General features: G+C 36.8%; 1 protein-coding gene across 1 annotated transcript; it reads right to left on the reverse strand.

Annotated features, from left to right (window-relative positions):
- Positions 1-31,381: 31,381 nt before the first annotated feature.
- Positions 31,382-33,112, reverse strand: LOC149140955 (uncharacterized). The gene has a single exon (XM_089449309.1). The coding sequence runs from the start codon at positions 33,002-33,004 to the stop codon at positions 32,573-32,575; it is 432 nt and encodes a 143-aa protein (XP_089305435.1). The 5' UTR covers positions 33,005-33,112; the 3' UTR covers positions 31,382-32,572.
- Between the last annotated feature and the right edge of the window lie 38,977 nt (positions 33,113-72,089).

The following is a 72,089-nucleotide window of genomic DNA, read 5'->3' on the forward strand; positions in this document are numbered from 1 at the left end:
AAAATTGTGAATCAACTCTCCTATTTCTTGGATTAGTCTGGCAGTTCTCCAACTGTGGTTGAGCTTATCCCATTTGGTACCATGGTTCAATTTTGTCATCGTGTTAATGACCAGGCTGGAATCACCCTCCACCATGATATTTCTATATCCCATTCGAATAGCTATTTGTAGGCCTTGTTTGACAACAACAAATTCAGCTTCATTATTACTGGCATACCCACAATAGTCAGCATAAATTAGTCAGGTGTTGTTCTGGGGATCCCTGAAGAGACCACCCAGTCTAGCCAACCCTAGGTTTCCCTTTGAGGCACCAACGAAACTAAAATTTATGAACCCCTCCACTGGAGTTGTGAAGTGGTCAAGTGATGTCATTCCCAACCTGATTTTCTTCCAAGATGAGGGGGCTATCATGTTGGTGATAGATTCAACCTCTGCAAGATTTGTGCTTCCTAGGGGGGTACCTGCCAGTCCTTTTGATGCAATTGTTTCACTAGGATTGTTTCCCAGATGTTTTGGAGGACTCCTTCCCAAAATTTCTCTTGGGGCAGAGGTTGGTTCTTAAAGATTCGACGATTCCGCTCCTTCCATATGGCCCATAGAGTTAGTCCCAAAGCCAACCCCCATGCTCTATTTACCATAGGGCTGGAGAATATGTTGGATCTAAAGAGGAGTATTGTTTCACAAAGGTTGTGGTTATCCCGGTCCATTCTTCCAAATAATTCTTGCAGATGTCGCCATTTTTGTTATGCAAATTGACAGTTGTTGAGCATGTGTTCAAGGTCTTTGTTGTGTTGTTTGCACAACAAGCAGAACGAAGGACCATGGAACCCCCTTCTTTGGAGCTGGTCCCATGTTAAAATGCGACCTCTACTTACCAGCCATAAGAAGTGTGTCACCTTCGGCCACCACCCTCCCTTCCATATCTTTTTCCAGATCAAGTTTTTCCCTTCCAGATCACTCCCCATCCGTAAATCATATGCCTCTTTTATAGTAAAGGTGCCTTTAGTGGTATATCCCCATCTAAGAATATCTGGGCCATTGAGGGTGGTTAACTTTCTGGATTCAAGTTCTTTGTCCAGCCGGTTCCATTGTTTTGATGTGGGTTCATGTGGCCAGTCTGATTGCCTCTTCCATCTCCTCCAACCTTCCTCTGCCCATCCTTCTTTCCAGAATTGATCAGACGTATGGAGGTTCCCGCCACTGGTGTATATAAATATGTCCCTCAAGTCTTTCCTTCCAAGCAATCGCTCTCTTTGTTTCCAAGAGTCTTGCCATAACAATTTCGTTTTTCCATTACATATTTCCTAGAAAGCATGCTGCTGAATGAGGTACCTATTTTGGGCTGCCAAGTTCCAAATTGCCGATCCTTTGGAGGGGTCCCGATATCTGAGAATATATTTTGTTATCACTGACATGTTATATTTTCGTGTCCATATTTGTTTCCAGAGGTCCATCCCTCCTCCTATCCACCTCCACCATAATTTCGCTCCCATTACTTGGTTTAGAGTAAAGGGGTCCTTGAGACCTAGGCCCCCTTCCATATTTTTTTTTATGATATTAGGCCATGACACCAGAGCCCACTTCTTTACTTACTGTGTACCTCCCCATAGAATTTTTTTAAAGATGTCCACCATTTTGGAGCAGGTCATTTTTGGGGCTTCCATTCTTGAAAGTTGATAAATCGGAATGGATTGAAGTACTGCTTTGAGGAGGACTGTCCTGCCCGCTAGGTTGAGGAATCTAAAGGACCAACTGCTGAGTTTTCCACTGAGTTTTTGGAGCATGGATTGCCAACAAGAAGTCTTCAAGGAATTCACTGACAAGGGCATTCCCAGATATTTAGAAGGAAGGGATCCAATACCAAACCCCAGGATCCGGGCAAGGTAGGACTGAACATTACCCAGGGTGTTAAAGAAGAAGATGCAAGATTTTTCATTGTTGATCATTGTCCCAGATGCCTCCATGAAGGTGTGCAAGACTTCTTTTACTTGATGAGATTCTCTCAATAAAACATGGCAAAATAACATGATATCATCAACGAATTGTTGGTGGGTGATGGGCAGATCATTTCCACAAGACTAAAGAGAAAAGGGGAGATAGGGTCCCCCTGTCGAAGACCATAGGAGGAGTTGAAGGTAGGAGAAGGGGAGCCATTGAGCAGAATGTAAAACACAGGGGAGGATACCATAGCATAGATCTAGTTTATCCAGTGTTGGTCAAACCCAAAGGCCTTAAGAATGTTATTTAGGTATGCCCAGCTTAAACGGACATAAGATTTAGAGAGGTCCAACTTAATCATCATGCCCAGAAGTTTTCTCGTCTTTAGCGAGTGCACTATTTCCTGTGAAGTTACAAATCCATCTAGGATCTGTCTTCCTTCCACAAATCTAGTTTTCTCAGGTGATATGAGGTTGGGTAGCAGGGGTTTGAGACACTTTACAATCACAGTGGCTATGATTTTATATATTACATTGCATAAGGCAATGGGTCAGAACCCTTGTGGATCTTCAGACTTCGAGGTTTTTGGAATAAAAGCAATGAAAGTGGCGTTTAGGCTAGGGCATACCTTCTGATTTCAGCGTGACTCTTCCACCACCTCCAATATGTCCTATCCCATGAAGCTCCAAGCTGCATGGAATAATTCCGCTGTGAAACCATTTGGGCCAGGGGCCTTATTTTTCTGCATTCCTTTTACTACCTCTTCGACCTCCTCCAGCGTGACTGCTCGCATCAGGGCTAAATTCTGATCTCTTGATATGAGTTGAGGAATATTTCTTGTAATCCTTTGTATAGCTTCTGAGCAGTCCTTAGGTGGTTCAGTGAGGAGATCTTTGAAATGATCCACCAACAGCTTCTCCATATCCTCGTGTTGTACCATTCGATTCCCCCCAACATCTTTTAAGGAGTAGATTCGATTATGTTGCCTATGTTGAATCATGGATTTGTGGAAGAAAGATGTATTTCGTTCTCCTTCCCGTAGCCAGTTAACCCTTGATTTCTTCTTCCATAATATCTCCTCCTGCTTTCTTCTTTCCTCCAACTGGTTAATTAGTTGGCCTTCTTCTTTCACTAGGTTATCTATTCTTCCTTCCTGGATGATATGTTGTTGCAACTCCTTGATTTTATTAGTCAGTTGGTTTTGGTATTTCATAATATGCCCGAACTCTTCCTTATTCCATTTCCTTATCTTATGTTTAAGTTCCTTCAGCTTTAGTTGAAAGGTGTGCATGCAATTCCTCCCTTTCTCTTCATTGTTCCTCCACTAGTCTTCAATTTTTTTTTAGCAATTTTGGATCCCTTAACCAAAAGGCCTCAAATCAGAATGGGTGGTTCTTGGGCCCTAGCTTCAAGTCTACCTCCAGTCTTATCGGCCAGTGGTCAGAGCCCATGCAAGGGAGGATCGAGGCCTCCATGAATATATCCCTGCTTATGGTTTTCTCTGAGATCAGATATCTGTCTAGGCGTGAGGCGATCTGGTGGCTTCCTCCCCATCTATTGTTCCAAGTATAAACTCCATTAATTGTCTGCAGGTCCACTAGGTGCAGCTCCACTATAAGGTCCCTAAAAGCTTCCATATCTGCTTCTGTTCGCCTTATCCCCCCCTTCTTTTCCACTAGAGAGGTTATCATGTTGAAGTCCCCTCCTACTACCCATAGATCGTCTGGGTACAAATTCCTCAGCTTTGTCAAATTCTGGAGAAATACCCCCTTTTCCCCTGGAATGTGAGGCCCATAAACCCCTCTTAGGAGAACCCACTCTCTAGATCTGATATGTCGAAATTTTCCAGAAAGTATTCTCGGTAAACTAATCCATTCTTCAAAAATTATCTCTCTAGGATTCCAAAGGATAACAAGACCTCCCGCACTTCCATTGACATCCTGAGTGATTACTTCATACTGTGGTTTGAAATTTTTGAGGATCTCCTTCAATTTGCTTTCATTGATATTTGTTTCTTGTATTATCATAATACTTGGCTTGTCTCTTTTTAATATATCCTTAAGATACCTTTGTTTGCCTCTACTATTGAGGCCCTGTACATTCTAGGATGTAATGATCATTTCAACGGTTGTTGAGTTGGTGGAATACCTCTGACAGCGGCACCACCCTTCCAGAGTTTACCAACAACTCTCCTACCATCCGAATGGACTCGTTCAAAATTCTTCTTCCTCGCTTCTTTCCTCCTTTCCCTTAGGGTCCAGGATCTTGGGCTTGGCTATCTTGTGAGCCCAAATGATCTAGTTGATCTATGATGGTTGTACCCTACTTGGCTTTATAGTATTGAAAAGTTTCTTTGTACAATTGATTTTTGTCGTCTGGGATGAATCGTTCATCTAGGTGCCTCCATTCCTACAATAGACGTTTCATCACTTGTTCTTCAACACTGAGATCTTCCTTCTGACTATCAATCTCCATATGGACTTGTTCTGCCACTTGCATGGGGGTTTATTTCCCCTGATGTTCCGTTTCCACCTTTCGCTTGTGCTTGTTCCCCTCCGAGGGATACTTTTGGGCATTTTCTAATTCCATTGTATTATTTGGGATTACCTCTCCCTCCTCCTCCCACAGGATTTCATAGCGGTTGTGGTTGCGTTTCCCTTTTCCACTCTGTACTAGGCTATGGTTCCCCAGATTCCTCTGATTTCTCTTTCTTCTCTGAACTTCTTGGAAACCCTTTCCATCTTCTTTTTCCTTCATTTCCCCATCTACTTTAGATGCTTCATGTGCTTCATTCTGGTTTAGTGGACAAGCTCGGAACAAGTGCCCATATTCATGGAAACGCTGACATTTGAAAGGTATATGCTCGTAATCCAGGGGTTGTTGCCATACCTCGTCATGGTATTCCATCTCTATGAAATCAGTAGTGGCTCTGTGATATTCATGTAGATGCAGATCCTGGCATAGGAAGTATACCTTCCTTGTCTCGTGGAGTCTGCAACCTTGACAAAGGTTCCAATAGATTTTCCAATCCCCTCCAAGATTTATAAGTCCCAAAAATCCACTGGTAAGGAAAATAACTGAACCCACGTTGGGGCAACAAGGATTTTTTCCTGGTCTGGGTCGTAACATTCCTCCCAGTGTCTCATAAAAAGTCCTGCATTTTTGAAAAAATATGGCCCATCCTCAAAAACTCTTTCCTTGTCCTCCAGGTTGGAGAATATCACTGTAAAGAAGCCTTTTTCTCCCAGTTTGAGGTTGATATGGCCCTTCGGCTGCCATCTGAGTTGGATCCATTTGATTAGGTCCTTCTCTGTCGGCTAGACTCCAATAAATTTGCAGATGAGGGCCTGACCCTTCATGTACTTCATGTATTCCTCCAACTTGTTATTGGAGATGACGAATCTTGGTTTCTTAGCAGCTCATGGTAGGCACTATCCTCTCAAACCCGCCTGCCACTGAGCTCCCAGCACCGAGGGTCCTTTACCATGACCGCTGTGGTTACCTGTTGTTGTTCCATGCAAACTCGTTGCCCCTGCCGCTACATTTCAGCATGAGGGGATCTCTCCCCCCTGTTAGATGACTCATGATTCCAATTAAAAGGTGTGATCAGTGTGATGTGATTGCAGTGATTTCCTCCGTCGAGGGTTTCTGCATAGATGTTAGGGTTTTGCAGTTTGGAACCATAGCCGCACTTCGTCTTAAAAAAAAATCTTATATATTAAGCCCTAAGGTTTGTGGATAAAACCTTACATTTGGACCTATATTGATGATTATTTTGTATGAATAAAACCTATCAAAGAAAGGAAAGAAAAAAAGTATTTTGATGATAAATTTTTTTACAGATGGATGATTTCTACAAGATGGCAATGATCAAATATCGGAGCTGGAAAATTGCCCTCAATCCTCCAAAGGTAAGTAACTTATATCTCTCTTGATTATTATTGTTGTTATTGTTTTACCATGTGTTAGCCTCCTATCTTTGTATCTTTTTCTTGGTTATAATACATTATTTCATGGCCTCCTAGTGAGGATTGCAGGTACATGGTAAAGGATGCCAAGAATTTGGCAGCATATGGAAGTAGCGGAAGAATGAAACAAATCTTATGACAATATGACTCTTCTAGAATCAATCATTTATGTTGAGAGATATTTTACTAGATGAGATTCGAGCTCGGAGGGAGCAGGCAGATCAACAAGTTTGAATTATACCTTGATTGTACGAAGAAGTTGGTGGTGACTTCCAAATAGATATACAAGATCTTGCATACAACAAATGGCAACATAGAGTAAGATTTGAGACAAGAGAGTTCTCCCAAGAAAGAGGGAGAGGATCATAAAATGGTAGCTGCTCTAGTTGACATAAGCAGAAGGACTCAAGTGACAGAGAGAGTAGTCAAGCGTTGTTTTGGCTTATGAGGAATTTGACCTCTGAGTTCGAGTTGAAGGACCTAGATTTTATGGATTACCAAAAGAAGCATACTATTGATATCCCTTAGAGGTTTTTGGGATGATGAAATATCTTTGAGATTATCTAGCTAGATAACCAATATGTTATATTAACTAGAAAGTTGTAGTAGCAGAGGGAGCAACCAGGATTGCCACAACAAGATATGTTTCAGAAACAACACCCAGTTCAAGTAACCAAAAAGTAGTCGATCAACTTATGGTCGAGCCAAGACATGTGGCTCAACATATGTTGAAGTACCAACATGGTATAGTTGGTTATGGCACAATCAATTATGGTTTGATATATGTCTCAAATAGTGAAGTACAACTGCAAGGATACACAAATTTAGATTGGATAGAGAATGAAGAAGACATAAAGAGTTCATCAAGATATTGTTTCAGTTTGGGCTCTGCTATGACTTCTTGGATGAGCAGGAAGCAAATACCTGTGGCACTTAGTATTGCAGAGGAAGAGTATATTGCAATTTGGTTGGCGAGTTAAGAAGTAGTATGGCTTCAAAAACTAATTACAAGAGTATTTGATTAAGTGGAAGTGACGACTATGATGATATGTCAAAGAATAGTGAGATCTAATATCTAGACATGATACAAAAGGAAGCAATATGGATCAAGTACTTTTCCATAATCAATTAGATTGCTGGAAAAGCCTCTGTCCCAGGATGAAGTATGTAAAATTTGAGGACAAGATTGGAGTGATTGAGTGTGTATTTCTCAACAAGAGGGAGTCATGAAATTGTAGCATTAAGGGCAGTCATTCTCCCTAGGTCAGATTGACTAGGATTAAGGAGAATGGTCCACAATGTTGATGTGATAGCATCAGAGACAAACATTCTCTGTAGGTCAAGTATGTTGACCATGATTAGGGAGAATGATCCGGCAAAGTACAATCATTCTTCGTGTGTCAATTATATTGACAAGAATTAGGAAGGCTGGTCCTAGAGGCCCATAATCACTCAGTTGAGTGGGTTCCTTTAAACATCAGGTTCAAGTTTACTCTCCAAATAGGTTGAGTGAGCCCATTTAACATCATGACCTAGAGTGAGGCCTTCAGATTTAGGACCAGAGTTCTTAAATGGATTGAGCTTGTCCCTAGGGTTTCACCATGAGTCAAAGAGATTAAAGAGGATGATTGTGAACCAAGACTAGTCATTATACCATGGATTAGAGATGCTGACTAAAATCATGGTGACTAGTTGATGTTAATGATGTACCATGCATCAAAAGTACTGACCAAGATTATGGTGCACCATAGGTCAAAGGTACCGACCAGAATTATCGTAACTAGTTGATGCTATTGATTTACCATGAGTCAGAGTTGCTAACCAGGTAATCAAATGCGGTTGATGTTGATGATGAATTGTTATATCTTTTCTTAGATAATTTTTTCAACAAGAGAATATCTAGATAGTCATTATGAATACCTCCCCAGCTAAGGGGGAGTGTCCAATTTTGTAGCTATTTTTAGTCTTCATAATTAAATGTTTTAGCTCTTCAAATAAGACATGTTCTTCATGTTGGCTTCAAACGAAAGGGAATTCTAAATTTATAAATTTTAATTTTTGGCTCCAAAAATATCATGTCGACCCTCCTAAAGATCAAGTCAGCCTGCCCCTATAGACACACCTATTTGGGTTCATCCAATCACTATATATATACATTAGACCTCATCACTTGAAAGGCAATTCATATCGCTTATGTTCAAGCAAAGGAGAAGAGAGATGAGGGAAGACCAAAGTAAAAGAGCAAGTCAAGTTTCTATGCAGAACAAATCTGGGTAGACCATCTCTAAGTAGACTGAAATTCCCTGTGGCAGCAACACACCAATTTTTGAGGTAGGAGGCAAAAATTTTAGGAGGCTAAATTTGTCTCTAGCTGACCACGTTTGAATTGGGTGTATTTGTGGTCAGTTTGACTTTGATTTTGACAAAAGTTCAGATTGTATCTCTTGTTGAATTGAACGATTTATCTAAGAAAAAGGTTGTTGGGTATTTTCTCCCATGTGGTTTTTCTGAGGGTGGATATTTGTGTTTCTTGTTTGGATGTATATTTATGATCCTATTGTCCTAAATGTTTGTATTGTTTATGTCTTCTATATAATTGATTAATGATGAATAATAATATGAAAATAATTAAATCATTAGAAGTAATTATCAATTTAGGTGACTTTGAAAAATCAACAAATACAAGTGTAATCAACATTTCAAAAAACATTTTTATGCACTCAAAGACAAAACATATTCCTATCAAGTACGACTTGCTAAGAGAATAGACAATTAAACAAAGTGTCAAGATGGAATACATTACCATGAACAAGGAATAGGTTGCAGATATTTCTACCAAACCTCTTCCCAGAGAAACATTTGAATATCTCATACATAACCTGGGAGTAATATCCCTCTCATATCATTAGTAAATAGAAGAAAAATCTTAAGGCGAGTATCCTTTTTCCATTCATGTCAAAGGGGGAGAAGTTATAGACAGAGGAAGAATTGCAGACACAAAGAGATTTGAAGACAGAGGGAGTATTACAATATTCTACATAATTTCTTAAGGGTTGCCATCAATGAAAAAGGATATTGTCAGAAATATCTTTGTTATTAATGTGAAATATAGGGGATATGACATACATCAAAGATAAATATTGTAAGACAAAGCTTGTTGGACATATTGTTTTTGGGATTTTGATGCCCAATTTGGATACCCTATCATTGAAGACCTTTTTAATCTAAATTCTTAGGTCAAATGGGAGCATAAGATACATGGTTGAATGGCATATTCTGAGACCTTTCCAAAAATATATGGCACTCCCTCTAACTCCAAAGGAATGAGGAGATATGAAATATTTTGTCAGGGCGACTTAGCTAGAAAGTATAGGTTGGCCCAACTAGTTTTACAAGTTGACCACATAAGTGAACATAGAAAAACTATAAATAAAGGATAGATGAGTGAATTTGAAGATCATCCAAGCAAGAGGAGATCCGAGTTTTGCAAAAGAGGCTGGGGAATACTCTTGGGATTTTAAATGTGGAGAAAAAATGTGCTTTGTGGAGTGAGTGATTAATATTGGCAATTTCTCTATAACTTTTCTTCTCGGATGTTTTAGACCATGAAAATTTGAGGAGGTAGAGGCAAGATCTTTGTGTACAAGTGACCATGAAATTTTGAGGAGATAGAGGAAATGTCTTTGTGTACATGTGGCTATGAAAATTTGAGGAGATAAAGGTGAGATCTTTGTGTACATGTGGTAAAAAATCCAGGCATTGGTTTAAAATTGTTTCAGTGATATGCTCTAAGGAAGTTAGGGTTCATGAATGCTCCTGAAATATAATTCAAAAAATACCTATGGATACATATAGAAATACCTCAATCTGTGCAATTTTCTGAGATCCAAGGAGACATATAGAAGTTCCTTAGGTAAAAACTTCAGAATTAGATTTGTAAAATTAGATACATGACATGTTGTATAAGTTCATTCTTGGGAAGAGGCCAAAAACAACAAGTTTCGAGAGAAGCAGACCCGGTGAAGGACAAAGAAATAATTAGACCCGGTGAAGGAAGAAGTATTTAGGAAACTTGGTGATGGCATAAGTAGCAAGCAAACTCAATGAAGTAGGTTGGTGCCTACGAATATTTATAGTAGTGGGGATTGGTGTCTCTAGTAGGTTGGTGCCTACAAATTCTTGACAATGAGGGGATTTATAGCAATAGTTTGGTACCTACAAAGAATTATTATAAATATTTTTTCACTTGTATATCGTGTTCCATCTTTTGCATATGAAATTGTTAGCTTATGACCCATGAATGTTTAAATAAGTAAAAAATTGTCTTATACTCACTCATCCCTCCTCTCAATACAAGCATGAATTCAACATATAAAATATAAAGGTTCCTTTAAAAATGATTTACTAATATCATTATATCCCTGATCCCATGTGTTTGTAAATAGATTTCCACTATAGAACAAAACATTTCTAATGTAATATTATTTTTTATTAACATTTCCTTTGTTACAATCTTAACAGTTGAATGAAACCCATGCAGATATATTTAATTGATTTTTTTTTTTGATATGTTTAGATCTGCATTGGTATACTATCACAAAATGGTTCCCTATTGAGTTTAAACTTTGACTCCTCTTGCTACTTGTATACTTGCTTTTAAAACTTGGTTGGTGAACATATATCTATCTCCAAGCTATTTGTCATTTTTTCCAAGTCATGGTTCCTCCTCTAAATACTTGCAACTATAAAAAATAATGAGCCTACCACATATTTTGCTACAGATATAGTCATAGTAGAATATAAGATTCCTATAGTGCCTTATTAGAAAATGATTTATAATACAAGTTACCTATTAAAATATGGAAAATGCATAAAATAAATACTTTACCTTGAAAATTGTTCCTTGATATATTGTGCTATAAATGGTAGGCTTTTATGGCATAATAGAATGGAGATGAAGTAAAATACATTGTCAATTGTGCATTTTAGAAGGAAAAACATGGTAAAAAGAGTGACAACATTGTTGAAGCAATAACCCAACATCTCCCCCATATGGAAGGTGTTGTATGTCCTCATGCAACAAAATTCCTCTTACTACACGCAAAATATTGTCTTCTTCCTCTGCAAAATTTCAAAATTGTTGTGCAACAGACTTTCAATATGTATTGAAGCATCAAGTAAGATGTCCAAGCAAGAGGTCTTAGCCTTATTATTTTGTTTCTATATGTTTAGCTTAATTTTAAGCCTCATATTTCTCATTTTTGTTTCTTGGATTTTTTGTACCACTGTTTGGCTTGCTTGACTAATAATTTCCTTTCTACTTTCAATTGTTCTCTTTCCTTTAGCAATTTTTCAACACTGGTCTTGAGTTATTTTTGTTTTCATTCTTGATGTACTCATTTACCAACTCGAGCTTTTGGATCTCTAATTTATTCATTAATCAATTTTACTCACTTGATGTATATTTGATGTACTTGGTGCATGATATGTTTCCTTAAAAAATATTCTTTAGTTGGTGAATCTGTAATAGGATCCCCAATTGTAAAATTTTCTTCCATGTCCATAAATATAAAGGCTTTAAGTTTTGTTGTTATCACTGTATTAGGATATGGTAAAGTCTTCGAGGTGGACTTCATTTTGAACTTTCTTACCAAAAATTTCAAGAAATCATCCTATACACTCAATTCCTCAAAGGAATCTTCAATTTAAATCACTTACTTTCCACACACATATTCATCAGTTTTATGGTTTTCTTTGCTCCTTATCATACTTCATGTGGCTCTCCTCTCTAGAGGAGGGATCACATCGAAGGGATATTTATCTTCCTCGTTTTAGCTACCTTGTTCTTTGTAGCCTTTGTAACCCGTGATTTCACATGTTTCTTTCCCTCTTCCGTGGGTGAATTGACAACTTTATCTTGTGAATTTTTAGTTCTTGGGGCTTTTGGAATGCTTTTCTCCTTTATAGGGTTTAAAATTCATTTTAAACTTCAGGTTCAACTTCTGTACTTTTCCTCTTTCAACCCCTTGTTATTTTCTTCTTTGAATTCAAACCCTTGATTCTATCAAAGCTAGGGTTCTTAATTCGTTCCTCTGTTTCCACTAGGGTTTTTGGGAAATTGTTTCTAACTAAAAATTCATGATGCATATTGTTCTTCTTTTGCAATTCATCTTCCACTAGAATTTTGACTAAACCAAAATGATGCATAATTTTTTTTTCGAATTTTGAGGGTTTCTTTATATATCCTTTTCCATTTTCTTTAATGCACTAAGTAAATAAAAAGGCAAATTTGTATTTTTATCAACTTAAAAATACATGAGTAGCCTCATATTATAGAAAAAGGCAAGACCATGTCTTCTCTCCCAGGTAATATATTTTTGAATTATAAACAAAATGTCAAGATGTTAAAAATAGTAACAAGAAATTCCAATTTAATTTGTTCTTGAATTAAATTGTGAATTAAATCGAAATTCTATTCTCATAGCAACTTGTAATAGTTAATTAAGTTAAATTGACTTAGGAAATTCAAGTTGGAAGTCTATCTAGAGTCATGTATAGTGATCCCTAAATTTTAGGGACCTAGGTTGAGTTCTTTTGAGTTGTAATTAATTAACTCAATCTAATTGAGTGATAAACAGTTAAACTAGTTCTAACTGTTGGAGGGACTAGTAGGAGGTCTAGTAGTGGGGACGGGCACCAGTGCATCCTCAGTACCACACCAGTTAACTGAAGATTCACTCAAATAACTCATGCATGTCAGTTCAGAGGAAGACCCATTTTACGTTAGAGTTCAGGGACAATGTACTATCAGTTGTATAATTTTCTGAGTTGTACAAATGGTGCATGCAATCAATTCAGGGCCTATGGATGGATTGCACAATTATGGAGAGTGGATTTCCAAATTAAATACGAGCTAATTCTCTCAGTAATTGTGCAAGGAAGTAGGGGCTTGGCAGGAAGCAGAATTGGCTAAGTGTTGGCTTGACTGGTTTGTGAATCAGAGAGATAGATTGTACTAGTGCAGGAATTGTCCAGGTTGAATAAGCATTGTATTTTCTTCTCAGATCTTCTGGTAAATGCAATATAGATAGTCGGGGTTTTTAGCAGTTGCTTTCCGCATAGAAATATTGTGTTATGTGAGATTGATATTCTTTCTTTTCTGCTTATTGTTTTCATCGATCAATTTTGGTTTCCACTATTGAGTAGAGTAGATTCTTGTCTTATGTTTTAGAATATCACATAAGTTGTTAAATCTGCAAGTAAAAATCTACACCGGCCATTTCTTTTTTAACATCTTCCTTGGAATCCCTTTCATGAATTTTACAACTTGCTCTAATTTCTTTAACAATTGTTTCCAATTGTCATCCTTTAATTTTTAATTCTTGAACCATCTTTCACCTATTAATGACAATTTGGTAGCTTGAGATATGGAGCCTTTTGATACTTTCAACCTTAAATTGCGGACATGTGCCTTAACAACATTGATGGTTTTAACAAATTCCTCATTCCCACCTGTGAATTTTTGGAAAAAGGATAACTATCCATCCTTCTAAAATATTCACTCACATTTTGGATTAGTCCACAATCAAAGCCATATGGTTCATACCTTACTATTAGACCCATCACAACCTAAAATGTGAAAAGAAATGTTTGATTTCATACTTTTCCTATTTGTCATAACTTATCACAATGATTCACAGGGTTTTTGAAATAGGAAGGAGCTAAGATGATGGAAGTTCTACTAGGTTTGTAGACTTCATAATAGAATGGTTAGCTCCACTTTAGGTAGAATTAAACATTGTGATAACATGATATCTTAATTTGAAATGATTTCAACTTACTGAAACCATTACATATCAGTTACAACGATATGTAGTAAACTCATATTATGTGTAATCAAATAAGGTAATAATGATAGTGTAATGCCTTAAATGCAAAGGATTAGATGATATGGAGAAAGGATGTTGTATGAATAATATGATGCGAAGGATAAAATATATCATTTATGAAAGAATCCTTTTAAGTTTGTTATTTTTCATACATAACTCAATTCTTTAAAATATCAATTTGATTAAAATCATTTACCTCAAATTTTGCCATTCTACCATGCGTTCATGTAGTCTTTTAAGCTATTGAATCCTTGGATAAAAGTTGATATTGACGTTATCTTTGGAAAAATCTTTTGTTGTTGTTGATGACTAACTTGAAGCTTGTTTTTATTGATGAAGAATTTCATGGCAGAAAGTATGATTTTTTATTTTTTTTAATGCAAATTTTGGTAGCTACAGAAACTATGTTGATATGAAAATTGTAAATCTAGAATCATTCATTAAAATATTGAATATGCATCTTGGAACTAGTAAATTAAAATTGATTTTAAATACTATGATATGTGTTATGAAACCAGCTCACAAAAAGATAGAAAAGAGAGATCCACGCCTTAGAATTCAGCCTCTTCGAGGGGGCAACCTCCTTTACATTACATAAATGAACAATTCTTGGATGATACAAATGAAAATACCTCCTTTCTATATATAGGAGTCTAAGGGGTTATAACATAATCAGAGCCGACATAACAATAATAATGTAAGGGCATAATAATAACAATAGTGGGCTTCTATGGGGCACAATAGTAACAATATGGGCACTACATGGGTACATCAATATAATAAGTGGGTTATACTAATAACAATAAGGGGTTACACTAGTAGTATAGGGGCCTAACATGCCCCTCTCCTTCAAAAAGCGTTGTCCTCAACGCTTGAGTAGTTCTTGATGCTTCTATATAAAATTCTTGTCCTCCCATGTGGAATATTCAGCGGGTAAGTTCTTCCACTTGATGAGATACTCTGAAATTGATCGATTTCGTAGCTGTCGGGTTCTTGTTTCTGTGACTGCTCCAGGTTCCAATATGATTTTTCCTTCCTCTTCAATTTCTAGCCATATTGCTTGAATTGGGATCTTTTGCAACTTTTGAATAAGTGGCCATACTTCTTCGTTCTTCTTCCATTCATCCGTTGCTTCGTTTATCCAATTTGGTTGGATAATATAAATAGCACAAAAAAATGCTTCCACATCCTCATCCTTGAAGCGTCTTCCCATTCGGTAAGGTCGCCATTTTTTAAGTGCATGTAGTATTGCCAACATTTCCTTCTCATAAATAGCTTGCTTGAGATGTAGCAGTAAAAATACCCAATCACTTACATCAAAACATTTTTCACTACGATGTTGATCTACCTGTTGTTTCATTTGATTTTGCACCGAAGTGGCGTTATCCTTTAAAAGTTGGAGAACTTGATGTTGATGCTCGATATGATCTTTCTCTGCTTGAACCTTTTTCTTCTTGATATGTCCTTCTATTTTTTGAGGAGTGGTAATTTCTTCGAATCCTTTACAAGATATGGTCGGATTCATTTCTTGATGCTCGATGTGATCTTTCACTTCTTGAACATTTTTCTTCTTGATGTGTCCTTCTATCTTGATAGTTTGAGGAGTGGTAATTTGATCCATTGAATTACAAGATATGGTTGGATTCATTTCTTCTTTCTCGATGTGATCTTTCTCTTCTTGCACCTTTTTCTTCTTGATATGTCCTTCTATCTTGAGAGTTTGAGGAGTGGTAATTCTTTCCAATGCTTTACAAGATATGGTCTGATTCATTTCTTCTTTCTCTGGGGTGGTGTCCTGACGTATATCCTCTTCTTTTGATGTTTCTTGATCCTTTTCTTCCTCCCCTTCATATTCTATGTAAAATAATTTCTTCTCAGCACACCTATGACCTTTAGTGCATTTGCTATCACAATTGTAACAAAGCCCTTTTTCTCTTTTTTCTTCCAATTGTTGTGGTGTAACCCTTGTAGGTTGTGGAAGGCTGGGAGAAACAACACTTCCATCTTTATAGTTGTGAGGGGTATGCTTCCTGGTTTCCATAATTTTGCTTTCCATTATGTCACAAAGCCCTTTTACTCTTTCCAATTGTTGTGGTGTTGCTCTAAAGAAGGTGTTGCTCTTTGTATCCTCATAATGTGCTATCATTTCCTCCGTGAAAATTGACCACGTAACAAGTTTTTTACGAGAACAAAGCCCTTTGTACCATAAAAATTGATCTGGTTCTAAATATGAAGATGCAATACATACCTTTTGTAACAGTTGTACACCATGTATATCAAAATATTGCTCCATCTGAAGTATCCAATTTACCGGATCCTTGCCATCAAACTTCCTCATCTTGCTTTTTCTTGATTTTAGGAGCTCTACCTTGAAACGACTGTAACTCTGTACTTTCGGATATTTAAGTTCTTAAATTGTGACCTGTAGTAGCCCTCTGTGTCCTCTTTCCAATGCCACAAGTCTGATCCAAATTGGATTCTCCAAGAAAGAGTTATGCACAATCTTCCGCAGTGACCTGATTATAGACTAGTTCAGTAGAGCGAACTTATATGAAGTTCCACGTGTCACTGTTTCAACCTTTGACTCTAAAAAATATATAAACAGAAATTACAGTCCATCCTCTTTCTGTACCTTCTTACTAAATTTCAATCCGATGCTCAGAAAGAAAGTTATGACGATTTTCCCCAGGTCATCTGTTTTGAGTGTAATTCAGGAGTCTGCAAAAAGACCAAATTCCTCAGATCATATCTTCGAAAATATCGCGTAAAAATCTCTGAAATTCGGACCCAAGGTTCAGCGTCAATTCTTCTCAAATGGGTTTTTTTTTGCGACTTCTGAAACGTCACAGAAAAATAGTTATAGCGAAAATGCCACGATGACTTGTTTGGAGCAGCGAAACCCTAGAATCTAAAGCTCTGATACCAAATGTTATGAAACCAGCTCACAAAAAGATAGAAAAGAGAGATCCACGCCTTAGAATTCAGCCTCTTCGAGGGGGCAACCTCCTTTACATTACATAAATGAACAATTCTTGGATGATACAAATGAAAATACCTCCTTTCTATATATAGGAGTCTAAGGGGTTATAACATAATCAAAGCCGACATAACAATAATAATGTAAGGGTATAATAATAACAATAGTGGGCTTCTATGGTGCACAATAGTAACAATATGGGCACTACATGGGTACATCAATATAATAAGTGGGTTATACTAATAACAATAAGGGGTTACACTAGTAGTATAGGGGCCTAACAATATGAAAATTGTAAATCTAGAATCATTCATTAAAATATTGAATATGCATCTTGGAACTAGTAAATTAAAATTGATTTTAAATACTAAGATATTACAATATATTAAGCTTATAGAATTAAGTTTATTTCTACATCAAAGATTTAGATCACTAAAATAAAATGTTAATTAATCTTCAAGACTAGAAAAATTTTATAGCTATTTTAAGCTTTGCTCGCAAAAATCTAGTTTTCAAGTAGAGTTCGTGTTCAGTTATGTCAGAGAACTTGTTTTCACAATGGAACATTATTATTATCATTATTTTATTTTTATTTCTTTATTTTTATTTTTTAAATGGATAAATAATTCACTTTGAAACAAGAGTAGGAAGAAAATTCCTCTTATTAACTGTTTCCAACTCAGATTGTTGTAGTAGAATGTTAACAAATTCCTCATTGGTAAAAGACTTTTAATTAAATTGTAGCCTATTACCATATACCATAAAAGTGACTCCTTCATCAATGGTTTTAATCTTCATTGACCCATTATCAAAAACTTCTACAGTTTCATAAGGTCTCAACCAATTGTAGTGAACTTTCCTTTAACAGTCTTGAATTTTGAATCAAAGAGAAGATCTTGGTCACCTGCTTAAAAATTCTTTTTCTTTATAAATTTATCATGCCATTTCAGTCTTTGCTATTGGATGCGTATTATGTTGAATAACCTCTTGTTGTATCTCATCCAACTCATTGATTCGTGTTATTCTTTGTTGTTGTGTTGCTAAATGACTTAAGCCTAGTTTTGCTATTATTCTATGTCTTTACTTGGAACATAATAGGAAGAAAAACTTGCTTGCCATATATCAATTCATATGGTGAAAATAAAGTTGTATTTCACCAGGTGATTTTGTATCTCCAGAATGCTTCTAGAAGTCGATCTGCCCAATCTTTGTGATGAAGTTGAATAGTTTTAGTAAGGACGGCTTCTAAAACTTTCTTGGTTGACTCCACTTGTCAATTGGATTGTGGATTATATGGGGAAGGGTTTTGATGTATGATATGAAACTATTGCATAGTATTATGAATGCACTTTGATGTAAATTGAGCACCTTAATCTATTACAATTTTCCCAGGTACACCAAAATGAGTAAATATTTCTTCAAATGAAAAGTATATAACTAATTGTTTAGTAGTTCAAAGAACAGGTTTAGTTTCTACCCACTTAGTAATGTAATTTGTACATACCAAAATATACCTATTCTTTCTCGAAGTTGGAGTGACATGTCCCACAAAGTCCAAATCCCAATTTTCAAAAGGCTCTATAGGTACTTCAGGTAATAGGGGCATTTCATCAGCTTGTACGGTTGACCAGTGTGATGAAAATTGTCTCAACTCTTGACATATTTCTCAACATCCTTAAAGAGAGAAGACTAATAAGACCCTAGGTGCAAGACTTTATAGGATATTCTTTTATCAACAAAATGTCCTTTCTCATCTTCTTGCACAAAAGATCAAATAATCAAATCAGGCCTTGTAAGAGAGAGGCCTCCTCTAATGTAATATTCCTAATTAGCCATGGCTAATTGGAATATTCGATTTTGCTCAATTTTGCCTTCTATAGTTATTTATAAATAAAAAGGTGAGGAAAAGGGGGACATAACTCACCTTTAGAATAAAGTCACTTCCTAGTAGCACAACGTTTTGAATTAAAGGGGAGCCAAGGGGGCCAAAGGACCACGCAGATATGGGGCCCACGTAGACACTTGGAGGGATTGCATAGATGGAAAGTAACACGTGGCAAGAAAGGGACTGCGTTGGAGAAGGTGGGCCTTGGGATTGAGAGAGGCCAACGCTATAAAGGAGAGGGGAACCTCCTCATTTTGTCATTCGATTATGTGCATTTGAGCTAGTCACTTCGACTTAGAGCACGCTGGCTGTTTAGATGGTCTGCAGCGCTGTTTAGTGCATCGAGTGTCTCCGTTCAGAGATCTCACCCTTAGCCCCGGGGGACTTCAAGTGCCTGCTCGAGCAAGGTATTTTTCAGCAGTATTTTGCAGGAGGATTGATCTTTGGTGGGAGGAGGAACTGAACATTTTGGATAACTGCGCAGTCTTGAGAGAGGGACGCAATTCTTTTGGTGGGAGTTCCGGATTGAGGGTTTTGCAGAGGATTTGAGCTGGGAGATTGAGCAGGGGATCAACCCTTGCATATTGAAGGATTTTGGTAGAGTTTCAGGTGGATTTTTGGAGGATTCTATTCAGTGGCAGCGCAGAGCCTTGAGGAACAACGTAGATCCCCAAGGAAGTGATTTTCGGGGGTCGGCTATTTTAGAAAATCTTTCTGGGTTTCTTGAGTAGAGTTTGATTCCAGAGTTTCAACATTTTCTGAGGAGGGGAACAATGCCAAATCCTCATTTGATTTCCAGTAGTGGCAGCAGCACGACAGTTCTCCAATAGCTTGGATGCAGTTCAGAGAGAGGTCATTCCTTTGCTATTCTGAGTGTATTTCTTCACTTGCCTTGTGCAAGTCGAGGTGATAATTGTCTGATCACCTCTTGTACTCTTTCCATTACTCAGTATAATAAAATGGCTTAGCATTTCTCTCTGCATTTCTTGAGTATCTGCTTATATTTCATGTTCATATTATTATATGTTGTACCACTGTTATTTTTATCACTTTGAGTTTCCCAGTCACTATATTATTTGGACGTGTTTGGTTGGAGTTTGCTTGGGTTTGAGGGATATCCTCGAAACGGGATACTACACTGGTATCAGAGCATAGATCTGGCTCAGCCTATGGAGCTAGCAAATGACACCGGGGGAGAAGCCCTACATCTATTACAGAGGTCGGAGATACAAAGACACTGGGCATAGGTTGGAAAACACCTACGGAGAGGGAGATTGTGTTCTAGTAGTGGACGCGGAACAGGAGGATCCTGTGGTGAACGCAAGACAGGAGGAGCCTGTGGTGGACGCAGAGCAAGAGGATCCGATGGCAGATGAGGACGAGAAGAGATTTGCGGACATGCTCCTCAAATCAGTGCAAGATCTATCAAGGCAGATCAAGGTGATGGGGCAGAGATTCACAGCAGTGGAGGCTAGACAGTGAGAGAGCCCACGAGTTTTCCAGGTTGGAGAGGGATTGGGTGCATCTCACCATTTTCCAGACCAGGGTGCCACTCAGCGTGATACTACTCAGCAGGTGACCTCACATGCCCTATACACTCTACCATGCCCACTTTCTTGGGAGCAGATACGGGAGCCGGAGCACAACAGGAGGCAGAGCCCGGTCATATGGGTGATTATTTTGCGGAGTACCAGGCCTATGGGTAGGAGTTCAGGGATGCTCTCTCATTCAGAGACTTTGTTCATCTCCAGCGGGATAGTAGACCCCGCGACCATCATAGAGGATACCGAAATTATCATGATGGAGACACCCACAACACAACTAGTAGATTTCACTTGCCTACGTTTGATGGCTCATCAAACAGTTCGGCAAAGTTTTGGGTGGAGAAGATGGACATCTATTTCCAGTTTAACCAGATGTCGGAGGCAAAGGCCATCAAGGTGGCGACATTACATTTGGATGGTGAGGCCCAGGACTGGTGGTTCCATGGGTTGGTTACACTCGGACACTCCACAGTGATGACATATGCCGAGTTCACCAGGAGACTGATAGAGAGGTTCGACCAGAGGGATCCGGAACAACATTTTGTTGAGCTGACAAGGCTCAAACAGACCGGAAACCCAGAGACCTACATTGCAGACTTCTTGAGGGTTTCAGTGATGGTGCCTGATCTATCCACGACACGGAGGATCTACATGTATGTTGAGGGGTTAGCAGAGCCACTTCGGGGTCTAGTCAGGTCCACTAGACCAGCCACACTCCAGGATGCTATTAGCAGGACCCGGGACTTACAGGATGCCTTACCCAAGACCCGGACACCTTACCCCCAGAGACAGGCTTTCCAGCCTAAGGGGAAGGATGTGAGGATTCCACCTCCAAAGGGGAATCCAAGACGAGCACAGATTGATGATGATGCTAGGAGGGAGTTGAAGAAGAAGCGGTTGTGCTTTACCTGTCATGAGCCATGGGCACTGGGACATAGATGTGCTGCTGGCAAGGCACATTTTATTGAGGTCTTCTCTGAGAGAAGCGGGGAAGAGGATGAGGAGGATGATGTGGAGGCAGGAGGTAGTCATGCCACGCAAGATCACTTGCCACCTCCACCACCACCAGCAGGTGGTGCAACTTTTACACCTACCGGAGGGCCCCTTGCAGCATTGCGAGGAGTCCCCAAGTATTTGATGCTGCGTGTACGGGGAACAGTACGTGGCCAGCGGGTATCAGTTTTGGTTGACAGTGGGGCAACCCATAACTTCATTGATGCACAGATGGTTGAGCGAAGAGGTATACAGATAGAGAGCTTCGATGGCTTTTCAATTTTGGTCCCAGGAGATCAGACCATGGTGTGTGCTCATTATGTTCCAGAGTTATCAGTAACGATGGGCACCTACCCACTGACTGACCACTTTTTCGTGGTCGATATTCCGAACACCAACATGATATTGGGTGTTCAGTGGCTTATCACTCTAGGGAAGGTCACGACAGATTGGAAGACCCTAGAGATGGAGTGGGATGATGAGAAGACAGGGAAGCATGAGAAGATACGGGGACAACACACATATCTGCCTCAGATTGTTTCAGCTCATCGGATGGAGGCAGTCTTCTAGAAGGGAGATGTAGAGTGGGCAATGGAGCTGCATGCATCAGAGGCAGGGACTACATGGGATGCAGTACACCTAGAGATACAGTCCATCCTTGACCGATATGCCACAGTATTTGGGGAGATTCTGCCAGGACAACCACCGGACCGGGGGTTTGAGCACACCATTGAGCTTGAGCACGGCATACAGGCAGTGATTACTACCCCCTATAGGCATCCCAAGGCCTATTGGGATGAGATTGAGCGGGCCATTCAGGATTTGCTGGCTCTTGGGCACATTCGGCCGAGCATGAGTCCTTTTGCTTCTTCCGTGGTGCTGGTGAAGAAGAAGGACAACACATTGAGGATGTGCATTGACTACAGGGCCCTGAACAAGAAGACACTGAAGAACAGGTACCCCATACCTAGGATTGATGAGTTGATGGATGAGCTTAGAGGAGCATGGTTCTTCTCAAAGATTGATTTGAGATCTGGGTACCATCAGATTCGCGTGAGGGAGCAGGACATTCCCAAGACCGCCTTCAGGTGTCACTATGGGCACTTTGAGTTTTTGGTGATGCCCTTCGGGCTAACCAATGCCCCAGCCACATTGCAGTCTTACATGAATCACATCTTTCGCAGTCACTTGAGGAAGTTTGTGTTGGTATTATTTGATGACATCTTCATTTACAGCAGGACTTGGGAGGAGCATATCCAGCACATTGAGACAGTATTGCGCATCTTGGAGGAGCAACAGTTCTATGCCAAACTCTCCAAGTGTGAGTTTGGATTGACGGAGATGTTGTACTTGGGACACATCATAGGGGTGGATGGAGTGAGAGTCCACGAGGAGAAGATTAGGGCCATCAGAGATTGGGCGGAGCTGAGGAACGTGACAGAACTTCGAGGATTCATTGGTATTTTTACTGACTACCAGAAGTTCGTCAAGAGTTTCTCACAGCTTGCTACACCCCTGACAGATTTGACGAGGAAGGGGGCATTCAGTTGGTCAGATACAGCGCAGCAAGCCTTTGACAGGCTCAAGGAGGTGATGAGCAACTGCCCAGTGCTTGTATTGCCAGATTTTTCGCAGCCATTTGTTTTGGAGTGCGATGCGTCAGGAGAGGGGATTGGTGCAGTATTGATGCAGAGAGGTCACCCTATAGCCTTTGAGAGCCGGAAGCTCCTTTCGCACGAGAGGTTGTATTCTATATACGACAAGGAGATGCTGGCCATCATGCATGCATTGGCCAAGTTCCGGCAGTATTTAGTGGGTAACAGGTTCAGGGTGAGGACTGATCACAACAGCCTCAGGTTCTTTTTGGAGCAGAAGCAGCTACAGGAGAGGCAACAAAAGTGGATCAGTAAGATCCAAGCATATGACTTTGACATTGAGTATGTCAAGGGTAAGAACAATGTGGTAGCAGATGCCCTTTCACATAGACCAGCCACGTTGTCTCTTATGAGCTTGGACACAGACTGGAGGGCTCGACTCTTAGTGGAGTACTCCAAGGACAGATTTGCATGTGAGGTTCTGGATGGGCAGGTGGCGGATGACAGGTATAGGGTGATCGATGAGATCATTTACTATAGGGACCGGATCTTCTTGACTAAGGGATCTTAGCTCAAGAAGAAGATACTCCAGGCATCACATGATTCACCTTTGGCCGGCCATCAGGGGTTTACCAAAACCTATAGGGCCATTAGAGAGAGGTTCTCATGGAAGGGCCTCAAGGAGAACATACTCCAGCATATTCGAGAGTGCGAAGTTTGCCAGAGGAACAAGGGGGAGATGAGACATCTCGCAAGATTATTGCAGCCTCTTCCCATTTTGGAGGGGAAATGAGAGAGTATTTCGATGGACTTCATCACAGGGTTGCCCATGGTATAGGGCACGGATTACATCTTTGTCGTCGTTGACCGACTGACGAAGTACTCACACTTTTTTGCCATATCCACACACTACACAGCAGCACAGGTGGTCGAGATGTTCTTCAGAGAGATCTTCAGGTTACATGGTCTTCCCAAGACCATCACCAGTGACAGGGACAGCCGTTTCATGGGCGGATTTTGGCAGGAGCTTTTCCGGTTGGTGGGGACGGAGTTGACACCGAGTACCAGTTATCACCCATAGACAGATGGGCAGACAAAAATAGTTAACAAGTGGCTGGAGGGCTACCGGCGTAACTATGTCAGTGGGTAGCAGAGAGCATGGTTGAAGTGGCTGCATCTGGGGGAGTGTTGCTACAACACTACACATCACATGTCCATAAGTATGTCACCATTCTATGCTTTGTATGGATATCATCATTTATCTTTTGTTGACGTGATGTTTGGTGCTAGCAAGGCTCCGAGAGCCAAAATTTGGATCCAAGAGAGTCAGGATATTCTCCGAGCTCTCAAGGATAATATGGCTACAACGCAGAACCAGCAAAAGCTGTATGCTGATAGGGGTCAGGTGGAGAGACAGTTTGAGGTAAGGGACTTGGTCTACCTAATATTACAACCATTCCGACATTCATCACTGAAGTAGAAGGGGGCTGAAAAGCTCAAGCCCCGCTTTTATGGGCCATACAGGGTGATACGCAAGATTGGACATGTTGCATATGAGTTGGAGCTGCCCCAAGGCAGCAAGATTCATAACGTCTTTCATGTATCATGCCTAAAGAAGGCATTGGGACAGCATGTGACAGTGACAGATGAGCTACCGCCCACGGATGATGAGGGGCATTTGGTGTTGCAGTCAGAGGCTATTATTGATACCAGGGAGAGGCAGCTACGGAACATGATGGTCTGGGAATTCTTGGTGAGGTGGAAGAATTTACCGGATGAAGATGCCACTTGGGAGAGTGAGAAAATTTTGCATCATCCATCACTTCAGTTTCATGAGGACAAGCAACATTTTGCTGGGGGAGACTGTAATATTCCTAATTAGCCATGGCTAATTGGAATATTCGATTTTGCTCAATTTTGCCTTCTATAGTTATTTATAAATAAAAAGGTGAGGAAAAGGGGGACATAACTCACCTTTAGAATAAAGTCACTTCCTAGTAGCACAATGTTGTGACTTAAAGGGGAGACAAGGGGGCCAAAGGACCATGCAGAGATGGGGCCCACGCAGACACTTGGAGGGACTATGCAGATGGAAAGGAACACGTGGCAAGAAAGGGACTGCGTTGGAGAAGGTGGGCCTTGGGATTGAGAGAGGCCAATGCTATAAAGGAGAGGGGAGCCTCCTCATTTTGTCATTCGATTATGTGCATTTGAGCTAGTCACTTCGACTTAGAGCACGTTGGCTGTTTAGCTGGTCTGTAGCATTGTTTAGTGCATCAAGTGTCTTTGTTCGGAGATCTCACCCTTAGCCCCGGGGGACTTCGAGTGCCTGCTCGGGCAAGGTAGTTTTCAGCAGTATTTTGCAGGAGGATTGATCTTTGGTGGGAGGAACTGAGCATTTTGGATAACTGCGCAATCTTGAGAGAGGGACACAATTCTTTTGGTGGGAGTTCCGGATTGAGGGTTTTGCGGAGGATTTGAGTTGGGAGATTGAGCAGGGGATCAGCCCTTGCATATTGAAGGATTTTGGCAGAGTTTCAGGTGGAGTTTTGGAGGATTCTATTCAGTGGCAGCACAAAGCCTTGAGGGACAGCGTAGATCCCCAAGGGGGTGATTTTCAGGGGTCGGCTATTTCAAAAAATCTTTCTAGGTTTTTCTGGGTTTCTTGAGTAGAGTTTGATTCCAGAGTTTCAGCGTTTTCTGAGGAGGGGAACAGCCCCAAATCCTCATTTGATTTCCAGAAGTGGTAGCAGCACGACAGTTCTCCAACAACTTGGATGCAATTCAGAGAGAGGCCATTCCTTTGCTATTCTGAGTGTATTTCTTCACTTGCCTTGTGCAAGTCGAGGTGTTACTTGTCTGATCACCTCTTGTACTCTTTCCATTACTCAGTATAATAAAATGGCTTAGCATTTCTCTTTGCATTTCTTGAGTATCTGCTTATATTTCATGTTCACATTATTATATGTTGTACCACTGTTATTTTTATCACTTTGAGTTTCCTGGTCACTATATTATTTGGACGTGTTTGGTTGGAGTTTGCTTGGGTTTGAGGGATATCCCGGAAATGGGATATTACATCTAATCTAAGAATATGTGGTACTTGTCTTGATGTTATTCTACTTTTATCTAGGTGAAAGATGTTGAGATAATTTTCATATAACTAAGTTGTTAGTAATATCTACAAACCAAGGAGATGTAATAGAAATTGCAAATAAATGTTCATTAGGAAGATTATCATCTACATGAATTGTTTCAACTTCATTGTGGACTTTAGAATGAAAATATGACTATAGTTTCCTTTCCAAGTTTATCTAAGTTGGTGATGTTGAATTCTTGTAATAAAAGAAGCCACCTAGTTATCCTACTATTTGTAATTGGCTTGTTCCTTAAATATCAAATGGAAAAATGATCAGTATGAATAAAACTCTTGTAAACAATAATGTAGTGTCTAATTTATTTATAACATGTATAATTACAAGAAATTATTTTTTGTTATAGAATAATTTAATTTAGCAGGTGTTAAATCCTTAAAAAATAAATGGCATAAGATATTCAATTTTGTTTCTTTCCTAATACTACTCATGAGGATGTATGTGAAGCATCGATGGATATATGAAAAGGAAGAGACCAATTTGGTCCTCTCAAAGCAGGTGCTTTAGAATTTTTTTCTTTAATGTGTCAAAGGAAATTTGTAAAGGATTATATATACTCACTATCTTCAACAAGAAATTTAATAATGGTGAGGCTATTTTTGTAAAAAAAAATTAATCACCTATAATAACCTGCATGACCCAAGAAACTTCTAACATCCTTTTGAGTGTTTGGTACTAGAAATTTGGAAATAACTTTTATTTTTCTGGATCAACCTTGATCCTACACATGAAATACGATGACCCAAATTCCTTCAATCAATAACATACTATATTTTTCATGACTTAATGAAATATTAGTTTTGTTGGTATCTAATAAGAATATTTTCAAGAGTTTCTAATGCTTCCTGAAAAGTATTATCATAAACTGTGAAATTTTCCATATAAACTTCCACACAATCATGAATCAAGTTAGAGAAAATACCTAAGACAACTCGTTGAAAAGTAGCAGGAGCATTACCAAGCATTGCATAACCCAAAGGGTGATACTTTGTAAGCATAGAGTCCCCATGGGCATGTAAATCTTGTTTTATCCTAATCTTCCAGTGTGATTTGGATTTGATCCCATCATTAAATCTGCCAATTTTCCAATAACTTGTACTATATGTGGATTCTTTTTCTTTCTTCCTGATTTCTTTAAACACAATTCTAATATTGTTTTTGCATAATATGGGATATCTTTAATTGCTTGTGGTAAAAGAATTCTAATATAGACTTTATTCAGCTCATCTAATAAATAATATTGAGATTGTATTATTCATTTATCTGCATTCAACCTTTAGGAATTTGAAATCAACCTTTAGGAATTTGAAATGTTGATTGTTGATCTATTTAAGGAGAAGAACATTTATTTATTTATTATTGTACTATTGTTTAATTGATTAAGAGTTTCCTCCTCAGTTTGTTCTTCAATAATAACCAGAAAATCTTTATAAATTTCTTTTCCTTATCTAAGATGAATATCATTTAAATCAAGAGGAGTAATCATATAAGTTGTAAAATTTTGCAACTCAACATTCTACGCTGGTTGAGCTCCTTTATTGTTGGGGTTGAAAATGGCATAGGCAAGTAGCTAAGTTGGTCATTGAGGAGGTTGATTTGATGACAATTATAGTAGTTTTAATTAAGGAACTAGTGGTTGTGTAGGTTGGGTAGGATAAGGTTATTGGACTTGTGGAAAATATTGCAAGAATTGTTGTTGTGCATATTGTGGATATTGTGAGTATGAGTAATTTAGCATATTTCCTAAGTAGACCTTCTCCATCCTTATTACCAAGGTTAGTTTTGGGTTTGTTGTTAAGGCCATGTTTGAAAATGCACGGGAGTATTCCAATTGTGTTTGTGAGTATTGTTGGTAAGGATTAAATTGGTGTGTGGGGTCTTGAGATATACATATTGGTCGTGGCTGCCAAAGTTTTCTTGGTGCAACATAACAAAATTGTTATGTAGCTTCATTGTCTCCTTCAAAAACTGCTTTAAGTCCTAATAGTGGTGGGAAACTTCTTGTTGCATGGTTTTCTGCACATATAGCACAAACTTCAATGTTATTCAAAGGACATTCATGCAAAAGACACTTCTGTCTACTTTTGGACAAAAAATTGACAAAGTTGCATTTTTTTCCTTTTGTTTTTAATGGATCTTAAAGTGTCTATTTGTTCACTAAGATTAAGGAGAATACGTGTTTTAATTTTTTCAAACAAATTACCAATTTCATCTCTACTTACCCCAATAGATGTCGATTTATCGACCCTAAAGATACGATGTCCAAGTCTCTTACCATATTTGGCCTTTCCTCGAGAAATGTGCTTACACAATTCATAAAATTATGGATAGCTTAATTGAGACACTTGTCCCTTTCCCATAAGATCGAGTACATCTATTAATTCATCTCTAATTCCTCTAAGTAGATTTTTTTAAGAATATCCACTTTCAAATTTGTTGTTTAGCCCTCTTAACATTATAATGGAATCTTTCTAAGTAATCTTCAAGGGCTTCATCCTCTTTTTGTGACATTTTAAATACTTCCTTTCATAATTCTCAATTACAACTGTGCCTGTCTTCTTAATTGATTCCACTTCTTATACATTTGCTAAAATGTCTTACATAAGAGCCTGCAAAAAAAAACTATATATATTTGCTACAACATAAGGCTCAATTTAGCTATAGTAGGTCAACCAAAATTTTGGGCATAGATGTGGTGGGTTGTAACTCTAACACCATATTTTTAGGTCATGTTAATTATTTTCTCCCACATGTAACTCATCTTATGATGCATGGGTGAGTGATGGCTTGCCTACAAAAGTTTTTTAACAAAACTTGCATAGTGAATTTCCCGAGGAGAATTATATGAGCACTCCAGGGACATTCATTAACTAGGACTTGGTACGACAGTTGTTGTGGGTGGTCTATTACCTAATTATGGTCCTTTAATGAGTTTATTCATTACACTATGCATACTTAAAGCAACATGAGGTTTGCATGTATGCATTATTAGTTAGGCAAAAGTGGATGAAATTAGAACTTGGAAGCGACTAGGGTGGAATACAATTGAATCACAATTGTTCTCCCTACCCTAATGGTGTTCACAACAATCTATAAGAGACTTATCCTGTTCTCCATCCTTTATTACTTGAAACAAAAACGTAAAAGCTATGTTCTTTCTTTTTGTTTAGACAGTAGCATATCTCTAGTTACGATTACTTATGCCTTGAGTTGAGGTGAGGAAACGAAGATCCCCACAATCCCCTAGTACAACAATATATAATGCAATGTAATGTCCAAGGGGTGGACATATTTTTGTCCATGTGTAAAACATATTCTCATTGTGTTGGTCAATGTAGTTAAAAGCCCATAACATTCTATTTGTGCAACATGCCCCCTTTGTACATTTTGATTATTGATCATGTTTATATATATATAATAATGATGATATCTATAGACCAAGTTTGGCTAATAAATAACTTATAATGATTTAAAAAAACTTATATTCTACAAAAAAATAAATAAATAAATATAAATTCATACTAAAGCCAATTGATTTGGTTATATATGGATGGATATCTTGAAACCCATACCCATGTTGTTCCATTATTAAATAAAATATTTACCACATTTTATGTAAAAAAATAAAATAATTTATTAAAATAAAATATAGCATCAATATTTTATGTCTTGTTAATATAATATTTATTGTAACCATAAGAAAAGTAAAAGTTGTAATTTACTTGTTATATGAAGTGTTTTTGGCATATTTTTAGATCAAAATTTCCCAAAATTTGAGAGAGTATTGTTGGAATCACAGGTTTGAATTCTAAACTCTTCACAAATTGAGTGTCAAGTAGAATCCATATATGTAATCAAAAACAGATTTTAAATAACAATATGAAAAATTGACCAAAACAATATTTTACCAAATTTTAACTAAAAAAACTCTAAATCATATAAAATATACAATAACACATAACCCTTATATGGGTTGTCTTTAGTGAGATTTTTTGGAAGCTTTTCCTCTAGGTTTTTCCGGTCTAATTTCTCTAAAATCTGGCAGGAATTTATTGAAATCATAAATTTGACAGGTAACTCCTGAACAATATAAGTATCTTAGGGGTTTTCACGGTGCTGAATCTATATATACAGTCAAAAACTCAGTTTAAATAACACAAATCAAGATTTCACCTCAAATTTTTCTTCCGAATTCCGACACCGAAAAGTCCAAAAAATCACACCAAAAACAACTCCATAATTATAATCCCAAAAGTTAGAGTAAGTGTCGAATCCTTCTCATTAAAATGCCTGGCTGATAAAAAGGCACCGAAACACAGGTTTTATATATCAATTTTTGGGAAATAAAAACAGGTTTCGTGCTTCATGTAGGTGCATTGACCGCTTTTAGGTTTGATATAAGGTTAATATCTCACATTTTGATAGGGAAGCAAAAATAAATTTGTTTTAATAAAAGACCTGCAGACTTTAATAAGTTATTTTGATTCATATACATATATAACTTTTAAAATTAAATTTATCTCCTCAGGCGGCGTACATTTAATAGTCATGGTTTAAAGAGGTTACAATTTCATTCAGAAGGTGAATTTGAAGAAATCTGACTTCAGTGTGGTAATGTTTTAATAGTTTTTGATGCTGAAAAGGGTTTCAGCTCCATCAAAAACTCTTGAACACCCAAAATTTTGAAGCTTTTGACTATTATAACCGAGATTTTGAAAAATTTCCGCTATTTTTTTTAAAATCATTCTTATTTTCTAGAGTGAAAACTAGCGCATTTAATAAGCCCACACTCATTATTTTTTGTTTTGTGTGGATTTGAGTTCTAGCATTAATGGCCTGTTTTCGAGTTTCCATTTTGTAAGCCCAGACCTTTGCAATCCATTCAAACCCAAACATATAACTCTTTAGAAGTTATTTAACTGACACAAAACATGGTTGAATAAATTATATTGTAACTAAAAAGTAGGCATCTTGTTTCAGTATATGTCATTTGCACGGAATCAAACTGAATTTAGGTGAAAAAGATAACAATTATTTCTCTCAATTATCTAATATAAATGTAATTTAGGTGATATGTCATTTGCACGGAATCAAACTGAATTTAGGTGAAAAAGATAACAATTATTTCTCTCAATTATCTAATATAAATGTAATCTAGGTGAAAAAGATAACAATTATTTCTCCCAACTACTCAATATAAATGTAATGCCCAAAATTATTATGATTTTCTAATAAATATTTATGGTTAGTTAAACTCTTTTTTATTAGTTTTTTTTTACAGGTTTATATCTCAATCAGCTTTGCCTTGGTCCCTGCTTGGTATTTCTGGAATGCAGCTTCTCAATGCCCCAATCTCGTTTTTTGACACTTCAGTAATGTGCAGGTAAGCAGTGCAACTAAGAAGGAAGTGGTCTTCTGTTTCGATTTCATAGTTCCCACATATCTTACTCAACCTCTCCTCTCATAATTCCTTGGGTTTCTTCTATTTTCCTATTTCACAAGATAGCATGCAGGAGCTAGTTCTTAGCTACCCATCATATATTTTTACACCATGATGTGTTTAGCTTCAAATGTTCTGAAATTTTAATTTCCTTTGCAAGTTAGTTTTCCATTCAGTTTTGCTAATTTAGACATTTCAATCTTCCTTCACGAACCAAATGCATTGCAAAGTTTCTACTTCATTTTGGATACCAATGTTTTTTTAACAATCTGTAAATTTTTTAAGACATTCTTAAGCTAGTGAGGATTGGAACTAAAAACAAGACTTCAGCTTGTCTTTGATGTTGGTAAAATTCATTTTCCTGACATCTTTATAACAATTTTTTCTTTTGCTTAAAAAACAATTTAAGTCTAACATGCTGAAATTAAATATAGATCTGTTTTGCAGACATTGTTAATCAATACTCATATCATATTTAACTTACTAAACCATGCTCTGATCCAATCTAATTTGAATAAGGATAAATGAACTACGTGTCCATCTAGTTCTTAATATGGTCCTGACTTTTGCTAAAAACACAATGTAGATTTTTCCGATACAATCAAAATGGGAAACTTTCCATCTAATAAATTTAACTATTTATAGAGAAAACAATAATTTTCTCCACTTCAAATTGAGACAAAATAAAAAAGTTGCTGAGATCTTGCTGAGGAGATTTACTTCCTTTTCCAAGCTGTTGCTCATGCCTAATGCTTGTCTCAATGAACAAATCCTGGACATTGCATTATATGGCTTCATTTCGGAGAAATCTAAAATCCCAAATTGAAAGTAAACTAAAATATAAATCTTGTTATGGGGAATTTACATCTATTTTCCGAGACAAACTCTCTGCTACCACTGCCCTACTGCCTACAAATCATTGAACAAGTATGTATTGCCTAAAGAATGTTGCAAAGAATTGCTACACTACTCAGATTTCAAAATGCAAGCTAAAGGTAATGAGAATCACAAGATTGAGTTTGAACTGCCATGATTAACAGCAAGACCCTGTTATGTCAGTTTAATGTACCTATAGGGCAAATTGTGCCCTTGTAATACAAATACCGGGATCATGATATAGGGCATATATTAATATTCTGAATTCTCAATGCCCAATGTATTGTCAGAACCAGTTGACCAGTTAATCAATCAATCATACTTTTCTCTCCAATTGAAGATCAAGAAAAACACCCATGAAAGGCTAAAGATGAAGTCTCCTACAGCTTGCCGAGGCCAGTCCCTGGCCAGGTCTTCCACTCTTCTCTCAAAATAAAATCTCCAAATGCCCATCAGTGCATGAATCAGAATGCAACCCTTGGAGAAAAAGATCTGAAATTCTCTGTCCTTAACAAAAGAAACCATGAACAGTATGATACTCATTGTCACCAGAAGCATGCCCACCAAGGATTCAGATGTTCTGATCAAAATATGATCATGGGGGGTGGAGCCCAAAAGCTTACTAGCAGTCTCCTTTCCATGGCAAATGTCAAAAATCTCAATCGGATAAAACATCATGAGGGATCCACACACAACATAGATGACAGAGTGCAGAAGACAGAGTAGGGAAAAACATGAAGCCATTACCAAACTATGTCACCCACAAAAATTAGCCAACACCCAATTTTCACCTCCTAACAGCTACCTCCGCTCTGAAACCTGGATCCCCTTATTGTGTACGACCGAAAGTGATCTTTTGCCTAAGAGTTAGGCGTTATGTGATCAGGTAAAGATCAGCGCGTGCATTTTCATAGCATAGGGTTTGTTTGACCTGCTTAGTCACCAAATTCAGGAAGGATTTAGCCACGTCAGACTTATACAATATACGATTTGCCAACAAAGTTTACCGGTGATAAGTCGCCACCTTTCTTAGCGGCGAATCGTAATGTAAGAGCTATTTGATCATATTCTTATAGGTTATCTTTAGATTCCTAAACGTTAAAATAATTTTCTTTTTTATTGGAACTATAGTGTTTATCCAAGATTTTAGTCTACTCCATAGAAGAGGTACTAATATAGAATATTTAATGTCATAAACGTGTTAAGGTGAAATTAGTTAACCATACCATGTTTTGTTTTGATTTTTGGGGGCATTTTTTATTATTATTATTGATTTTGTTTGAAATTTGTTAAGGATTTCTTGAATGATAAGTTTGGGCGATCAAAAATTCTATGGCCATTGCAATTTTGCCAAAAATTTTACACCAAATTTTAACTAAATTTTTTAATAATTATATTGTTGAAATTAAAATTAAAACGTAGATATGACAAGTTTATATGAATGCATTATTTTATTGAACATTTGCAAAGTAATTTTTCTTTTTATCTTATTGTCATAAATGAAAATGAAAGATGTTGGCATATTCTCGTCATCTCCTCTACATCCATAAATGAAATTTCAAATATTAACTAACTTGCATCTCTAAATCTATGTTTGCCTTTCCACATTTACCTAATTCAATTATGAATTTACCATCCAAATTATCTATTAACAAATCTCATCATGTTAGATATGAGACTTTTGTGATTCATATGTAGATAGATGTTTTTTGTGATCCATATTGTAGATAGATGTTTTTCGGATTAATCACATCATTAGGATTTGGTCGACGTTTGGAACCAACTAACCAACTAATGTGGTTCATCCTCAGGACAAGGAGAGAGAAATCATACAATCTTCATGAATAAATAGTAATGATGCATCATTGCCCAGGGTTAACAAACTAGCCCTTGACTAGTCTCCAATGGCTAGTTTTGATCAGCTAACCTTGGGAAATGATGCATCCTTACTATTTGTTCATGAAGATTATATGATTTCTCTCACCTTGTCCTGAGGATGAACCACATTAGTTGGTTAGAAACATAGACCAAATCCTAATGATGTGATTAATCCGAAAGACATCTATATAAATCGCATCATGTCAATACATGTTTACCTTTTCACATTTACCTAATACAATTATGAATTTGCATGCAAATTGTTAAACAACAAATGACATCATATGAATATGTGTTTACGTTTTCACATTTACCTAATACAATTATGAATTTACCATACAGATTATCAAACAACATATGGCATCAAGTTAATACATAAAACAACAAATGACATCATGTGAATACATGTTTACCTTTTCACTTTACCATAGTCTAATAAGGCCACAAATTCGCCTGAAACACAATGGAAATTCCAACACGGTTTTGAGAAAATTCGTGGAATTTTTTTGAAATCCTAGTTACAATTGTTTGTTTTGTTTGCCTGAGGGGTCCTTGATGGTGTTGAATCCATTTCCCCATAAAAAAAGATTCAAACAATCCCAAGATTGGATTCCTTCAAAAAATTCTCATTGTATTGTTAGGCAATGTCTTTCACATTCACATAGTCTAGCTAATAGACAAAATGTTTTTTTTAGACATTTTTATTGGTTACTTTTTCCTAAAATATTGTAGAGATTTTTAAGAATCATAAGTTTAGGTTGTTTAATTTGCAAAGTTCAAGTGTCTCAAAGGTTTTTTTTAGGGTGTTGAATTCATTTGTGCATTCAAACTTGCATTTCAAACCATAAGAAATCACAATCTTGCTCAAAATTGTCTTGTGAGATTATGGCCAAAAAAGTCATTCCCATTATTAGTTAGATTATATCTTTCACATTTACCTTTATCATGTGAATATGTGTTTACCTTTTCACATTCATGTAATCTAACTAATATATCGAATGACCTTTTTTGGGACAGTTTTTCTAGTTAATTGTGCCCAAAATATGGTAGAGATTTTTAAGAATCATAAATTTGTGTTGTTTAATTTGCAAAGTTCTAGCCTCTCACATGTTTTTTAGGATATTGAATCTATCTGTGCATTTAGAAAAAATAAAAAAATAAAATAAAAAATAAAAAATTTGCATTCTTGCTCAAAATTGTATTGTCTGAGTTAGGGCCCATTTATTAGTTAAATTTTGTCTTTCACATATACCTAGAACAATTACGAATTTACTATGTAAATTATCAAACAAAAAATGTCATCATGTGAATATGTGCTTACCTTTTAATACTCTCATAGTGTAACTAATAGATGAAATGACCTTTTTAGGGCATTTTTTTCTGACCCGTATTTTTAAAAACTTTGACTTTAAGTTGTTTAATTTGTAGAATTCGAGTGTCCCATAGGTTTTTAGGGGTGCTAAATCCATTTATGCATTCAAAAATGTATTTTAAATAATAAAAATCACAATCTTGCTTGAAATTGTATCACTGTGTGAAAGAGGTCATTTTGTCTATAAAAACTTTGACTTTAAGTTGTTTAATTGTAAAATTCGAGTGAGGTTTTTAGGGGTGCTAAATCCATTTATGCATTCAAAAATGTATTTTAAATAATAAAAATCACAATCTTGCTTGAAATTGTATCACTGTGTGAAAAGGGTCGAGGTTTTTAGGGGTGCTAAATCCATTTATGCATTCAAAAATGTATTTTAAATAATAAAAATCACAATCTTGTTTGAAATTGTATCATTGTGTGAAAAGGGTCATTTTCTCTATATAAGTTAGACTGTGCCTTTAACAATTACCTAATACCATTATGAATTTACCATGCAAATTATCAAATATCAAATGGAAACATGCAAATAAGTGTTTTTTTTTTTTAAAGAAAAAATGAACATCTTATAACAATCTATAAGAGTTTGCATTAAGGGCATATGTGTACTATTCTTCAGCATCATACAATCTATGTGGACAAATAACACTATGTTCTCTAATTTGTTACTCATATGAGTAGAGTTCAAAATTGCCACTTATGGATCATAGTTGTAGATTTAGCAAAGCTTTCAAAAGATAACTAACATATCCCATTATACACAAACTACAAAATATAAAACGACAAACAAAATTATTTTCCCCAAAATATTAGAAAATAGGAAATCTCCCAACAACTAGTGCATCTTCTTCATATTTTTCAATGTAGATAATTCCTCATTGTGTATACCAATTTTCCTTTTCAAATTTACCTAATACCTCATGAATTTACTATGCATTTGTTTCTAGAGGGAAAATTTAGCCCTTTTCTATTACTATCAAGGTGTACATAGACAGTTACATTGAGCCAACACATTACTATTTTTGACCCTACATAAAGCCTAGGTGTATAGTAAGAAAACATAGACATATAGTGTCCAATTAAAACAACATTCATACTATTGACACAAAAAGTAAACAACAATACAACAATCTTCAAAAATGGTTCGTCATTCAGATTGACTAGAGAGAAAAGTTATGATATGTTGACGGAAAAAAGCGGTAATCCCCATATTGCTTGGAATTAACAACAAAATTGTGAACTTCAGACTGTTGAAATGAACATTTAGTATCCCGTCTTACTCCGGTAGCAGTTGTTGACCAATGGAGATGTGGATTCTCCCTCGACACAGTAACCGATTGTTATGTCTTCCTTCGAAAAAGATAAAGCCTTTTTTCTCATTGAGAGCCTTCTTAGAGAAGAAATCCACCTGGAGGTCCATTCCCTATGTATATGTTGAAAAGAAAGGTAAATACAATTTTCCTTTAATATGGTAATTATGTCCTTCCAATGGAGCAAATTGAGTGCCTCGATATTGTTTCTCCCTGATAACCAATCAATGACACATTTGGAATCACCATAGACCTGTAAAGAGTCAATGTTAATGTAAGAAGCAAAAAACAAAAGTGCCCAACAAGCTGTCATTTCTACCTTTGTATTGGAGCTAGTCCCCAAGTTCAACCAGATATGATAGGAAAGATTCCCTTGAAGAAGTTGTATATGAGCCCCCCTACCGCAAATGCCATCCTAAGAGGCTCCATAAAAAAATCCAACATGATAGGAGAGAGGGATCAACGGGTAATAAAAAGGTTGAACCAACTTAGGCTTATGGGGTCTCAAATAATCCTTAAAAAACTAATGATATGAGATAGAATACAAGGAATATTGATATACCTCTCCTCAAATATGAGTTTATTTCGCACCTTCCAAATACCTCAATCTAAAAAAACAGCAAAGATTTGAAATTACCCATCTTATGATCCCACCAGTGGAGACAAGACTTGAGAGATGTGATCATACCATTATCTAGAATGTTAAGAGATGCAATAAATTCATTCCATAAAGCTCTTGAATACTCACACTGGAAAAGGAGGTGATTGATTGATTCTGGTCCACTCAAGCATATGCAACAAACATTTGGACCAGTGAAGCGTCCCAATAGAGAATGTGGTTCTCTAAATAAAGCCATACAAATCATATAAGCTTTGGAAAAATAGACAGTTTCCAAATCTTCTTATGCCACCATATGTCCCTAGGATGAAGCAATGAAGTTGAGATCAAATTATAGGCTAGTCTAGTTTTGACCTAACCAGAAGAGGTGTTCCAAATCCATACAATGGAGTCCTCCTCATTTTTTAAGAAAATACCACTATATGTAAGACTATTAACAAAAGAATACCATTCAACAACCAGGGACCCTTATAAACCCATTTTAGAAGATATTTTCCAGCAACCATGGGGAGCAACCAGGGAGTTGGGTAAAGAGGCATGGCATAAGCTAAATACTCCCTGCGCATTGAGATAAGAGATAAGACCTAAAGATAAGTGATAGAAAGAGTTACCCCCTATAAAAGGATCCTTCTCGAGTATAATCTAATGACCACGGGGAGCAACTAGGGAGTTGGGTAAAGAGTCATGGCGTAAGCTAAATACTCCTCGCGCATTGAGACGAGTGATAAGATATGAAGATAAGTGATAGAAAGAGTTACCCCCTATAAAAGGATCCTTCTCGAGTATAATATAATGACCATTGCCCATGTTCCAAGCAAGCCATTTAGACATCCAAGGTAAATCCTGCACTAGGCCCCTCCAGGTAATCAACCGAGATGAGTATTTTTGCAGATTATAAGATCTCAACCACTCTGTAATAGGCATATTGTCAAGGTATTTATCAAATATAATGCAACTCTAGATGACTGAACCTGTGATGGCCCTTTAGAAGCTCTTCATAGCCAAGGCTTGACCAAACCAATGGATATTTTTGAAACCCCAACCCTCAAAGATTTTGGTGAGCATAACCCATTTAGCCAAATGGAGGCCAACACAATTCTTCTTGCCAGTCCAGAGAAAATTGAACATGCACTAACATATCTTCCTAATTGTAGATTTAGAAATCTTGGAGAGGGTTAGCTAGTATACTGGTATGCTCTCTAGAACAAACTTAACTATAGTCATCCTGCCACCCAAGGAGAGACACCTATAACACCAATTGTTGATTATGTATTCAATCCACTTAATAAGCCAAGATTAGTGTTTCACATAGTAGAAATTTGGTTTGAGATGGTAGCCCAAGTAGAAAATACCATGATCAATAGGGACCACCTTGAACAGAAGGATAGACCATTGGAACAATGATCATATCCAAAATATTATACTATAGGAAAGAGGATTTAAGGCGACTAATCTGCATACTAGTCACAAAGCAAAAGGAAGTAAACATACAGTTAAAATGTGTCCATTCAGATACAGATTTGTTGCCAAAATTTGAAACATCATCCAAAACCAAGATATGTGATAGATAAATGGACTTGGACACCTTAACCCCATTGATAAGTCCATCTCTTTTAGTCAAGTTAATCATTTGTCTTAGGCCCTCTATGATAAGGAGGAATAAAAGGCGAGATAAGGGACACCCCTCTCTTAAGCATCTAAAACAAGTAAAAATTTCAAATGGGGTTCCATTGAAAAGCACTAAGAAGTTGTACGATGATATGCACCCCATGATCCAATTTGTAACCTTTATGTCTAGACCAATGTGGAGGAGGAGAAGCCTAAGGAAGCTATAGTTCACTCTATCATAATTTTTGACTAGACCCATTTTAAGGATCAGAGCACTGTATTTTTTGGTCTTGATGGAGTGCAAAGCCTCTTGAGCCACCCCAATGGCATCATGAATCTAGCGACATGGAAGAATGCCAAATTGTTCAATATATAAAGAGGTAGAGAGAAATATTTTCAATTTTTTACATAAGACCATCATAATGACCTTATAAATAAGATTACAAAGAGATGTCGACCTATAATTATTGAAGGTGAGGGGTTTGGGGAATTTAGGAATTATAGCTATGAAAGTGGGATTAATAACCCCAGAAATCTTCCTAATATCCCCTGACACCTTCCCTATAATTTTGGCCTCCTCCATAACCTATTGGATATCATTCCCAATCAAGTTAACAAAATTCGAGGAAAAATTCAATTGTCCACCCATCAGGATTAAAACTCTTGTCTTTGGCAAAAGAATTGAGAACATTTTAAATATCTTCCAAGGAGACACGTCCACATAAACTAGCTAAGTCTTCCTCCGAGAAGAGCTAAGGAAAATGTTGGATAACTTGTAGCTGAGATTGAATTAGATTATCACCAAGATCTTTGAAAAGGCTTGAGAAATGAGCCCTAATAGCCTTCTCCAATTCCTGTTGGGAACAATGAGAATTTCTGTTAGCATCCTGAATGTCCCATATAGAATTTTTGTTCCTTCGATGGTTGGAAAACTTATGGAAGAATTTGGTATTACCATCTCCTTCCTTAACCCATATCACCCTGCTTTTTAAGTGCCAACGCTTCTCATCAACTTTGAGAAGTTGAGCTTTCCTCTTTGCTAGGGCACACAAACAACTTTTGATAACATCTAGAAAACCTACAAATATGAGAGAGGTTTGATAGTATTTAAAAACAAACATAATATCATCCAACTCCCTCTATTGATCAAGGATATGATTTGGTGCCCAACTTTTAATATGATTTTTCAGTTCCTTCATCTTAAAAATCCAGGAGTCCATAGCAGAAAATGAAGAATCAACCTGTAATTTCTTCCAACAAGAATGTATCAAAGAAATCAAGGATTCCTCTTTGAGCCATGAATGGTTAAATTTGAATGGAAACTTGGAAGGAGAAGCACTGAAATCCAGTTGAAGAAATCATAGATGTCCTCCGGGAAAATCCATGAGCGATATCTACCCATTTTAGCAGTCAAAGAGTCAACAATCAAGAAACAATCCAAGCATTTGGCTATCCTGTGTACCCCCGACCTACATTCCTCCAAGTGGTAACAAGAGGGATAGGGCATACATCAATGAGGTTTGAGTCTAGAATAAACTAAGAGATGATAGGGGAAAAAGGGTTAGATCTGGCATTTACACCCCAAGCTTCACTAGTTGTGGTCGTAAAATTTAAATTCCCAACAAGAATGAAAGAGTGTTCGAGAAGCAAGCCACTATGATGGAGATGGATCCAAAAAATGTCTCTATCCTCATAAGGCCCATAGTAGTTCACTAGAATGACAAGACGTTCTAGTCCTATGAGATATCCTTTCAAGATGATACCAAACTTTGATGAGAATGGCCTAAGAGCTACATCACGAGGGTTCCATAAGACTAATAAACCCCCAGAGCATCCTGCAACATCAATAGTACATATATACCATTTAGGACATATTTGTAGAATTTCCTCAACTTTATCACCTAGGACCATGGTTTCCTGAAAAATATAACTGAGGGATGGTGTCATGCCACCAATATATAGAGGACATATTTTTTAGGAGGGCCTCCTACTCCCCAGATATTTAAGGACACTAATATTATGGGGAACCCTTATTGAAGGGCATATAAACTCTAAGGCCCCTATGGGGATCAAAAACATTCAATATCTCCTTCAAGAGGCCACCCTGGATGGCACCATCGTGAACAAGCTCTTTTTTATTTTGTTTTTTCTTCCAGATGGTGACATTTTTAAGGAAGAATTTGGATCATCCTAGATAGGAGCACTAGGATGAGGAGAGGGGAAGATAGGTATAGCAAAAAGGTTGAGGGATGACTAGTAAGTAGAATCCAATGAAAGAGAGTCTGGTGTCGAAGAAACATTCGCCTTAGGATCAAAACACTGGGGAGGGAAATACATAGGGAAAGGCCTAGCTCGTTTGGTTATGACCTCTTCCAAAGGAAGAATCGGGGTTTTTTAGGAAACCATACGTGAAAAGTGAAGACCAAGGGGTGCTAGAGGAGAAAAAGAGAGGGTTTATGCATGAAGATAAGCTCATATGTGGAAGGTTTGAAGGCAAGGTGGATGAACAAATTAAGGGAATTTTCATAATAAGAGTTAGAAGAGTTTAGATCCTTGTGAGCAAAGGAAATATCAGTAGAATGCATAGAGGGTTTAACTGCTAAGTTATCCAGCAAAAGAATGTTATCAACATAGAGGGATTGAATGAGCTTACCTGAGAGAGCTTTTGATAATGATGATGAGATCCCAGAAGAAGAAGGAGGAAGAGACATTCCATAAGCTCTATCCTGGTGAGATTCTTGCAAGTATACCAAAAAATCTGAAACCCTAGCTCCTCTAGAAGAGGCTAGAAAATCCTCAGTAGAAAATTCCATGTGGTGGAGAGCCAATACTTCTAAAACCAACACCCCAACAAAAGGAAAGGCAAATTTTGAAGCCCCATTATATAGTGTGTCTAAGGAATTTACATCGCGTATAGCCCATAAATTATTCACTTTAGGGATCGATGGTCCAAAAGGTGTCAAAATTGAACAAAGTTACTGATCAAACGAGAACTGCACTGAGTACCCATTGTATTGAGGTAGCAAAAATTTGATTTGTCTTTAGTTCGACTTTTTGACCTTTCCGGTGTCGAATCCGGCGGAACAATTTGAGGTGAAATCTTGATTTGCATTATTTAAATTGGTTTTTTGACTGTACATATGGATTTAGCACTCTGAAAAACCCTTAGGACACTTCGATTGTGCAAAGATTACCCATCAAAATTGTGATTTCAATAAATTCCTACTGGATTTTAGAGAAATTAGACCCGAAAAACCCATAGGAAAAGGTTCCAAAAAGTCGCACTAAAGACAACTCTGCAAAAATCATCCGATTTTGAAAAACGCTGATTTAGAATACACCTTTTTTTAGCACATTTTTGACACTTTAAATCTTCTTATATATCAAATATGAACAATTTTTTAAAATGTTAATGATTCTCATGTTGATTTTGAAAAATGTTGATGTAACATCAACCCCTCTTTTTAGAGGGCTTATTTTTTACACTTTAAAATTTCTAATGTATTAAATGTGGATAATTTTTTTAAATGTTGGTGATTTTCAAGCGGATTTTGAAAAACATCAATATTTTTTTTTGACATATTTTTGACATTTTAAATTTTCTTATGTCTTAAGTATGCACAATTTTTTTTAAATGTTGGTTATTTAACCATTTTTCAAGTTGTCTTATTCTTCTTGTTTTTTATCTTAAGATGTTTGTTTTCTAAGGGTTTTCCAAACATTGTTTTTTGTATTTTTTTGCAATGTTTTTTTATAATGATTTTTTTTTTTTTTGCAAAGTTTAAAAAAAATAATAACATTAATGTTTTGCAAACATTGTTTTTTGTATTTTTTTGCAATGTTTTTTTATAATGAATTTTTTTTTTTTTTTTTGCAAAGTTTAAAAAAAAATAATAACATTAATATTTTGAGGTTCGGATTTTTATATATTTATATATTGTTAATTAATACTTCAATACACTTAAAATAATTGTCAAAAAAAAAAAACACTCGACAAAAAATACAAGTTTTGCGTATTATAATTAGAAAATACGTATTTCAGGGTCTTTTCGCTAAAAATGACATGTTAAATAAAATAATTTTATGAAATATTGAACACAAAAAGTTGAAAAAATAACGTTTTTTATTTTAAAAAATTATGAATTTTATATCCAAAGATGATGACATTTGAAGTTTTCTTTAAAAAAAAAATGATTCAGGCAAAATTTTAAGTAAAAATAACAAACAAAAAAAATGTTAAAAAGAAAATAGAACATAACATTAAAAAAAAAACAATAAAAAAACAAAATTGTTAAAAATAAAAGTTAATAACATAAAAATTAAAAAATAATAATAATAATAATAATAATATTGAAGCCCATGGGGTGTAGAATAGATGGTGATGGGGTGTATTGTTAAGTCACTTTATGATGTGAAGGTCACCGGTTCGAAACTCCATGGGCAAAAATCCAACTATGTTAAGGGTTGGTGTGGCCCAGACCAGGTGCGATCCCCGGGTGATTTTGACGGCTAGATGCCCTTGGGTCGCGATTTCTCAAGCCATAGCTCAAGCCTGATGTAATCTCTGATGAACTCAGACTACTTGACAAAAAAAAAATATAAAGAAGAATAACAAAATAAAAAATAAATAAAAAAACATTTAAAAACAAATTAAAATAAAAATTAAAAATTAAAAAACATATTAAAAACAATTAAAAAAACATTAATTTGTTATATATATATATATATATATATATATATATATATATATATAAATTGAAGTCCTTAAGGCTCTCTGCGGGCAAGGCCGATTCCGACAATCGTCCTTGCCCGCCCAGGACCCGCGAGGCCAAGGGGTTGGGCAGGAGCTGCACGTAGCTCCCCGCCACCCAAGCTTGCGGCCCCGCGGGCCCTGCACGAGGCAAGGTCAATTCTTGCCCCGTCCAGGGCCCGCAAGGCTTCAATTTTTTTATGATTTTTTTTTTTTATAATTTTAATTTTTTTAAATGTTTTTTTTTTCAAAAAAATTTGTTTTAATGTTTTTTTTTTTTAATTCTTTTAAAATGTTTTTATTATTTTTTTTATGTTTTTTATTTTATTTTAATTTTTTTATTTCTTTTCTTTTTTAATTATCCAATTATGTATTATTTATTTGTCTCTTATTTTTTTGTTAAATTTTTTATTTTATTTTTTAATTATGTATTTTTAGAAATATTTTCTTGTTTTTTTATTTAGTTATTTTCTTTTACATATTTTTAAATTTTTATAAGTTAATTTTGATGTTGTTGTTGTTGTTTTTTTTTGTCTATATATATATATTTTTGATATTTGAATTTTTTTGGGTCACTTTTTTTTCTTTTTTCTTTTTTCTTTTTTTTTTTAATTTTTGTTTTCTTTTGTATTTTTTGTTTTTATTTATTTGATTCCCATTATGTGTCAATTTGATAGTTGATTTTAATGTTTTCGTTATAATGGATCGAATCTGCCTCCACAATGTGTTAATTTCATGGTTGGTCTTTAAGTTTTCATTACTATGTTTCAAATTCCCCTACACTGCGTGAAAATTTGATGGTAGATATTTAAATTTATGTTCCATTGTGTCAAGTTTCTTAGGCTAAGATTTTAAAATCGCTAAACTTTTAACATTTAAAAAAAAAAATTGCTCTTGGTATAATGACTCTTTCATTCAAGTGTTCATTTTTTAAGTTTTTTTAACCATAATTTTTTTCATAATACCATGGTTGAAATATGTTGAAAACTTTAGGTTTTCTGTAGCCATGATCTTCGGTTTTAATTCAAAGGTTGAAAATTTGTCAAAATTTAAGGTTTTTCTAAATTATGATATTTTATCTTTAATGCTATTGTTGAACACAGTAAGTATTTTTTCTTTAACACCATGACTGAAAATTGTTGGAATTTTAAGGCTTTTTAGAGACGTGACATTTTACTTTTAATGCATGCTTAAAAATTGTTGGAATTTTATGATTTTTCAAAGACATGATATTTTATCTTTATTGCCATGCGTAAAAATTGTTAGAATATTAAGGTTTTTCGAAGTCACGATATTTTATCTTTAACGTCATTATTAAAAAATGTTGAAAATTTACCCCGAAAAAAAAAATGCATTATTCAACATCAACACTTTTCATTTTCAAGGAGTTTTTTATACAAAAAAAATCGGTTTTTACTGCCATTTTTAAAAAAATGTTGAAAAATTATCCCAAAAAATAAATAAATCAAAAGTGTTGATGCAACATCAACACTTTTCGTTTTTGGCTATTTTTTCATGTTTTTTGGGGATTTTCGTCTAGAGTTCTTGTTCTGAGGTAATAGTTCTCATATGATTGATAACTTTGTTACCATAGAAACCCTTCGTTTATCACCAGGAGCCCTGTTCAATCGACCATCAACAAACACAAAAATAACTCGCTTATATGAAAACATAGCCTTGTCAATTGGGCTAGGATTTGAAAGCCCATGCATCCCCACTAAATCACATGCCACTTTGAGATGACTTGTGTGATGGCATTTTGTGTCCCTAAAGGGGATTTTCCAAAAATCCAACCTTTGACTGAAAGTCACATCCCCATTGGCAATCTCCAGTTCAGTTGGTAAACCCTTGGAGACGTCCATCTCGTCCAAAACCCACAAAATCCTTTTGTCATATGCCACAAAAGACATATCATGAAAGAAAACAAACCTACCAATGATGCTTGTAACCTTCATTATAGTTTTTCTTGCCCAAGTGATCCAGGTGGATGTTGGTGGCCACCCACCTATCCCATTTGGACCCCCACAACTGTCTCTTTCAGTTTTTCTATTTCCTTAATTATAGCACAGTTTACTATTTTTAGCAGTTTTTCGGGTCCTAAACTTCCGAAGCCATTTTGAGGCCCTAAACGACGTTTTTTGGGAAATCCACCCAGCGATTTTTCTATCTAAAAATCGTCTTTTCCGTCGTAGTCCTCGAAGAGATCTTTCCAACGCGCTATCATGCGCGTCAAACAGAGATAGTACGACCAATTCGCGACCCCGGGAAGTTGGTGTACCAACTTACCCAAAAACGGGGCCCACAATTTGGCGTTTCATCTTCTAGGGTTAGGTTTTGGAATGTGAAGGGTTTTCCATTGTTTCTCAACAATAAATAGGCCCTCGAGCCTCATTGTAACACAGTTTTTGGAGAACAGTTCAGAAGCATGTGGTTGACACATCTCTTCTCAGAGATAAGCTATCATCGCCCTAGCTAGGTTATTTCCATTTCTATTTGTAAGCATATTGCAGTATTTTATAGTAATGAAATGAAGTATAATTTCCGCTGCATATTTGTCTTTATGGTTATCTTTGTATTTTATTGCGTTCCTATTTAAATCCGGATCAGTGGTATCAGAGCGGTCTGCTTTTTCTCTGTTTTTCTTTGCATGTCCCCAACGAGGTCGGGATATAAGGAGTTAGGTCTGGAACTGGTCGAACCTTTGCAAGACCAGCCTCGCAAATCTCGACGACCTCCCATGGAGGATGAGAAGAAAAACGAGGGGGCAGGAGATCCTATCAAAATCTTGCTCGAAGAAGCCCTCGAGTGACAAAGGAACGCGATGATGGATAGCTTTTCCCAAATCCTTCAGCGGCTACCTAGAGGCGACGCATCGGCTTCCAACAGCTACTCTAGAAATGACACACCGTTTAAGGTACAAGTTAATTTTGAAATCCCCATCTTCGAGGGTCAAATAGACGCAGATGCCGTAGATAAATGGTTAAATCTGCTCGATGGGTATTTTTCTGTTCATGAATTTTCAAGTCGGGAAAAGATTGTTTTCGCTCTTCTCAAAGCAGCCCCCCCACGTCAAGGACTGGTGGGAAACCTATTGTGAACAGAAGGATGAAAGTACAGGCTCACTGTTTTTAGCCGCACCCACCTGGAATGACTTCCGGGATGCCATCAAGGAGCAGTACTACCCTGTCAAAAGCTATGAGGACAAATACATCAAATGGACCACACTGCGGCAGGGACAAGACCAAGATGTGCTGGAGTTCACAAACATTTTTCATACCCTTCGCACACAATTGGGTATCAAAGATTCTGAGCTGCATCTGGTACTCAAATACCGCGGCTGCCTACACAGGTACATCTAGGAAGAGATGGAGTTCTTGAACATCTCCTCACTCGGCACAACATACCGATACGCTGTCAAAATCGAGCAAAAGTTCAAACAGAAGAAGCGAGACTTTGGATCTGCAAATCCAAAGCCCAAAGGACAAAGCCAAGGCGGGGTGACCCAAGACAACCCGTCGAAGCCGCAAGAAAAGAACAACACCATGAAGCCGAAGAAGGACACAGGAAAGTGGTGTGAGTTCCACAAGAGTCCCACTCATAACACAAGTGACTGTCGGAACAAGCAGTTGCTGGTGGCCGAGTTGAAGGCTTCCGAATCAGATGCATGTTCCGACTCTGAGTTAGAACCCAACAAGGGGAATGACAAAGGGAAGCAGATCATTGATGCGGATCCCAGCGCCATTGTTGCTACTGCCAAGATCCAGAAAAATGAGCCCGAAGATCCAGAGGAAGGGGAACGTCTTTTCCACTCACAGATGTGGTTGAAGGGTTCGCCGCTGCAATTCATTGTCAACAGTGGCAACCAAAAGAACCTCATTTCAGCAGAGGTCGTGAAGCAGTTGGGCCTACCAACTACACCACACCCACAGCCGTACAGTATCGGTTGGCTTCACGAAGGATGAGATCTCAAAGTTCGCCAGCAGTGCCGCCTTCCCTACAACATCAAGCCCTTCACAGACGAAGTATTGTGTGATGTTACACCTCTGGATGTTTGTGATGTACTGTTAGGCCAGCCATACTTGTGGAGGCGACATGCTGTGCATGAGTCAAGGCCTCGCGCTGTCATCATTTCTTTGGATAATTCATTATACAGGATATCGGAGGTAGCCCCACCTACCGCCACCTCTTTGATCACTGCTAAGAAAGGCAGCAAGCTCATCTCATAGACTAGGAAATTTATTTTCTGTCTGGTTCGCTCCCAAAGTAAAGGGAAGATCGTTGCTACATCCATGACCCCCGCGAAGGGTTCTTCCACACAGCAGCAGCAACAGAGGGATACAATCGTGACAGAACACAGGAACAACTTCTCCTTACCCGGAGGGGTACCACACAAGTTTCAGGTGGGCGACAAAGTTTGGTTACATTTGCAGAGGGAGCGCCTTACCAGAACCCATCAGAAACTCAGACCACTTCGACATGGTCTTTACACCAATAAAAAGGCTACGGGAAACAATGCTTTGAAGCACAACATTCCTCCATTCCTTCGCTTGCACCGAGTGTTCAATGTGGACCGTCGCCGACCATGCTCCCCACCATTTCTAGACACATCAGAGATTGCAGAACAGCTCACCAGAGACCCAGCTCAGCAGAAGCTTCCTCATCTCAGGGAGGAACTCAACGCAATGGGGACCATTGCTTCCTAAGGGGGGAGGAATGATCTAGGTGGATGTTGGTGGCCACCCACCTATCCCATTTGGACCCCCACAACTGTCTCTTTCAGTTTTTCTGTTTCCTTAATTATAGCACAGTTTACTATTTTTAGCAGTTTTTCAGGTCCTAAACTTCCGGATCCGTTTTGAGGCCCTAAACGACGTTTTTTAGGAAATCCACCCAGCGATTTTTCTGTCTAAAAATCGTCTTTTTCGTCGTAGTCCTTGGAGAGATCTTTCCAATGGGCTATCATGCGCGTCAAACGGAGATAGTACGACCAATTCGTGACTCCGGGAAGTTGGTGTACCAACTTACCCAAAAACGGGGCCCACAATTTGGCGTTTCATCTTCTAGGGTTAGATTTTGGAATGTGAAGGGTTTTCCATTGTTTCTCAACAATAAATAGGCCCTCGAGCCTCATTGTAACACAGTTTTTAGAGAACAGTTCAGAGGCATGTGGCCGACACATCTCTTCTCAGAGATAAGCTACCATCGCCCTACCTGGGTTATTTCCATTTCTATTTGTAAGCATATTTTAGTATTTTACAATAATGAAATGAAGTATTATTTCCGCTGCATATTTATCTTTATGGTTGTCTCTGTATTTTATTGCGTTCCTATTTAAATCCGGATCACCAAGGTTATAGAGGGAATTCGGCCAGCTTAACCCAAAGATATTGGGATTTGGGTTTTTCCAATAGCGATTTGAACCCTACATGCCACCTTTGCAACCAAAGGCAGCCCCTACCAATAACCCAAGCTCGTTGAAGTACCATGAAAATATCTTTGTTGTCTAGTAAATAAAAAATAGAGCCACTAATTCATGAGCAAGTTGATGATTGGAGAGTAATTGAGCAGGGGTTTTCAATGAATAGGCACCCAGTTTTGAACCTATGTTTTGCTAAGTGTAATGTAAAAAATATCCCTATAAGAGCACAGGTCGACAGGCTCAAAACCTTGTTGATATCAATATCGCATCCTAATGAAAGCAATGGTTTCTCATCTTGAATGTGTAACAATTTGGGTGCATGATTAGGTCTCAACTAGGAGACCCAAGGGTGAGAAGGGGGGACAAACAAAACCTCCATACCACTACCCACCTTAACACCAGATGTCATCCCCTGTTTGTAGTGAGTTCCACCCAAAGAATTGTCCAAAACACCCAGCTCAATAGGCGATAAAAAAGACAACGATAAAGGACAATATACATCATATGTTAGACCATGCAAGTAGAAAGGCGTAAAAATGGGATAGGTCAAGCCCATAAAACTAGGAGACTTGTAAAACACAAGAAACCCCAAAGAAAACATAACACACTAAGGAACCCTTTTTGCACTGAACTCAACAGTAACAAAAAATAAATCCTAAAGCAACCATAGCACAATTAACCCTCTCACCAAAAAATTGCCCTATTCTGAGGAATCCAAGATTCAAAAGTTTGACAAAGGATTGAGTCTTGAAGTGACCTATAAAACAACATGATAGAACCCTCGTAGAGCCATCTCCCCTTTGAATTTACTCGGCAAATTATCAAACAACAAATGGCATCATGTGATTATATGTTTAATATTTCACATTTACCTAATACAATTACGAATTTAACATATTACCAAACGACAAATGACATCATGTGAATATGTGTTTACCTTTTCATATATACCTAATACAATTACAAATTTATCATGCAATTTATCAAACAACAAATGGAATCATGTGAATAAGTGTTTACCTTTTGACATTTACGTAATAAAATTGCGAATTTACAATGCAAATTATAAAAAACAAATGGCATCATGTGAATACGTGTTTATCTTTTCACATTTACCTAAGAAAATTATGAATTTACCCTGCAAATTATCAAACAACAAATGAAATCATGTGAATATGTGTTTATCTTTTCACATTTACCTAATACAATTATAAATGTACCATGCAAATTATCAAACAACAAATGACATCATTCAAATAGTGTTTATCTTTAATTTACTTTATAAAACTACGAAAGTACCATGCAAAATATCAAATAACAAATGACATCATGTGAACGTGTAGGTTTATAAAATGAATTATTATACTAGAGTTATTAATTTTAAAGGGGGGGAAATGACACCAATCAACCTATATCAACCATATTTATGCTGATAGGCGTGTCTAGTTTGGAATGGGGCTTTCACAACTTTAATTTACTTATCGATAATTATTAAGTGGATGGTAGAGATTTAACCTCCATGGAATATTCTAGAATATTCATAGTAGTATATTTAAGCTAAATGTTGAGATTTATCTCCAAAGTAGTGATGCCATTTTTCCCTTTTAATTAAATAGATTAATTAAAAAAAAATCATATGATGATGATGATTAACACCCACTAATACCAAGGTGGTCTATTAGACCTTAAGAAAGTAAGAGATCAACTGAGACTCTTTAATATTTTATTTCTATGATAAAAAAGGAGGGAAAGAAGTGTTCCTAGGTCACTATATTTCTGTTGACTTAACAAGTTAAGAAGGTTGGTAGTGTGGCAAATGTTTTGGAAATGAGAACAAATGTGAGTAAGAGTTGGTCAATCGAAGAGAAGTGTTTTTCATCTTCAAATCTCTTAGTATCACAAAGACGATAAATTATTTCATCCCAAGGTGTTTTGGGAATAGACCAATGCCCAGTTTCACTCTGGAGCTCATAATAATTAGTTCTTATCTTCGCAATGTTCTTTTTCTTCTTGGAACTGGTCAAGGTAGAAAGATAATTCTGGTTTGTAAGAGTGGGGTTGATTACCTCCTTATAATACCTTAGCTTCATTTTCCCCTCAAGTTCCTTCTCATCCCACAACTTATCCTTAAAGTTGGAAGTAACAATACTTTTAATATTATCCTTGTTCTCCAATATGATCTCCTCCTTTATCCCCCAACGGTTGAGCCAAGACTGGACAACCTTGTGCCATCTTCACTTGATCTGCAGGTAGGGGTTCTGATTAGAGTTATAATCAATTTTGCGGAACCTCGTGGCTTCCGTGTTGTAAAGCTTCTTCTTATACATAAAATTCCAAAACATATCATGCTTTCAATGGGAAAATGCTAGCTTCAATCAAGAGGATAGGATAGGGAGTATCAAGTAGGCTATCAATTGCTTTTGGAACAGCTCGATCTTCCTCCATGATTCTCTAGAAATACTGCAACCCCAAACCTCACAACCATATAAAAAAATAGGGGTGACAAGAGTCTCAAAGAGGAACAAGTATTATATGAAGTAAGCTATGGTTTTTTGGGCATGTGGTATTGATAAGCCATCTCCATGGAAAAATGAGGGCAAATATCCATGGTTAAGAATCTCGTTCCATGTTTCTTTAAATGTATATGTATTTAACTTATATATTAGTCCTTTTTATTATTTAAAAATAACAATAATAATAATAAATTATGAATTAAGATTGTGTTACCTCAAAATTCCAACATATATCATCCAAAGTATCACAGTTCATGCAATGTCGGTCTCAATCTACCTCTAGGGAAACCAAATCTATTGATCATTAATTGAATTTCAAGTATAAAGAAATAAAAACATTTCATGCTGAAAAATACTAAAAATACCATTTACTGAACTACATAAAGAAGTAAAATAACTTCAAAAAGGCATATCATGATATCAAAAGTCTAAAGAGGTGATTGGATTTGGTTCTTGAACATTTTTACTAGTAGGAATAGGAGGTTTTAGTCCAAACTGAAGATGACTTTGAAGGTGAGCTAGCTGGGCATCCAAACTAGCCAAATAAGAGCATTGATAACGCCACGCCTGCTCAATTTCATTCAAGGAAGAGATAATATCATTGTGATCTTCATGCTTCTCCTTCAAGACCCTACCAAAAAGATTTTTCATCAACCAATGAAGAGTGATAGAGTTCAGTGTTAGGTGTGGAGCATGATTATCTTCCTGATTGTTCAGAGGTTTTTTTTGTTTCATCTGCATTGGATCCTTGTTCCTAACAGGGTTGCAACGTCGGTCGTTTAATCACCATCAGGGGGGTTCGGGGAGGGGGCAACAACAACTTTTATGAGCCCCCCCCCCCCCCCCCCCTAGCGGGGGTTCGGGGGAAACGCCCTCGAAGCTAAAAATAGATGAAAATTTGCCTTGTAAAATATTGTAATGTCGTAGTCAATTTGGGTCATTCATTAGGTGGATGATCTAATAGTAGAAGTTATGTTAATTTAGGTTTTTTTGCCCTAGAAGGCAACCCTCGGTTTATATGAGGAAATTGTATTGCAGTTGTGTATTATTATTCTAAGTGAGAGAGAGAGAGGAGGTTGTGTGAGAGCGAAGAGGAAATTACAATGGATCTGATGTAGGTTGTATCTCTTCATTTTACTGGATAATATAAAAGGAAGGACTGGTTGTTTCTCTGTGGACATAGCCCAAATTGGGTGAACCACGTATATCTGTGTCTCTCTTGTTTTATACGTTTCCGTATTTGTGTTTCTGCAATATTTTATGTATTTCATTGCTCCGTTAAATAATTGCTAACATTCAGGTACTGCCTCCATATTCCCCTAGTATGGCCAAGGTCAAGAACCCAATTGGCTACCTCTTCTAGGATTTTAGGATCAAAATAAGCTTGATGGTTACTGGTGGTCAGGGCTAGTTGGAAATTTTCTTTGTGAATTTCCTGTGCCGGGGAGTGGAAAAATTGAAGATGGCTATAGCTTCATGGGCATGAGATTGGGCGCATGGAATACCCTAGGGGCCTCTTCCCCCATCTCCCTTATGACTATGAATTCATTGTCGATGCATATTGCACTAACAGAAAATTATATATGCAAGAAAGCTATCCCACAATAGCTTAGGATTGAGAGGAATGAGGTTGGGAAAACCAAATGGAAGGAAAAACCAAGGGGTTCTAGGAGTTATGGGTGGACCAAGACAACATACAGAGGAGGACCAATGAAACAATAAGGCAGAGGAAAGACTCATGGCTAAGCCATGCACTCGCTAGGAGACACCATAATGCAAGCCACAACCCACTCCAATAGAACTCAAAACATAACCACAAAGCTTCCACTAAAGAGAAGTAGAATCAGAGAATAAATTAACTTAGCTAGAAGAGTAAGAAAATACCCTAAGATGTCCAACCCAATGAACCTGAACCGACGAATTCATGTGCACTGAAAATAGTATAACACCATGAGCTCCTACAACATCCAACTCTTGTTTAACCAACGGAGTCCTAAAATATGTAACCTATATGTGCCCAAAACCTATCTTTAAACCTTTCCCCAATAACCAATGCTTGTATCAGGTGCCTTCAAACCCAAAAGCCAAGTTTTCTTGCATGCAGAAATAGGTCACTTCAACTCCATTACTGAAGGCCAACAAACAAGATTGAGAAAAAACCAATGAATTATGCCAGGGCTCTACAAGTTTTTTTTATCGCATATAGACCTTTCATTGTCAAATGACTAAGGGAATTGTCCCACCTGGGATGGAGGAGGATCCGAAGCAAGTTAGAAAAGTTGGAGAGAAGGGTCTCCCCTCGTAGAACAGTCGATTGTAGTAAGGTTTGACATGGGAATGGATATGGTGGGAGCAGTTCACATGTGTATTGCATGGGGAGGGTTGGCCATGCCACCCCCCGACCTTCAACATCCCATTGACTAACACTCCAATTGAGGGTTAATAATAATAATAATTTAAAATAAAGTTATAAGTTAGTGAGTTTTTATGATTTTTTTTTTTATTTTTAACAATTTGAAATGTACCATGTAATAAGTGTTAATAAGTGTTTTGATTCTTATTATGGATTTATGTTTGTCATTTTTTACCAACCATTTAATTTATACGACCACTCTAGTTACTAATATAATCATGTTAGTCCATAAAAGTGTTTCAAATGTAAATTAACGTGTGGTAAGTGTGGGGCTTTCATAGTGCAAGATATTAGATATCATTTCTGGTGTTTACTGATATGATTGTGCTAGTCCATAAAGTGTATAAAATCTAAATTAAATTGTGCTTAACACAGGGATTTTGCAATGAAACATATTAGATATAATTTTCAATATTTACCAATATGAATGTTCTAGTCCATAAAAGTGTTTAAAATGTAAATTAAATTGTGGTAAGCATGGGGCTTTCACAGTGCAACATATTAGATATCATTTTCGAGATTAAATGCATAGAGTAAGACATTAAACTATGACCATATCCATGAGTATTAGTCTCAGCTGACCAAATTTCTCATGATTTTGAATAGTCCACATAACACTCTTGTGGTATTTATGAGGCTTTCACAGTGCAACATAATAGATATAATTTTTGGGATAAACTACATAAAGTAAGACATTAAATCATGACCATATCCATAAGTATTAGTCTCAGCTGACCAAATTTCTCATGATTTTGAATAGTCCACATAACACACATTGCATCAAGTGATGCTCATAATGGGTGAAGAAGTGGGATTGATACGAGAGAAAAAAAATCGCATAACATCAATCATCACCTTGGGGGCTTGCACCCAATAACCAATACTTCCTAAGAGGTCAGCCATCCCAAGTCTCCTCTAGCTCAAGCGTGCATAATTATGAAGTTTTCGCCAAAATAAAGCCCACTTAGTTTGCTACCCCATTTGCAAAACCTTAGTAAGTATTGTACCATATGTACTATTCAATTAGAGCTCCCTTCACTCTTTTCACTTAAGCATGGGGATTTTGCAGTGCAACATATTAGATATCATTTCCGAGATTAGCTGCATAGAGTAAGTCATTAAACTATGGCCATATCCATGAGATTTAGTCTCAACTGACTAAATTTCTCATGATTTTGAATAGTGAACATATCACTCATTCCATTGGGTGATGCTCATAGGGGTGAATAAGTGGGATTGATTCTAGCGAAACAAATCGCATAATATCAATCATCTCCTATGGGGCTTGCACTTGATAACTAGGACTTCTCAGTAGATCACCCATCCAAGGTCATTGGCTCAAGAGTGCTTAATTGTGAATATTTCCCCACAAATTAGGCCCACATATCTTAGTACCCTATTTGTAAAACCTTGGCAAGTATTGTCCCATGTGAACTATTCAATTAGAGCTCCTTCCACTCTTTTCATTAGGCATGGGGCTTTCGCAATGCAACATATTAGATATCATTTTCGAGATTAATTGTGTAGAGTAAGCCATTAAACTATGACCATATCCATGAACATTAATCTCAAATGACCAAATTTCTCATGATTTTGAATAGTCCACATAACACTCATTACATCAAGCGATGCTCATAGGGGCGAGGAAGTAGGATCAATCCTAGTGAAAGAAATTGCATAGCATCAATCATCACCTTTGGGGCTTGCACCTGGTAACCAGGAATTCCCGGAAGGTCACCCATCTCAAGACTCCTCTGGCTCAAGTGCACTTAACTGTGAAGTTTTACCCACACTCAAGCCCACGTAGCTTGTTACCCCATTTTCAAAACCTTAGCAAGTATTGTACCGTATGAACTATTCAACTACAACTCCTTTCACTCTTTTCATTTAAACATGGGGCTTTTGCAGTGCAACATATTGAATATTGTTTTCGAGAATAACTATGTAGAGTAAGTCATTAAATTATGACCATATCCATGAGTATTAGTCTCAACTGACCAAATTTCTCATGATTTTGAATAATTCGCATAACACTTATTGCATCGAGTAATGCTCACAAGGTTGAATAAGTGAGATTGATACTAGTAAAACAAATTGCATAGCATCAATCATCACCTCTGTGGCTTGCAACCGATAACTAGGACTTCCTGGGAGGTCACCCATCCCAAGACTCCTCTAGCTCAAGCATGCTTAACTGTGAAGTTTTCCCCACGATCAAGCCCACCTAGCTTGTTACCCCATTTTCAAAACCTCAGCAAGTATTTTATCATATGATATAATCACTTAGAACTCCCTTCACCCTTTTCATTTATCTGGCTTTCATAGTGCAACATATTAGATATCATTTTCAAGATTAAATACATAAAGTAAGTCATTGAACTATGACCATATCCATGAGTATTAGTCTCAACTACGCAAATTTAGCATGATTTTGAATAGTCCACATAGCACTCATTACATCGGGTGATGTTCACAAGGGTGAAGAAGTGGGAATGATACTAGCTAAACAAATCACATAGCGTCAATCATCACCTTCGGGGCTTGTACTTTATAACCAAGATTTCATATGATGTCACCCATCCAAAGAATCCTCTAGCTCAAATACACTTAACTGTGAATTTTTCTCCACAATCAAGCCCACTTAACTTGCTACCCCATTTGCAAAGCCTTAGCAAGTATTGTACCATATGACTCACTCACTTAGAGCTCCTTTCACTCATTTCATTTAAACATAGAGCTTTTGCAATATAAGACATTAAATATCATTAAATCTTAAATTATGGTGATTTAATTTATTTATTTTAATATAATTAGAACATTTAATTATTTTAATATTAATAAATATTTGATTTAATTTTTTTGAAATAAAATTTATTCTTATATACATAAAATATATTTTTTATTTTTATATATTTAAAAAAATCATATTAAAAATAAATATAATAATATATTAAATTTAATGAATACATTTATTATCAAATAAAAATATTATGATGATGATGATGATGGTTAATGTCCACTAAAACTAATATGGTCTATCAGACCTTAGCAAAGTAAGTGATTAACTGAGAATCTTTAATATTTTATTTTTATGATAAAAAAGAAGGGAGAGAAGAGTTCTGAGATCACTGTGGTTTTGCTAATGAAACAAGTAAAGAAGGTTGATAGTGTGACAAATATTTTGGAAAGGGGAATGGATGTGAGTAAGGGTCGGGAAATCCATGATAAAGTGATTTTCATCTTCAACTCTCTTAGTATCGCAAAGGGGGCAGATTATTTCGTCCTAAGGTGTTTTGGGAATATATGAACGCCTGATATCACTCCAAAGCTCATGAAAATTAGTTCTTATCTTTGCAATTGCTCATTTTCTTCTTAGCATTGGTTAAGACATAAAGATAATTATGGTTAGAAATAGTGGGGTTGATCACCTCCTTATAATACCTTAGCTTCATTTTCCCCTTTAACTCCTTATCATCCCACAACTTATCCTTAAATTTGGAAGTAATAGTGTTTTTAATATTATCCTTATTCTCCAAGATGATCTCCTCCTTTATCCCCAAATGGTCAAGGCGGGACTGGGCATCCTTATGCTAACCTCACTTGAGCCAGATATGGGGTTTTTAACTAGAGTTAGAAACAATTTTTTTGAGTCCCTTGGCTTCCATGTTGTATAATTTTTTCTTGCACATCAAATACCTAAACATAGCCATGCTTTCAATGGGGGAAAGGCTAGCTTCAATCAAGAGAATAGGGTAGGGAGTGTTTCCTTTAATATTGAGGTTGTAAGTTATAAATTGATTTTGGATCATCTCAATCTTTCTCCATGATTCTCTAGATATACTGTAACCCCAAACCTCACATCCATATAAAATAGCAAGGGTGATGAGAGTCTCAAAGAGGAACTTTTTTTACTCCAAACCCAAAGATCTATAAACTTACAATTGTTTTCAAGCTCATAGTAGGATTTCCAACCTCCAATAATCGTTTTCTCAATGATATAGTTCTATTTGAGAAGACGATGAATGTCAATACCTACATATTTGTATGAGGAAACCCTCTCCAAGTAATTGTTATCATAAATGAAATTATCATAGTTGATCCTTTTGGATTTAATTATCATGACTTTAGTCTTGTTGATATTAATAGTCATGCCCAACTTGGTGCAACAATCATGGAGGATGTTAAGCTACTTTTCGAGATCATTAGGGCTTCTGGCAAGAAGAACAATATCATCAGCATAGAAGAGAAGAGTAATGACTATACCAACAAGCTTAGGTCCATCAGATCTTGCAACTTCTAAAACCTCTTCTAGCTTACAAATGTAAATGCCCAAAAGGGTAGGGGATAGGGGACAACCTTGCTTAACTCTAATATTGCATTTAATCTCCTTATACTAACCCTCGGTGGTCTTAAGCTTGGAAATCACATTCTCATATAACCTAGTTACAGTAACCCTCAGCTCAAGAGGAGCCATTATCTCATCGAGCCTTTGCCATAACTTCTCCTGAGGAACAATGTCGAAAGATTTTCTAAATTCAACAAAACAATAAAAGGGATCAATTTTACTATTGCAACACTCCTCGAAAATGGACCTAAGAGTAACAAGGTGGCCAATAGTTGAGTGGTTCCTCCTAAATCCATATTTCCCTTTATCCCTTTTACCATGGATTTCAAGCCAAATCTTCTTCTCCAAAATGAGCCCATACAATTTGGATAAAATGTGACTAATCATGATAGTCCTATAGTTAAAGGGAATTTTTTTATCCCTACTCTAAAAGATAGGCACAATAAGGATTTGTGTCCAAGGCTTAGGGAAGTCGTGTTTCACTACCAAATTGAGGAGTTTGTGTATATGAGGGATGAGGATAGACCTTCCCATTTTGAAAATTTCAACTTGGTAATCTTCAATATCCCTAGCTTTCCCATTAGCGAGCTTCTTAATCCCAAACTCAACGTCTTCCAAAGAAAATTTGTTGTCCTCTATACGAGTGTGTACAATGTTTCCCATGGTGTCTAGGGATTCATAGAGATTCTTAAGATAGATATCCCATTCCTTTAAGGGGATTGAATTATCTTCTTTCGTTTTACAAACAAGAATATTCCTCCAAAACTTTCTAGGCTCAACTTTAGAGAGGTGAAGAAGACGCTCTTGTCTCTTGTTTATATAGTACATTTTCTTCCTTTTGGTAAAATCTTTGTACACACTTATCTTTTCAAGCTTAAAAATTTCGTTAGGAGCATATTTAATCGCCTTCCTAGCAAACTTATAGTCCTTATCATACCAAGGATTGGAAGATCTATCATTCTTTTAATACGAAACCTCAGTAGAGAATTTGTTAATGATAGTGGAGAATGTGCCTTGCATTAAATAAGATTGTTAGAAGATGAATGGAATTGTGTAACATGTAATGCATTTATTTTAATGACATGGTAAGTTAATGTACAAGTATATTATACAAGTATCATATTTAATTGCCATGACAAGTTCATGTATAGGCACTCTATATTATTATTTATTGTATATCTGATGTAGGGATGGAAAGTCGTGTGTGTGTGTGTTTGTCACATGGCAAGTTAATGTACAAGTATATTATACAACCGTAGGGAATGGTATTTCAAAAGTCTTAAAGGAGTCTAATAAGAAAGTGTGGCCTGTTTTTCCTATTCAATGTGGCATATATGTTCTAGATAATTACAGACATGCAGCCATTGAAATTAATTATATCTTAGAATTCAATTTCCCTACTATCCCCAACAGACAGTATGATCCTCATTGGACTTTCAAAAAGGTTACTGCACAATCAAGCATTAGGAAATTTTCCCATGAACTAGATAAGTTTGATGACTTTTTTTTTTCAGGGAAAAAAGCTTAACTTTTTATTAAGAGACCATAAAAAGTTTTGTACAATATGTTCAAGAGCCTAGCTGTCAGCACAAACGTATACTTACTGCTCAACCCTCAAGGAGCTGTACTGCTGTTAAACAACCATATAAAGGCTTCCTCACGGGAGGATGTAAAGACGAAAGTTCAAATCCTTACAAGAAGATACCTGGGGCCTCCTTCGACAAAGGAAAACCGACCCCAACCAAACCAGGAAGAAAGTCTGTAACCGATAGTAAATATAACAAAAAATATATAGAGTCTGTAAACTGTATTCTAAGAGCCGGATATGTAGACTAAAGTGAGAAAATATATACAAAAAACCAAAACTGTAGTAGAAACTCTGATTAATTAGCTTTCAAAAACGGAAAAGAACTGCTGTGGTCAAAAATGCTGAGCATAAGGAGGCTGATCTGATCTGTTAGACTGCCCCTCTCTGGTCTCTTCTATCGCCCAGCTGCCCGGATCCTGTTGAAGACCAGCCTTAGATAGCTGGTCTGCTTCTTCATTCCTGTCCCTGTAGATATGACATATAGTAAACCTGTTAAAAAGTGACTTCAAATAAAAAATTTCTTCAAGAATTGTCTTCAAAGTCTGATTTTGACAAGTAGCAGTTTCATTGACCCAGTTTATGACGTTGAGTGAATCCCCAAAAATCTGTACAGAATTGATATTTCGGTGATGAAGCCAACATAAAAGGTAACGTAGGGCCGATAGTTCGGCATAGTTGTTTGTTCCATAACCCAACCCAACAGAAGCTTTTAAAGAATGTTCCGGAGTTATGTGAATGCACAAGCCTGCGCCAGCCCTGTTGTTTTGTGATGCCCCATCAAAAAAGCCACAGGGAATGCCCTCCTGTATGGTGATATGACTTTGTTTTTTGTTGGTTTTTTTTTCTTCAGGTGGTGGCAAGGCAGAATATATAGCAGTGATATTAGTAGCAATTACAGAAGAGGGTGTATCCTTATCTTGGAATAAGCTTTTGTTTCTAGCAAGCCATACACCCCAACAGAAAATAAGGGGTAAGTTCCTCAAATTCCCTTCCGGATAGGTCTGCCACCATTTCCTCCAAGTATTCTCCATATGATCTTGCCCCCACTGTGCTTTAAACTTGAGAAAGTCAGTGACCTCCCCCCAGATCTTCCTAGTGAAGGCACAATAGATAAAAATATGATTGATGGTTTCCTCGTCTGATTTACACAAAGGGCATCTACCTGGACCCGCTAAAAACCTTTTCTGCAAGGTATCCCAAGTAGGAACCTTCCTTTTTAAAATGCACCATAGAAAAAGTCTGGACTTGGCAGGGCATTTGAGTTTCCATATATCTTTGGCCCACCATTCCGGATCTCCCCAGCCTTTCTTACCCATTAGAAAAGAATAGCCCTCTTTTGGAGAATAAACCCCAGAATTGCTTTGAGCCCACATCAGGCAATCAGGTTCCTCTTTGATCCTGACATTGGATCGCTGTAGTTCTTTGATGTAACCCTCCCATTCGCGCTTCCATCTTACATTGAGCCCTAATTCTTCATCATCCTTCCAAGCTTGTCCCCAGATAGTAGACTGTCCTACTCTTTCCACCTGATTTAAAGATATAATACCTTTAGAGTCAAGGTGTCGAAGAAAGCCTGGGGATAATGCAAAAGCTTCATTGCATCCAACCCAAGGATCTCTACCAATCCGGATCTGTCTACCATCTCCCACCTTCCAGGCTAATCCTTGCTCTATCACGAAGAATGCGTCCATCGTGGCCTTCCAAATAGCTGAAGAATTTTTAACCTTCTTATTTTGACACCGGATCCATTCTTCCAACGGCATTGGGTCTATATACTTCCTTTTCACTACTCTTGTCCACAGGTTTTCCATGGTTATTAGTCTCCATCCAGATTTTGCTGCTAAAGAATTGCTGAAATCGGGGAGTCTTTTTATCCCCCACCCTCCCCATTCTTTTGGTTTTGCCACTTTATCCCATGCCACCCATGGTAATCCCGCAGTATCCTTTGTTCCCGCCCATAGAAATCTGCAGCATACCCTTCTGATTTTTTCCATGACTCCCTTTGGAATCCAGGTTAGGGCAGCCCAATACACTGGGATGGCTAATAGGACTGATTTAATAAGAGTCAACCTACCAGCTCTGGACAGCCATCTGAAACTCCAATGTGATATTCTGGCTTCAATCTTTGCAATGAGCCAATTCCAATCTTCTTTTTTATATGCAACAGGCTTTAACCAGAAACCCAGATATTTGAAGGGAACTTCCATAGATTGACTGGGGAAAGGAAAGAGATCAGCCATTTGATTTCTTTCCCTTCTATCAAAATCTGCCATACAAGCTTGTGACTTCCCAGAATTAATCTGCATTCCAGTTGCTTTTAGAAACAGATCAAAGATGCATTTTAACTCCTTTAGTTCACAGCTATTACCATTGGTGAAAATTAAGATATCATCAACGAAAAGAAGGTGAGTGATAAAGAGATTGATTGCTACCTCGATACCTTTTACCTTTTCCTCCCTCCTGGCTTTGTGAATCAGTCTGCTGAGCCCTTCTGCCACAAGGAGGAACAAGAGAGGAGATAATGGACAGCCTTGTCTGAGGCCTCTCTGGCTGTTAAAGAAAGAGGAGGCTGCACCATTAACCAGAACAGCAAAGCTGACATTTGTGATGCACCCCATGATCCAACTGACAAAGGGGTAGCTGAAGCCCACATGTGTTAGCAACATCCTTAGATAAAGCCAGCTAATCCTGTCATATGCTTTGGATAGGTCGATTTTGAGAACAGCTCCCTTCTTTTTCTTCGATTTTACCTATTCAATGGTTGCAAGATAGGAAACAAAGCAATTGACTCCACAGGAAATGACTCAATTCACCCAATACAGGGCCGCAAGGCTATCCCATTTACCTATGGATTCATTAAAGCTTCCCCAAGAAAGCACAATTTAGGATGATGTTATAATTACTGGTTCCATACAGGCTACTGATACGCCTCAAACAAAAGAGACAGGAGCTTCCTCCTCTTCTCAGGATGAAGGTATTTTTCCTAGTTCCAAGCTTGAGCAAATATGGGAACAGGTTATCCATGTTTTGAAGGACAGTGAACCACAAGTTTTGAAGACTCCCTTACAAGAGAAGGTCTCAGATACTTCTAAAAGTTTGGAATAGACTCTGATCACAGTAAAGGCCTCTGACAAGCCTTTAGAAACTAAATACATTGAAGTTATAGCAATCTTCCCAACGTCTGAGGTTGTATTAAGGGTTGAAGAAATTTCTCCACTTGATGTATTTTACAGTCCTTACCATAAGGTTGTTGTTAAGAGATAGAGAAAGAAAAGAAAACTCAAGCAGTCTAAGGCTTTAGTTCATGTAAATGCTTCCTTCGAAGTAGTATGGAAGGGTTTTGTGTCCACTCCTTCATTGGAACTAGGAAGACTCACTCAGTTCACGGGAGCCTATGCTTCCGCAACCATGGACAAAACCACTAAAGTGCAACAATTATTGAAAGAAAAATAAGACAAAATTGTAAAGTTAGAACATATTTTTGACACTGAGAAACAAAAGATTTCTTATCAATGGCAAGGACAACTTATTGAACTCCAGAACAGTTTTAATGCCCTTAAAGTTCAATATGACAATGATTTGCAGGCCTGAGACACTCAGATATAGGAATTATAGAACATGATAGAACAACTAAAGGTTAATCCTGAATTAGCAGAGTTCAAAAAGGAAGCAGGAGAGTTAAATACTCTCCTTTCTCAACAAAAAATTGTGTTTCGTCAAAGGTTAGCGATTATTCATTATTTATGTCATACAACCAGTTCCCTGGTTTACCAATTATCATACCTCGTAACTTATTTTGATGATATTGAAGAAAATATTGTAGATTTCCTTACATGGCTGGACAATGTTGATGGGATATTAGCTAATCTTCCTAGAATAGAAGAGTCACACAAGGAAATAGTCTTCAGAGAATGGGAGATTCACCTTAAACAGGTAGAGGAAACAATGTTCAATGCGAGAGATATCTCTAATAATATCATAGAGACAACCAGTGATAACTTGTTCCAGGCGAATCCCATATCAAACTACCCCGAGGGAGCGCTTCCAGATATCAAACTGCTCACTAAAACGTGGCAGGAATCATCCAAAAATTTGGTCGAAATAATTGATCATCTATCTAAAATTGACTTGGAAAGTCATTGGCGGTTCTTAGTCAAGCCTCGCAACCAGTGGTTAATGCTCAAGTGTTTATCCAATACCATCACTCACATATTGATAGCATTAAGGGACACCATATTTATCAGTCAGATGCAGATTTAACTGAGGACTCCACCCGGATTGAAGAATATGACAGATATCTATGAGCTTCAGCAGCGAATGGGAGAAAATTCCTCTTCTCAGGCTTAGACGATTTGTTATAAAAAACTCTAAATATGTCTCTTTTGGATTATTTTAGCATTGTTTGTTAAAACCGCTTCAAGTTGTTACTTAATTTGCTATATTTGTATTGTATTTTGAAACTACAAATCCCCTTCATTTGTAAGGAGAAAAGGTACTAAATTTTGGAAAGAAGACTTTTGTTTGCACTATTGTAACTCAATTTCCTCTTAGAAAGTTGAACCACTGCCATTTTTCTCATGAGCAGAGTAACGATTTATTGGGTACTATTATATGTTTATTATTTCTTTGTTTAAGAGTTGAATGGAAATCTGATTCTGTTTATCATATATGTGTTATAGCAATCGTGCATTTTTAACTACTGATATGTGTGATTGGAATTATATATCATATGAATAAACAAATGAAATATTGTATATGTGACGAATTCATCAACTAATTTAATTAACTATTTAATTAAATTAGTTATCATTTTCTGTTTTAACATCATAATCACACGATAATCTATATTGTCATGATGCTTATGATAATATTTTTAAATCACATATACAAATAGCTTTCACGGGATAGGTATTAAGTTTATTAGTTTTTTTTCTAGTTTTAGCTATACCATAGTTATATAATACCACCCTATCCATTTCTCGTATTTTCAATTTAGGGGAAACTACTCCCATAATCCCGGTCAGAGCTACCATCCCAAACAGAAAAAGATATGCTCTAAGGTCCCAACTGGGTGGTTTTCCCTAATGTTGAGGCAGACAATTTGAGTCTTCAACATTTTGGGCGCTAGAAGGAGGGCCATCAGACTATGAATGGCAACAAGGTCTAATCCAACTCAGCCTTCTGATTCTACTCCAACTACTTCTAAGTCTTCATCATCATCTATAAATTTGATAGTATAAGATCGTATTTAATATAATATTCTAGAAGGCATGAAAAATACCAAAGCTAATATTTCCTTGTATGATGTTAGTAAATTAAAACAACATCAGAAATTGTTACTTAATGAATTAAATGCAGTCCCTGCATCTTCATTACCTTCTACTGTTGTTACTGCAAAAGCCTCAAAAGGAAAAGGAAAACCTCCAAATGTCCCTACAAATAAGGTTGATTCTTTTGATGTTATTTTGATTGGAGACAGGTCAAATTCTCACACTCCTCCTTTTCTCTTGAATTTTGAAATCTTTAACAAGAATGTTCATAATTGTTTAGTAGATTTTGGTGCATCATCTAATATCATGCCCTATTTAGTCTGTCTCAAACTAAATATTTCACCTCAAAAATCTATTGTTCGAATTGTTTAGTTAGACCGAAAAAAAGTCAAAGTCTTGGGAGAAATGAATTATGTTTTGATCAGACTGTCTTCCAATCCTAAAGTTTGTCAAATCATCAATATATTGGTGGTCGATATCCATGAGTTTTATGGTCTTAAGTAGGGATTGGTCTAAAAAACTACATGGCTATTTTGCTACTGATTGGTCACATCTTTGGCTTCCCTATAATGGAAAACCTAATCAAATTCGTGTTGATAGGGAGAAACATATGAAGTATTCTGTGACTGATTTGGATGAGGAAAATGAACCTGTAGTGTTCACAAATAATATCTTGGGAAATTATTCTATGGATTCTTTCTTTGGCAATTTCCCAGCTCAGAACTCTCCATTTCCTGTTGATTCTGTCTTATCCCAAATAGAAAAAAATTCATAGACAGATTCATCTAAATGTATCAATCTTGTAGATAATATTGTACATAAATCTGATGAATTATTTTGGACTCTTTACTTTGATGGATCAAAATCTAATGATGGTGCAGGAGCTGGATGTATCCTAGTAAATCCTGATGGAGAAAAGACTATGCTTGCATGAAGATTGGAGTTTGATTGTACCAATAACATTGTTGAATATGAAGCATTGGTACAAGGCTTGCAGAAATCCATTAGTCTTGAAGTCAAATATATTAAATTTTATGGTGATTCAGAGATTTTCATTAAACATGTAAGAAACAATATCCATTGTGTTTCTAATCACCTCAAACATTATCAATCTTTAATTCAATATTTGACAACTCATTTTACTACATTCAATATATCTCTGATTCCAAGATTACAAAATGTTAGTGTTGACCTCCTAGGAAATGTTGCCTCCAAGCTCATACCACCTGAATATTTTAGTCCTAATAGATTTTCTATTGAATTAATTTTTCGCCCCTCCATTCTAGACAACATAACTAATTGGCGTGTGTTTAACAATGACAATGACATCCTAAGTTTTCTGACCTACAAAGGATCTTACTCTGACCAGATCATTGACGAAGATGAGCATGATAAGAAACTAAATAAATCTTCTGAGGAAAATTCTTTGCCTAAACCTGTAGTGAAATTGGAATATTTGTATGATCTAAAGATATATTTAAAAAGGTTACCAATTGAAAACTTCAAAGCTCTACTTTGAGATTCAAATTGGTTAACTTAGGTTCTGATCATAAACCTCAAAACATTAATTTAGGCCTTGGACTCACACCAGATGAGAGATTTTCTTTCATTCATCTGTTGAAAAGATACAAGGATGTATTTGCTTGGAATTATGATGATCTTAAAACCTATGACACGTCCATCATTCAACACACTATTCCTATGCTACCAGATGTAAAGCGAATTCAACAAAAACTTAGGAAGATTCACCCTAACCTGGAAGCCCAAATTAAGACCAAATTAAATAAGCTCCTCAAAGCCAAAATCATCTTCTCAGTCATACATTCCAAGTGGGTCTCGAATCTTGTGCCAGTTAGGAAAAAGAATGGAGATATTCATATTTGCATAGATTTTAGAAATTTAAATAAAGCATGTGAAAAAATATAACTTTCCTTTGCCTACGATGGAACAAATTTTGCAATCTATTGTTGGTTCTGAGCTGATGTCTTTCTTAGATGGTTTTTCAGGTTATAATCATATCCTTGTACATCCCGAAGATAGACTGAAAACCACATTCAGAACCAAGTGGGGAACGTATGCTTATCAAAAAATGCCTTTTGGATTGATTAATGTTGGAGCCACATTCCAAAGAGCCATGGATATTGCCTTCAAAGGTTTGATCAATAAAACAGTTGTTGTGTACTTAGATGACATTAAAATTTACTTAAAAAAGAGAAGTAATCATCTCCATGACTTAAAAAAATATTTGAAAGATGTATACAATTTGGAATATCCTTAAATCCTAAAAAGTGGTTTTTTGCTCTTAGCGAAGGTAAGCTTCTAGGCTTTATTATGTCCAAGGAGGGAATCTACATAAACCCAGAAAGAATTAAGGTGATTTTTGAAATCCCCTTACCACACAACAAAAAGTCCATGCAATCCTTTCTTGGTCAAATTAATTTTGTCAAACGATTTGTCCCAGATTTTTCACAAATTGTCTTGCCCTTACAGACCATGATAAAAAAGAAATCAGTTTTCAAATGGGGATAGACCGAAAGAAAATCATTTGAATCAATAAAGCAAACAACCATGGATGCGCCTTAATTATGAACTACTGATTTTCCTAAATAATTTGTTCTATACACTTTTGATTCTGAACAATCCTATGCAACAGTGTTGACCCAACCCAATGAACAACAAGTTGAAGCTCCTATTTCCTTATTTAGTTCCAATCTACAAGGAGCTGAGCTAAACTATTCAGATGTCGAAAAGCAATATTTTGCAGTGTTTAAGTCAATAAATCATTTTAGGCCTTTTCTCCTAAAATCACATACAAAATTAATTATTCCATTCCCTTTTGCAGATTAATAACTGGAGCATTTAACACTTCAGCTGATGAAGATTCAGGTAACAATGTTCAAATTACAGAGGTATGTCATGTTGACATTGAATCTCAATATGCTGACTTAATTTTCTACTTAAAAAATGGTTATGCTCCAGTAGAACTCAATTACAAAAGGAAAAGAGCTTTAAGGCTTAAAGATAATCAATATCAACTTGTCAATAATGTCTTGTTTAGAAGAAATTATGATTTTGTTTTACTGAGATGTTTAGAGAAATCTGAAGCAGAAAAAGTGTTGCAAGAGCTACACGATGGACCAGATGGTGGACTACAATGGGGATACCACTGCTCATAAGATCCTTCATGCTGGTTACTATTGACCAACTCTATTCAAAGATACCCATGCTTATGTAAGAAAGTGTAAAGTCTGCCAAACAACTTCAAGAAAGGAAAAGAAACCAGCCTTGCCTTCGCAGCCAGTTATTATAGAGAAACCTTTTGAACAATGGGGGCTAGACATCATAGGCGAGATTATTCCTCACTCTTCTAAACAGCATAAGTACATCTTGACTGCTATGGATTATTTCACTAAATGGGTGGAAGCAATACCCCTAAAGGAGGCTAGTTCTGAAAGCATTATTGGTTTTATTGATCAATTTATTATTACCAGGTTTGGCCTTTCTTATGCACTTATGTTTGACAATGTATCTTATTTCTCTGGAAATGCCATGACTGAATTTTCTCTCAAAAGAGGTTTCAAACTCAAATATTATGCAAACTATTATCCTCAAGGAAATGGTTTAGCATAATCCACCAATAAAAACCTCATAAGGATCATTAAACGAACTATTGACCAAAATAAAAAAAAATTGGCACAAAGCTCTAGTTTTTGCTTTATGGGCTGACAAAATCACTCAAAAAGCCTCTTTAGGCACTTCTCCCTTTCACTTAGTGTATGGAAAAGAAGTTATCCTACCTCCTAATCTAACTCTTCCTTCATTGGCCCTAGTGCAATCTATAGAAGAAAACCCTTCTTCTGCTTTACAATTAAGGATGTCCCAAATTCTTAAGTTAGAGGAAGAGAGAGATAAATCCAAACAAGTTCATGCCCACCACCAACAATTGGTCAAGTCTTCGTTTGATGCAGGTTTAGTAAGTAACAAAACTTTTCAAATTGGTGACTTAGTTCTGAAATGGGATAAGGCCCATGAAGAAAAAGGTAAACACACTAAATTTCAAAAAATGTGGCTCAACCCATTTCAGATCATTGAAAAACTAGGCCCATCTACTTTTATCCTTCAATATTTACAGGGAAAGAGGGACGCTCTTCCCATAAATGGGCTAGTTTTGAAAAATTATTTTTGTAACAGCCCTGGTGAAAATTTCATGTAATAAAAGTTGATAAAGGCAAAATAAGACCACGATTAAGGGACACTTATTCCAAGTTGAATGTTGAGCAAATATATCCTAGTGGGCATCACTAGATGTGTGTTTTGGCTAAGAAAAATTGGCAAAGGCAAAGGCAAAGACATTAAAAGGCAAAAAGGCATTTTTGGCACATTTATTTATGAATATAAAGGAAATTAGGAGAAAAGTATGGTGAAGGGTCACAGGTTTCATGTGAGAAGGAAATTGAAGGAAAATAATGGAAAATAAATAAAGTAGAGGCCTCATTCATAAAAAGGATTATGAGGATTAGTGGGCAAGCTTTTGGTAACCTTTTGTCAGTTCAAGTTTGGAGCTCTCTTATTATTCATGTGTGATTTCCTAGTTGGTTTGGGCATTCATTGGTAGCCTTTTTCATGTGTGATTTCCTAGCTGGTTTGGGAATGCATGGCTTTGCATGTTGGTGTATAGTCCTCTTGTTGTCGGTGACATGGTTTTGTCGAGTTATCACAGTGGTTTTCAGCCTTGATTTTTTCCATATGCCATGGTGTTGGGATTTTTATTTTGGTTTTTGAGCTTTAGTTTGCCAAATGGATTTCGGAATTCAGGGAAGAGGTGGTCTCAAGGTTCATTCCCAAAGGCTTAGGAATCCCTTGACCACTTTTGGCAGGATACACAATAAATCCTGAAGGAAAAGTCTCGATTTAGGGCCTAGTGATCCAAGTTTGGATTGCAGTAAAGCTTGAGAGACTGGTCTCGGTTTAGGGCCTAATGGTCCGGGATTGGGTTGTGGTAAAGCCTGAGAGACAAGGAGATGGAAAATTCCTCAAGGATAGTGATGGATTTTGGATGGCATTCCAAGTTCGGTTCTGTTGTGATCAGAGCACCAGTTTTGGTGTGATCACAGTTTGGTGAGGGTGGAGGAGGTTTAACCTCTGGATTGCCTTGGTTGTTGTTGGTATCATCCCAAGACCCTTTTTCCTTCCCAAAAACATATCATTTGTCCATACATTTTCATCATATATCCCTCAAAATCCTTGAATATTGATTATTAATCGTTTTATAGTTATTAAATTGCATAGAAATTAATTTAGGGGTTTTATGTTCAAGAATTGGAAGTTTTTGATGACATAGTTACAGGAAGTACCTACATCCTGTAATGAGCTTATCGTTTGACATGTGGCGCAGCAGATGAGCTAGAACGAAAGGCATGGGCGAAAAGCAGAATGTCCAAGCATGGACAAACTCCTATCTCCCAGCCAAATCGAACCTCCTATGTATGCGGTCAACTCAAGTCAAAGCAGGGCACTCTGACAGACAAAAGCAGAAACAACATCGTTCCATTTTCATTTTAGTCTTTTTGTTCTTTTTGAAACACTCAGCATGGAAACATTTTGAAAAGGCTTATGTGATAAAAGCGGCAACAGCATGTACATTCATTGTATCGATGACATGGCTGTGCGTACGCAAATGTAAATACAGTCAGGGTTATGTTTAGAGTTTAGTTGTTGAATTGTTGAATCGTTTTTCTCAGAACAGAGTTTTAAGTTAATACACAGACTTATTCACAGTCACGACGTGTGTATACTCTTGCGTTGATTTGATAGCTGATCGGTTATAGCCAGTATACCCTTAGGCACGGACGGGCCCTGCGTTCTTTGATTGGTATACTGTTCATTTGTTTTGTTACATTTCAGTTATCACATGTTCGCATAGTATTGATATTGGAATCGATATATATAGCACATGGTTTGCATCACTGTTACGGTTACATATCTTTCGATTTACACAATTCATGGTTTGCATAGCAGTTACATAGCGTTTGATTTCAATAGCCTTTGATTTTCATTGCATGTCTATGGTGTGCGCTTATGAATGGTTTATGGTTATGTTGAATGGTCAGCACTAGGATCTGGAAGGGAGTCTTGTAAGGGATTCGATCCCTGTGTGACTTATAGAGACATTATTATAAACTCTGTTTTGCTTCACAATTCATTTATGTTCTCTTTATATAGTTTGATAGTGTGAATATCTTTGTATGCTGTGTGTGTTTACCAAACAAGGGTTTTCTGGGTGATATCTCTGTAAGGAGGTTAAAATCATTGTTACAGTCATACACAGCATTTAGGTTCATGGTTTGATTTGATAGATGCATCTCATAACAAGCACTGTAATCAAGCATATCAGTAGGGTAATCTAGGTGTGTGAATGATAGGCTACATATTCCGGTCTTCCGTAAAGAAGCCTTGTATCCTACATCCTAATCACTTGGCCAGAGATTCTTTATGTCTATATATTTTAGACCACGCCTCTAAGCTTACGCACCTCGGTCGATATTAAATATAGAGTCTAGTCTAGTACCCTAGCTGGAACCACTACATTTTGGCGCCGTTGCCGGGGAGGCGTACGTAAAGGATTCAAACAAAAAGAAAAAAATTCAATATACAAAAACAAACAAAAACACAGTTAGAAATCATGCTTATTTATGCCTAGACTTAGGGACAATCAAGGGAGATTTGTAAGACCCCCCCACCATC

This window comes from Pinus tabuliformis, chromosome X (assembly GCF_031772625.1).
Source record: "Pinus tabuliformis cultivar Carrire ecotype Pingquan chromosome X, CPIR1, whole genome shotgun sequence".
Classification (NCBI taxonomy): Eukaryota; Viridiplantae; Streptophyta; class Pinopsida; order Pinales; family Pinaceae; genus Pinus; species Pinus tabuliformis.

Bases quoted from the DNA above. Each gene is read 5' to 3' on its own strand.
- LOC149140955 (XM_089449309.1), bottom strand. From the start codon at position 33,004: ATGGCTTCATGTTTTTCCCTACTCTGTCTTCTGCACTCTGTCATCTAT.